At 41.6% G+C, this 55807-nt stretch overlaps 2 protein-coding genes across 2 annotated transcripts; one reads left to right on the top strand and one right to left on the bottom strand.

The window, feature by feature from the left end:
- The first annotated feature begins 6023 nt into the window (after positions 1–6023).
- On the top strand, positions 6024–29226 carry SLC22A3 (solute carrier family 22 member 3). Its single transcript, XM_082215263.1, has 11 exons — positions 6024–6597; positions 13217–13320; positions 14473–14627; positions 18576–18744; positions 20224–20341; positions 23641–23738; positions 23843–24057; positions 25114–25222; positions 25999–26111; positions 27314–27434; positions 28901–29226. The coding sequence occupies exons 1-11, from the start codon at positions 6184–6186 to the stop codon at positions 28953–28955; spliced, it is 1671 nt and encodes a 556-aa protein (XP_082071389.1). The 5' UTR covers positions 6024–6183; the 3' UTR covers positions 28956–29226.
- A 594-nt stretch (positions 29227–29820) lies between these two features.
- PLG (plasminogen) lies at positions 29821–55379 on the bottom strand. Its single transcript, XM_082215223.1, has 19 exons — positions 55236–55379; positions 51790–51928; positions 51059–51165; positions 47529–47643; positions 45589–45728; positions 44937–45057; positions 43831–43949; positions 43404–43566; positions 43131–43258; positions 42192–42363; positions 40099–40259; positions 38434–38582; positions 37652–37745; positions 36561–36681; positions 35377–35454; positions 34621–34761; positions 33103–33209; positions 32037–32182; positions 29821–30417 (listed from the first exon to the last, which is right to left on the bottom strand). The coding sequence occupies exons 1-19, from the start codon at positions 55282–55284 to the stop codon at positions 30256–30258; spliced, it is 2412 nt and encodes an 803-aa protein (XP_082071349.1). The 5' UTR covers positions 55285–55379; the 3' UTR covers positions 29821–30255.
- Between the last annotated feature and the right edge of the window lie 428 nt (positions 55380–55807).

Here is a 55807-nt window from a genome sequence, read left to right as displayed (position 1 = left end):
TCCGTGTGTCCCTGTGAGATACAGGGTGGTGGCAGCGGAAAAAGCAATCGCAGAGGCGGCACAGGGTCAATAGACCGTCAAACGTCCGGGGGCCCTGTGTGTGATCGCCACAGTAACCATTAAAGTTTACAGTCTGATATCAGTAATCTCTGCCCTGGACTCCTTTGGGAAGAAGGCCCCTGGGGTTCCTGGAAGATTGTGGCCCTTTCACTTTAAAAAAGTTTCCCCATTCCTTTTATAAACCATGGAAGCTTACATTGTAATGTATTTAACATCTTTAAGTTGCAATAAGGCTTTTATTTGTCACAGCTTCTTTCTGGTATTCTGCTGAACTTGATGGCTCAGGGAAGAATCAACGTCTTCTCTCTGTAAAAGCAGCTAGGAAATCAAGAATGAAATTAAGTAGAACAGATGTGAATTACTCAACTTTGTCAGGAACAGAAGTGTGCAGCTGTCTTCCAACAAGATTTAGCTTCCATATTTTTGAACTAACCACAACCTGGCTCAGAACTATATATTGGATGCCAGGGAAATCTTAATTTATAGGGGGCAGAGGTACCAAAAACTTTGTAGAATCCCCATAGTAACGGCAGCAGACTGGACACAACTCTGACTCTGCTGCTCTTCGAACCATGGGAGGTTTCAACTTGGGAAAAGTGGAGAAAAACTACACTCTACCGAGGGTGTTTATCAAAATGTTTTGTACTCATTTTTGCAAACAACTTCCAAAAAATTAATGCATTCCATTTACTATATCTGACAGCATGGTTGAAGACATACTTTAAAGCCCTATTCATGCATTATATGGAATGCATCAGCGCTTAAAGTGACACAGGGCAAGAAAGCATCAACCCCAACACCCCCTCGTATGTTGGCTCCACTTCAGACCTTTGTGTGCTGAACATGAAGGTCTGAAACAGACTTCTAAGTCCATTCAGCCCCAGTGTCCCCACACATGTCAGCTTTAGACCTTGGAGTGTTTAGTGTGAAGGTCTGAGGGAGGATTCTACTAAATGTGTTCAGCTGAGCATGCTTAGAATCTCCCCTGTGATTGGCAAGGTCTGTTATGATGTGAAAACCCCCTAAGCATGCTCAGCTGAGCACAGTTAAGAATCTCCCTCCAGATCTTTGCACTCAACACATGAAGGTTTGAAGCAGAGTTAGCTAAGGCAGTGTTCCCCAACCTTGGGTCTCCAGCTGTCTTTGGACTACAACTCCCATCATCCCTCACTACCAAGACCAGAGGTCAGGGATGATGGGAATTGTAGTCCGAAAACAGCTGGAGACCCAAGGTTGGGGAACACTGAGCTAAGGTATTGTTCTCCTGATATTTTGGAGCTTAAGCTCCCATTGTCACTGACCATTGACTAGGTTGGCTGGTGCTGATAAGAGCTGGAATCCAAGAACATCTGGAGGGTGTCGGGTTGGTTACTCTTGAGCTAAAGTTCCCTCCCCTGAGTTGTGTATGTTGGGGATTGGTACACAGCCCTGCTCCTTTACATCAGGTATGCAAAATCTTTGGCCTTCAGATGGTGTAGAACTGCAACTCTAATCATCCCTGTCCATTGACTATGCTTTCTGGAGCTGATGGGATTTGTAATTCATTAACATCTGGAGATAGTATTCTTTTTAAAACATGCGAACTGATGTTAAAATGTAGATCCAGTCATCATCACACACCTTACATAGCCTTTATCTCGCCTGATCATTTTTTCTGAAGTGATAATTGAGTGAATGGAGTGATGTGATCTGATTGTTGAATGAGTAGGAGACTATGATGACTTGTCAGGAAATCTTGATTGCTTTTGCTCAGTCATGAACTTCTTGCCCACCTTGGAATGTTGACTTCTGGACCTCCTGCTTGCTGTCATATTTTGGAGTGGTAGTTTGCTAATAAATACGCTATATTTTGTTATGTGCATTTTGTTTTTTTATTTTACATTGTGTACAGGTCTATTGCTTATATTTCTTAATGTGATGAATTGTATTAGTAGTAGTATTTGGATTTTTATAATTAAAAGCATGTGTTTTTATATATGGAAATTGCTTTGCGATTTCTTGAAAGTAATGCAAGTTCAATAAATCAACAAATATAATGCAGGAAAGGCACCAAGAGGAGAGCCTCAAATTAAGATCTCGATGGCCAGGTGAACTAGTTCAGGAGAAAATACAAAAATGTGCAAGTGTATAGCTACATGGCATTTTAGCATTTATCCTTATTCTATTCACACACACACACACACACACACACACACACACACACACCTTCTCAGAGTCTGTATTATTTGACGTGACCTGCTACCCCACAATGTAGCCTTATCTAACCAGTTTTAGCTCCCCAACACAGTCTGCTTGACAAACTAAATGCAGCTTTGTGTAGATCAAATGCCAGTCCTTAGTACACTTTAAAATGATCCACTTGCATGCTTGTGCAGGATCTGAAACATCGTTAATGAGTGCCAAATGCCCATCGGGAGCAGCCAGCAGGAAGAGGAAGTATCACACACCTGGTTTCCTGGTTCTGGCATCGCTGTGCCTTACAATGAACTCAATTCCAGGTTCCTTGATAGAGAAGACAGTCGAGCTACAACTGTATATCCACTTACTTAGGATTAACCCTCCTGAACTCAGTGGTTCTTATTTCTGAGTAGACATGTGTAGGATTGTGCTGCCAATGTCAGTTTCCCAGGCATAAGGTCAATTCTCTCTCATATTTAATATAATATCGGGTAAATTTGCAGCAGCATACTTCTTTTCATTTTGCTTCTTTTCATTTTGCATTTTATTCGATCTCATTTTCCAAAGGGGATAAGGAGGGGTGGCTTGGGGTATTCTGTGGCCTTTATTTTTAAAATTACTTATTTGGAAATATGGGGACAAAAAGGGTGTTTGGTTTAAGTTTCCCTACTATTACTTCATTGTATTTCAAACAATATTTCAATTTTGTACCTGCTGATTTTCTTCTTTCTGAAATATTTTAAGGTTGTTTCAGGCAGAGAATTTGAAGTAGTAGTGAAACAGTGGTTTAATTCCATGCTTGTTCTTTTCTCTGGAATTGCCATCATTTGCTTGTTTTCAAAAGAAGATCTAGACAACGTGATTGCCAAACCATGACATTCCAGTATTTTCTATGTTTTTCTCCTGTGGTCCCCACCACCAAGGTCTCATTTGTAGCTTTTTTTAAAAAATAGCATAACATAATTGTGGTGCCAGTGTGGGCTGTCATTGCAATGGTGTTTGGTTGTTTTCAAAACACACACATTATTTTTGTAGAAAAGCAAAGGAAGATTAGATGGGAAACATTGGAATGTAATGACTTGACAACAATATTATCAGACAAAACATTCTTGGGATCTTTTATTGTGTGTTTAATTGAAGTTTTCTTTTCCCTAACATCAGTTTAACACTGAATCCCTGACTCTCTTTTATCTGTCTTTCCCATTTTAGCCTTCTGCCTACAGATGTGCCCAGGGATTCCTGTCCTTTTACAGAGCAAGTTTGTTATTACTACTATTCTGTAATGGCTGGTATTTACATCAGCTAATGGAATGGTTAAAAATAGCTTTAAATCCATGGAAATAACAACATTATGTTTTCAAAAGGTGGGAACCCTGTGGATACAGCTGATGGAAAAATGACATTTCCCATGTCTTAGGGTTAATCTACAAGTTGTTATGCTGACCCCGAGGCGTGGGATATATCTAAGTCTATCCAGTGTTGCCACCTTTTGGAAAAGAAATGAAAAGACAGAAGAAGAAAGAAGAAAATTGAAGTGATGACGTAAAAGAAGCAAAAGAAACCTTTTCAACTTTTTTCAGTCCATGGCTCCCTTGACCAACTACATTCTTTCTGCAGCACCTCTGTGGGGCTCAGGAGCCCAGTTATGTCACGCCTTGCCTGCAGAGCTGGCAGCCCCTCACCCCTTTTCAAACACCCTCTCTTGTTGAGTGTTCCCTTGGCCTTCTCTCTTCTTCCCTCTCCTTGGGAGTCCTCTGGGCAACCGCCCCTGGTCTCTGAGCTGCCTGCCCCAAAGAAAGGTGCCTCCTCCCACTGCTCCACAGGGGCCTGGGAAGTCCTAGAGGCACTATTCACCTGGGGCCGGAGTAGACAACCTAAGGCCCAGGGGTTGGGTGCAGCCCATTCGCCTTCTCACTCCGGTCCACAGACGGTCCGGGAATCAGCATGTTTTTACAACAGTAGACTGTGTCCTTTTATTTAAAATGCATCTCTGGGTTACTTGTGGGGCATAGGAATTTGTTAATTATTTTCCCCCCAAAATATAGTCCGGCCCACCACATGGTCTGAGGGACAGTGGACCGGCCCACTGCTGAAAAAGGTTGCTGATCCCTGGGAAGCTTGTAGCCAGAGCTGCTGCAACAAACAGCTGTGGAAGACTTTGGGAGGCAGAGATGTGAGAGGGCATCAGAGGAAGGAGGGAAGGAAAGAGGGACAGAGGCCAGTGTTGCCCACGGCACCCTTGACCTTCATTCCAGGCAGCCCAGGGTTCCATGGCACACTTGTTGAAAACCACTGGTCTATCTACATTGCCTGTGCATAGTGACTTTGCTATAGTTTGTTATATATTTTATAAGACAAGTAGAGCCCTGTCTCCTTCTCAAAAGAAGGCAGTATTGCAGAACTTTGCCTAAATATTCTCCACCATTTTTTGTGGTGTCTCTCCGCTCCCACCCCCTTTAATGTCCTGGAACCGTGCTAAATTTGGGGCATTGTGGAGGGTGCAAAATGACTGCCAGGCCTCCAACCACAGTTGTGGCCACTGCCACAAGCAAAAATCGAAACCTTTTAGAGGAACCAAGCAAGTAGCTCTACTACTCCCACTGGTGAGCCTCACCCCCCAGAAATCGTTGGGACTTTTCTCCTCCCCTTCTCTTGGATAAATTTACTAAAATATTCCTGGCCCACCACAGTTTTCCTGCCCGTAGAAAGGGTTGGGTAATTTTGAGTGGTGAATTTGTGCACTGCTCTAGTTAAACAGGAACAACTTTTAATTAAGAAGCATAAACATGAGAAAACAAAAACATGATAGAGCACACACACCCCAAACCATTTTTTATTATTGTGGCAACACTGCCAATTATCTATCATAAATAGAGGACAGTCAGTCAGCCTGACTTGACTGTTCCCTTAAAGTTTCTGTTGTTCCATGCTTGGTTCTATGGGTGCCCAGTGGGGAGGGGAACAGTGTCCTGTGCCACCAAATGAACCACAATTCCCATAATTCCAGCATTCATTTTTGAGCGATGTGGCAAATAGTGCAGGCACCATTCTCCTCATTTTTTAAAGTGAAAAATGTGCCTGCTCTCACTTTTCAACTACGCATGTTTATTTATTCATTTGGAGTATTTACTTTGCCCCTTCAGTAAAATGTCTTGTGGATGCCCATGATTGCTCTTCATCTTCTTAGTGGTGACTCTTCTAGCTACCTTTTCGCTTCACCTCTTTTCTCTTTCATTTTTCTTCATTTCCACTGTTTCTAACTGCCAGCAGCTGATATTCTCTGTGTCTGGTTCCCCCTCACACCACCGGACCCACATTATCACCTCTTGGCAGTAACCTATGTGGTTATCTATTCCAATTACCAGCTGAAATAAGTTATTTAACCACTACAGTAGCAAGAACTCAAGTGTTTGGGGGAGGGAGAAGTTTAATGGATTTTAACAAAGTGGATCCTTTCCCATAATTTCTGTTCAATGTGTCAAATCTGGATTAATTTTTATGGGAAACGACCACAGTTCTGCTTTATATTCTTCGGTTTGCATGTCCCTAAAGAGTTAACCATTTTGATTACATAATCTCTCCTTTGGGTAGACAGAAAAAATATATACGCCCCCTTCTTTGGGGCAGCATGCGTGCCAAGTGTATAGTGAAATCCTACAGTTCTGTGCGTAAGCATTGTGCCAAACTGACAGTACAACTCGTGTGTGTGTGTGTGTGTGTGTGTGTGTGTGTGTGTAACTTTGCTCTGCCCCGGCATTGCTTTTGCTACTTGATTGCATGTGTGTGTAGCTGAGGGAGACAGAGAGGAAGACAGAGAAAGAAGAGAGAGATTGCGCATACATGATTTATAGGAAGCACCGGCAACAGCCACAAAGTTTGAGAGCTGTTGACGCTGTGTCACCTCTTGGATTCATCTGACTTGGGGGAGGGGAGGAACTGTCTACAATGCCGTCTTTTGAAGAGTTTCTAAAAGAGGCTGGGGAATTTGGAAGGTTTCAAAAGCGGGTCTTCCTCCTTCTTTGCCAGACTGGTATAACCTTTTCCTTCTTATTTGTTGGTGTTGTGTTCCTTGGCCGCGACCCAGAGCAATATTGGTGCAGGGTTCCTTATGCATCTAAATTAAGGAAGCAATGTGGATGGACATTTGAAGAGGAGTACAACGTTACCATTCGAGCTTCAAGTCTGGTGAATGATTCTTCCCAGTGCAAGAAGTATGACCTGGAGTGGTATAACACCTCTTCTAGCTGCACCAACCCACTGTCTCATCTTACCAGCAACAGCTTGAGCAATGTGTCACTTACAACATGCCGCCCGGATGGCTGGCTCTACAAAGAACCTCATTCAACTATTGCCAGCGAGGTAAGAGAATTCAAAATACATCCTCCAGCCATATTTTCATTAGCAATACAGGACTATAAAATACATAAAAGAAGAAGGCTGGAGTGCAAACTATGGTGGGTTGACACAGATAATTAATCTTCTCCCCAACAGCAATTGGAAAGTTTCATAGGTAACCTTAAACAGCAGCGCCAGTCTTTAATGTGCTTAATATGTGAGCAAATTCCAAAACTGAGCCATTTTTACTGATTCTTCGAAACAGAAGAGTATAACGAGAGCTATGGCATTTCAGATAATGGATGGGCTAATAGAATATATGTAAATAATTCCTCTTGGAAACTGAGGCAATACAGTTGTATAGAAGGGCAGCACCAATTCAGATAGACAGTGTATATCTCTCTGGATGAATTTCTTGTCATTTATCATTCAACAATACATTAGGAAGGGAGTGTGGCTCACTGGTAGTGCACATCCTTTGCGTGCAGAAGGTCTTAGATTTAATCCCTGGCATTGCAAAAAAGGATCAACTAGTCAGTGATGGGAACTAATTCTACCCACTGCTGCCTGTTCAGATCAATTTTATTATTTTCAGCCATAAAAAAGAGAGGGGGGAAGTAACACTATGCCAGCACGGACATTTATAAAATGAGAATAACTGGGCAAACGTCATAAAACACCAACAATCAAGTATGAAAAATGCAGCTTCCTGTGTGGGTCCATTAAGAAAAAATCCAATGCACAACAACCACTTAATATTTTAGGATGGGCTGAAAGTCATAAACAGTGCAGTAGCTTTTAAGTTTCACAAAACTTTTTTTAGACAGGTTGTAGAACAACAAAAAAGAGGGTGGGGGAAGTGAGCAAGAAGGTGCTGCTGATACAGGTTACGGTGGAGATCCATGTGTGATATGTTAATTTCAGATGATGAAGGCTCTTTGCAAACTAAGGAAGAGAACCTAAACCAACTTGCCCATTTAGGATTGTAACCTAAGTGAGTTTGCACCAAGAGATCTTAAATTGCACCAAAGCATAGTGCAATAAAGAAGCAATGCCTGTTGAAAATACAAGATACAGTGGTACCTCGGGTTAAGTATTTAATTCATTCCAGAGGTCCGTTCTTAACCTGAAACTGTTCTTAACCTGAAGCATCACTTTAGGTAATGGGGCCTCATGCTGCCACCGCGCCACCAGAACATGATTTCTGTTCTCATCCTGAAGCAAAGTTCTTAACCCGAGGTACTATTTCTGGGTTAGCGGAGTCTGTAACCTGAAGCGTATGTAACCTGAAGCATATGTAACCCGAGGTACCACTGTATTATTAAAAGGTGCTCAAATATTCCTCAGCACCGACTGGAACACATGCAAGTCCTGAAACAAAGAAAAGTATTGCATTATTTATCTTTCGTATTCCTAACTCATCTCTTGCCTCAGGTAGTGATCTCATTGCAGATTGCAAACTACCTAAAACACAGTAAATCAAATAGAACAATAAAAGCAACTGATTAAATAATTAAACAAACAGTACCAGCGTCAGAACAGCATTTATTTAGGGATTAGTCTGTAGAAAGCACAGTTACAGGAGGGGCAGATCAGGTATGCAAGTTATGTCACTAACTTTCGTGATATTAGTTTGCACCAAAATAGTAAAAGGGAACCCACGTTTAATAGTATCTTATTCACACTTGTGGACTATAACTTTCCAGAACTAGTTTTGTTCTGTTTGAATTAGATCTGGTATACATTTTAAGATAGAAATAGAAATACATTACAGTATTTTAGATATTGTTCATTTTCTTTCCTGGAGCTCATATCATTACATTCTTTAGATAAATACAGTAGAAATTGTTTTGCTGAAATGTTGCTGGTGGAGGCAGGAGGGTGATTAGAGAATGAGAAAAAGGACAGTGATCTTTTTTATTTAATCCTGCTTTGGTTGTCTGTGGTAACATTTTGTTAATCATTAACACTGAAATATGACAGATTTAAGGACAGGCGGATATGGTAGCATTAGTAGCTGCTTTCAGACACTGTAATGAACACAGGAAGCTGTGTTATACTGAGCAGGGCCATCAGCCTATCAAGCTACTGTTTGCCTGAAGTCTTCACACTTTCCCAATCTTGGGTCCACCTTTAGTCCCAACATGCATTTAGGGACCCATGTCTTCCTTTTGTTATTTGCATGGTGGTAATGTTGCTGTTGTGACATACCTTATGTCAGTCTGCGGACTGATGTTTGTTCAGATTTCAGCAGTAAACAGTGGGTTTTCCCAGGGAAAGTCGCAGGACAAAAAAAAACCCTCTTGGACTCTTGACTTGAAATCATGGAACAAATGAAAGTATGGATGGGCCCATAGTTTCTCATTTTTCCAGTCTTCAGTTTTCAAAATTTTTGTGAATTTTTAAAAATCCTCGTGAAAATTCTTCAGCATTTTAGTGCAAATTTATCCTAATCAACACAGCATTGGAAACAGTTTTGACAAATGTGCACATTTTTGCAAACAATTTCTCCTAATGTTATGCATTTTGCATGCTATTTCCACCAATATATTTATTTTTATGCACAATTTCCACTAACATATGCATTGTATTAAGCTTCGATTGGAGAACAGCATTGCAAAATTTGGATAGTTGTGCATTTTGAAGGATGGTGCATTCCAGTTCTTATGGTATTTTGGAAAGGGCAAATTGGATATATTCAGCTTTCAACGAATTGTAGTTCTCTTTCATCCCTAGTCCCAACCCACCAGTTGAAGACAAATGCTCCATGCTGACTGGAAACAGCTCTCCAGACAAGGACCTTTCCCTGTTCTAAGTGGATATTTGTTTATTATACTATAACTAAGAGATACCTGAGACTGAGGCCCCACCTGCACTATACATTTAAAGCAGTATCACACCACTTTAAACAGTCATGGCTTCCCCCAGAGAATCCTGGGAACTGTAATTTGTTAAGGGCACAGAGAGTTGTTAGGAGACCCCCTTTCCCCTCACAGAGCTACAATTCCCAGAATGCTTTAACAATCAATCCCTCTTCTCAGGGAACTGTTGCTCTATAGGGGCAACAGGGGTCTTCTAAGTACTCTCAGCAATTTTATCAGACTTCAGTTCCCTGGATTCTTTGGGGAAGCCATGACTGTAGTAGCATGTTCAAATACATAGTGCAGATGGAGCAAGAATCAGGGACTTTTTGTTTGCAAAGCATGAGAGGGCTGGGAATGCGACAACAGTTGTTCCTGTGGCCAGTGGCCCTCCTACCTTTTGCCAAACCAGAGGCAAATGATGCATGTGGAGGAAACATTTACTGTTGCAGCAAGTATTTCTTACTGCTTACTTTTGGGGGTGGAAAATCCTGCTCCACTACTCTGCACCTCTTCCTTCAAGCAGTGTTCCTATGAATGTAGATGGTGACTATTGGGATGCAATCACATCGACTTTTTTAGAGAAATGAAAGCTCTGTGGCTGTCTGGATATAACTACCAATCCAGACTGTTAATGTTCTTATAACTCTTCAGTCTCTGCATGTGTTTTTCCCTATTGCAATACGTAGCACAATCCCATGCATGTTTACTCAGATAAGTCTTGCTGTGTCTGATGGGGCTTAGCCCTCAGTAAGCAAGCACAGCCTTAATGACTAGCTTGGGAGTAGGCTTGCCCCAATCTCCCAGCACAAGGAAACAGTTCTCCTACATTTGTAGGTGAGGAATCTCATGCCTGAAGCCTAGCCTTGTCCAAAGCCCTAGGCATGAAGTTTTGCCTCCTCCACCCTTGACTAAAAAAAAAATGCATTCAAGAAAATTATAGTGTTGTGACAGCAAATGATTTCCTGTGTGCATTCTGAGGTGGTACTGTTGGGTTAATGGCTAGCTATCTAGTTATATAAGCCAGCTATCCCACTAGACAGCTGGCTGGCTGGTCAGTAGATGACAGTTCTCCGAGAGCAGTAGCAGGCCTCCAGGAGAGAGGGCACAGAGAGCTTCTAGAGCGGTGATGGGAACCTGTGGCTCTGCAGATGTTAGACTACCATTTCTACCATCCCTGACCATTGGCCATTCTGGCTAGTGGCTGAAGTCCAACAAAGTATGAAGGGTTCTTCATCCAGGTCCCAGGGTGTTTCTCCCCTAAAGCCAGAGTCAAATTTCTGGAAGTACTTGCCAAGCTCTGAGGTCAAATTACGCCTGGAGCTGCTTTGTTTTTGCTGTAATCTTGACACTTGGTCCTCCATGGAGGATACATTCTGGTCTGCTGCCTGCATACACTTTCGCTCTGCCAAGTTAACATTTGCCAGATTAACATGCCCTTTGTGGGAAGATAATTGGTTTCCTAGAAGAAGAAATGCAGTTGTTTAGAACATACTGATGTCAGCAACGTAATAAAGTCCTATATGAAACATTACTGTTGCTGTTGAAGCTACTTTAAGGGCCAAGTACTACATTCCCCATTGATACACAGACCTTACTTAGCTCTAAGGACAGCAGGATTTATTTATCCATTCATGTATATACCGCTTTTCATCCCAGAGGTCCTCAAACCTTTTTATTAATACAATAAAATGACAGGAAAATGCAATAAATCAATTGTCAATCAAATACAAGAAAGCAACACCCCCTCTCAAAATATTGATTGCGTCAGTGTTTTCTTATAAACAATTGGCAAGGAATCTTGGTACCCCATTTAGATATTTTTATGGTTTCTCACTGAACTAGATAATATTTATTTTGTACATGTTTAGGCTATAAGCATTTAACTTCAGAAATTAAATTAACCCATCATAAACAATCCTAGTTTCATGCTAACTGAAACCATTTCTACCCATTCTAATGAACATACTGTGAATTAGATTCTCTTCCTGGTGCATATATAGGCCCATGTGTGATAAAAGTCTGTTGATTGTAACATCACCTACAATTAACCTTCCTTCATACATGCTATATAACCTATATACCAAAAATTAATGCAAAAAATGTACAATGACAAAGTTAATGTGCAGATCTACCTCATGTATGGATCTTATCATGCTAAAATGTAGCATTCAAATATAGTTAATTAAAAGCATTGGTTTCAATGGGTCTATGTATCAGATACCACCCTTAAGGGGAAAAAACACCCTAACATACCAAATAAAAAACTGAGTAATCCAGCATGGGAACTGGTCCTACTAAAAAGATGGGACTGTTTAAATGTGAGACTAAAAATAAATAAATAAAATGCTATGGAGTGCTAAAAGGGAGTTAGTTCTTGCTGGAATTGCTCAGATAATCAGTGTTGGAATTAATTACATTCATCATTTTATTATTTTAATTAGTGATCTCAGTCAAGGATATAACAGTGCGTTGAAGAGTTTAAGCTCTTCTCATGTTGACGAAGCAAAAATCATGCTCCTAAATAATTATGCATTCTCCAAAATCTTTCTATTGCTAATGCTAGTTTTATTGTATTCATGCAAGTTTTCAGAGACTGAGGTCTCTAGTTCTTTACGATAACTGGTATTAATCAGACTATCCCACTGGAATCTTGGAAGTAGATTTGGGTTAAATCCTTCCAAAAAGTTACTTCATGAAATCTTCCCGATTACAAATCAGAGCACTGAGATAGAGATTTGCTTAGCTCTTTTAAACTTTTCTTTTTCTTGGATGTGCTCAAAAAGGCGGAACCATTTCACTCACAGCACTAAGTCAGGAGATAGCTGTTGAACACTTGAAGAACAAACAGTGTTTATCTGTGATGTCTTAGAAGTACAACAGAGTTTAAGACATGTTTATCATGTAGATGATACGGTATCAAACAAAGTTAGCTGAAGGACTGACAAAGCCAGATGGTTTCTATTCAAAGTGGCATCCCCCCCCCCCCGGTATCTTGTTCCTGGCAATAATGTCACAGCAGGCAAGACTTGGGTGCTAACAATTTGTTTCTTTAGTTACATTTCATCACCTTCTGTCTTCACTTTACCTATCACTCCCTCCATTTTGCTCCCATTTCTTATATTTTCATTGAGGCCTTCCAGGGATGATCTTCTGAAAAACAGTGGCCAACTCTACCATTAGACAGGAAGATGGCAACCTCAGGCAGCAGGTGCTTGAGGTGGGGAGCAGCAGCAAGCTGTTGAAGGGCAGAGCTCTTTGTGCTACTAGGCATGCCGTTCACCTTCTAAGCTAGCCTGCTGACCTCAAATATGGTGGAAGACGCTGCCCCATTACCAGTATTGGCTTGTGTACACGGAATGGCGGGTGGGGGCACCATCTTGTCTTTTGCCTCAGGCAGCAAAGATGTTTTGGACCCAACTTCATATGAGATTCTTTTATGACATCTGTAGAGGGTAGGACTTCACAGGCCCAGCCACCATCAAAATATGATCCTAAATAGTTTTATAAGTTTCTTAAATTGAGCATTAGTTCTATATAAACCAGGCATAGTTTATATAGAGACTGTCAATTCTAATGTTTCAGTTCCCTTTTAAAAAAGACTAGGTGTATCTCTAGTCACAGAAGGCCTTTTGCTCCAGTGAAGGTTTATGTGAAGGGAAAAAGGATGGAGGCAATTTTTACAGTGATTCCCTTTCTCCTGCAGCCTCCCTGGAATCTTTTGTCAAATAAAAACTTTATCTTCTACGGAAACTTATTGTCTCTTTTTCTTCTTCCCACAGTACAACCTTGTTTGTGAGGACAGATGGCTAATAGATATGACACAGTCTCTTCTCAATCTCGGTTTTTTGGTAGGAGGATTTTACCTAGGCTACGCTTCAGACAGGTAAAATTTTCTTTTTTAACCAAACTATGAACCATGTCATTCTTCAACTGCAGATAGAGCTGCTTCACACGTTACTTTACTTATGTGAGTGAGTGTTTACATTGCATTAGTACTGTACTCAAAACGTCTTCCATGTTTTTTATCCATTCTCCATCAACTCATGTGGGGAGAAAGCATTTGAAAATTGTCAAAGCTGAAAGAAAATTTCAGTGAAATTTTCATGCATGAAATGTGGAGAGGTTGTTGCAATTTTGATGTGGCCAAGAGGTTTTGTGAGTGTCTCTTCTTTCCTTCTACATTCTGCAGCCTTCCCAGGTGCTCACATTTCCTGAAAAACCTTTGATGTCTTCAGTTGGCCTTTCCTGTTAGCAAGGGAAGCTGGAGAGAGGTTGTCTACTATGCCCCTGACAACTGTTCGTTTTATTAGATTGCATATTTATTTTTAAAAACATAATTGCAGAGAGCTACTGGTGTTTTTTAAGCAAAAGGGAAGAAGCACACCAGCGTTAGGCACTTGGAAGCAAGTTACCCCAGCCTCCCAAGCTTCAGTTAAAGGCAGAAAGAGACATCATGAGCAGCTTCTTCCCATGGTGATTTTTCAGATCAGGAAATATGGGAGAATGTTTAATGGAAAGGAAAAAACACTCACTGACACAATAAGGTAAACTCAACTCCACACCCAGTGCTATTTTTCCAGAAATAGAGGTGCCAAAACTCTCCATGAACACCTTCCTTGTTCTCTTAGAATGGCAATGGCGTCCACCTGAGAGGTGTTGGAACCGAGTTCCGGCTGGAAAAAAAGTCCTGTCCACACCCACCAAAATTATAAAGTGTTCCTTGAATGAGGCAGAACAGCAGAAGTCTCTTTTGTAGAGGAAGGAAACTTTAGAGAAATTGGAGGAGAGTTTTCGGTACAGCACTTTTGTATGCCATTACGTGTGAAGATTAGGAAGTTTAGGAATATGTTCAGTCTGTCTTCAGTGAGGTGACTAGTGAGGGGTAGGGGTGGGAGAGAGAGCATCCCTACCATTCCCAGAGCTGGTTTGCCAACCAGGCATTGCCCAGGAAGAAAGGCCGAGACCTTAAAAGCTCTTTTTGCACCAGGTAACCCCATTCTCTCTGTTTTGCTCTCACACTCTCTGTTCTTGACAGATACGGCAGAATCAACATTTACCTCATTTCCTCCTTTGGGGCAGGACTATGTGGCCTCATAGTGGCTTTTGCACCAAATATTGTAGTATTTTCAATATTTCGCTTTCTACAAGGTGTATTTGGAAAGGGAACCTGGATGACAAGCTTTGTCATTGGTAAGACTTGGCGTGTTTTCCATTCTTCCTCTTCATATATGCATGTAATATGTGGGATACTAGATGAAAAAAGGGGATTTCTTGAATGGGATTATTATACTGTAGGCACATATGGTGCTGGAGGAGACTCTTGAGAGTCCCATGGACTGCAAGAAGATCAAACCTCTCCATTCTTAAGCTAATCAGCCCTGAGTGCTCACTGGAAGGACAGATCCTGAAGCTCAGGCTCCAATACTTTGGCCACCTCATGAGAAGAGAAGACTCCCTGGAAAAGACCCTGATGTTGGGAAAGATGGAGGGCACAAGGAGAAGGGGACGACAGAGGACGAGATAGTTGGACAGTGTTCTCGAAGCTCCTAACATGAGTCTGACCAAACTGCGGGAGGCAGTGGAAGACAGGAGTGCTTGGCATGCTCTGGTCCATGGGGTCACGAAGAGTCATACACGACTAAACAACTAAACAACAACAAGGCACAATGCACATAAAATCAATAGATTGCATTGTGAATATTGCTAAATTACTGCATGAAAGGGAGGGTGGATTATGCAGGGATTGGTTCATTTGAAGACATTTTATTCTGATAGTGCTGGTGGTGGAGATTTCCTCCTGATGTTAATAAAAGTTCCAAAGGAACCATTTCTGTCAATATCACAGCAAGAGGAGAAAGGATTTAACTTTCCCTCTCTGCCATGCTGCAGTCCTAATAATTATCAATCCCATCCCCAGCAGCTGCTACTTGAATGTTAACAAACATGCATTTGAAATGCAGCAACACATTTAACACCAGGTCACATCTCATTTGACCCCAGTTCATAACCCACCAGGCAAAATTACACACAAGATCCATGTACAGCAGCTGACCAGAGGCTCAATACCTCTCCTGTTTTTGTTATCTGCCTCAGGGACTGCAAAAACAATAAGTTTATTGAAGACAATAATGGCTTCTGAATTGTGTATAGTTTGGTCACAAGTCGATCTAATATGACCCAGATTTTAAATAAGTCCAAGGTTTATAAATTTAAGAATGCACAGAGATGTACCTAATTTGAGTGGTGAGCTGACTTTAAAAAATGCAGTCACCATGGTAGGATTCGGTTTTTTAGACATACATTGTTGAGCACAAAGGAAAGTAATTCATCACTAATTTACCACCACATTCTATGAACCGTTTCTGGTTTTCAAGGTGGGGAGGTGACACATAATTATACATTTAATTGGGAGAAGTGTGCATGTGGTATTTTAAAAGTTAAATCCCAAAACTAAAGGGGTGGAGAATATGGAATCATCACTCAGACTGTTGGTATGTACATCTGTCTGTTTTACAGTGAAGGTAAGCAGAAGCCAGGGACGCGGGTGGCGCTGTGGGTTAAAGCCTCAGCGCCTAATAGGCCGAATTGCGGTGATTAAAATGAATGTATTGCCTAGAATGCTATTTTTGTTTCAGACCTTGCAGATTCTTGACAAGATGGAATGTTTCAAGAGGTGGCAGAAAGATATTTCGAAATTTGTCTGGCAGGGCAAAAAGCCCAGAATTAAATTCAAAATATTGACAGATGCAAAAGAAAGAGGGGGTTTTGCCCTGCCGGACTTAAAATTGTACTATGAGGCAGCAGCTTTTTGCTGGCTGAAAGAATGGATGCTCCTCGAGAATACGGACATTTTGGATCTGGAGGGTTTTAACAATGCTTTTGGTTGGCATGCATATCTATGGTATGACAAAGTTAATAGTACCTTTAAAAATCATATTGTTAGAAAAGCACTATATAATGTTTGGATAAGATATAAAGATCTGTTGGAAAACAAAACCCCTAGATGGGTGTCACCAGTGGAGGCTAAAGCAGTGAAGAAACTCAATATGGAGGTCGGATGGCCGAAGTATTGGGAAATTTTGGAACAGGATGGAGATAAGCTTAAACTACAAAGCCAGGAGAAATTGAAACATAAAGTACAAAATTGGTTTCAATATCGCCAAATAATGGAGTTTTTTAAACAGGATAGGAAAATTGGCTTCCAGGTGGAAAAATCAAAACTAGAAACTGAGTTATTAGAACCCAATACTAAGAATTTATCTAGAATGTATAACTTGTTGCTGAAATGGAGTACACAGGACGAAACAGTCAAATTGGCTATGATTAAGTGGGCACAGGATGTTGGGCACAATATCATGTCAGCTGACTGGGAATGGTTATGGAACACTGGTATTAAATTCACGGCATGTAATGCCTTAAAGGAAAATATTATGAAAATGGTTTACAGGCGGTACATGACTCCAGTCAAGCTGGCAAAAATTTATCATTTGCCCGATAATAAATGTTGGAAATGTAGAGAGACTGAAGGCACCTTCTACCACCTCTGGTGGACGTGCCCGAAGATTAAGGCTTTCTGGGAAATGATCTATAATGAAATGAAAAAGGTACTTAAATGTACTTTTCCTAAAAAGCCAGAGGCCTTTCTCTTGGGCATTGTCGGCCAATTGGTGTTAAAAAGGGATAGAACTTTTTTTATGTATGCTACAACAGCAGCAAGAATACTCATCGCGAAGTATTGGAAGACACAAGATCTACCCACTCTGGAAGAATGGCAGATGAAAGTGATGGACTATATGACATTGGCTGAGATGACAGGCAGAATCCGTGACCAACGAAAGGAGACGGTGGAAGAAGATTGGAGAAAATTTAAAAGCTATCTTAAGGACTATTATAAACTTAATGAATGTTAAAGTGTTGTGGTTTTTAGAAACAAAGGGATACAGTGATATAAGGTCAGAATATAGAGAGGACTAAGATGATAGAGGTTGGAAGTAACAATTGGGAGTTGCTAAAAATTATGGACATCGGGATGCAGAAAGGGGGGGTAAGGGGAAGTCCAAGAAAAGAGGTTTATGAAAATATGTTATGAAACTATACGTGTATGTTTGTCTCTTTAAGTGTTTGTTTGTTATTTAAAAATTTTGTAAAACCAATAAAAATTTTATAAAAAAAATAATAATAAAGCCTCAGCGCCTAGGGCTTGCCGATCGAAAGGTCGGCGGTTCGAATCCCCGCGGCGGGGTGCGCTCCTGCTGCTCGGTCCCAGCGCCTGCCAACCTAGCAGTTCGAAAGCACCCCCGGGTGCAAGTAGATAAATAGGTACCGCTTACCAGCGGGAAGGTAAACGGCGTTCCGTGTGCTGCGCTGGCTCGCCAGATGCAGCTTTGTCACGCTGGCCACGTGACCCGGAAGTGTCTCCGGACAGCGCTGGCCCCCGGCCTCTAGATGTGAGATGGGCGCACAAACCCCAGAGTCTGTCAAGACTGGCCCGTTCGGGCAGGGGTACCTTTACCTTTAAGCAGAAGCCAGCATCACTCAGGAGAAGAAAAATGTGTTCTTTATATGACATTTTTATACATATGAAGCTACATAGATGCTCATTCAATAGTAATAAGACCAAAGAATACCAACATACACTATCTCACCAATGAATGAGTTATGGGCTCAATTCAGATACAATTATTTTGGTTTCATAAACAATGGCAGGATTTCTGTCAATTGTTGAACCATCTGGTTTGATGCCCTACTTTTGTAGCCAAAGATTAAACCAGTTTCCAAGTTTGTATGTAATGGGAAAGTGTGATTTAAGGCAATACATTGTGCAAAAGAAGGGGGAATGAAAGGGAACGAGGGAGGGATGAATGTATGTCCAGGCTAACCACTTGTTCTTAGCCAAATAAACAATGGTTTTTAACTGAGATAGTTATGTCTGAACCAGGCCATAGATTCATAACATCAGACATCTGTGACATTAATTTCCTTCTGCCAACTAATGTAAAGAAGTTAGCAATACCAAAGCAAAATGTCTCCACGTGTACCACAGAACAGTGACTTGCTATCATCACCCTATTAATGGTTTTAATAATGTGCAGGCTGTTTCCTTTCAATGTCTTTTATTTTGTCCATTTCTGTATTCAGTGACAGAGATAGTTGGTTCAGATCAGCGAAGGATTGTTGGAATTGTAATTCAGATCTTTTTCACCCTTGGAGTTGTGATTCTTCCTGGAATTGCTTATCTCATTCCCACATGGCGAGAGATTCAGCTAGCTACGACACTCCCCAACTTCCTCTTCCTGTTGTATTACTGGTAATTTCATGTTATTTTCTTTCTCGTATCTTTAGAATAATTATATATTACACAGTATGAGGTCCTGTAGTATAAACTGGGAGCTTTAGTAATTATGAGAAGTCCTCTGTCTGTCTCACAGCTCATTAAATTGCCCACATCTACTGTATGGGAGCCATAATACTGACCTTCATTCAGAATTATAAGGATTGCTGTGATATGCCTTTGAAGAGCTTTGAATACTCTAAAGCACAATGTAAACAAAATACTTTGTTTAAGAACACAGAAAGTTATCATCAGTAACCTCCTCCCCAAATTGTGCCTTTTTAAATATAAGCCCACATCTATAAACAGTATACCTATTTGCAGGTTTTGGTGTCTTCGGGTGTCTTCCCGTGTAAGAGTCGGGGTGTCTGTGCGACGTTTCGACGAGGTCTCACTCGTCATCTTCAGGCTGGTGCTTTCGGCTTCTTGTTACTGGAACAGAGCAGAATCTGGTGTTTGAGTTCCTATAAATACTGTTGAGGGGTGTGGTGTATAGCCTCCAACGTTCTGGGCAGAGAGGAAGTTCCTAGATTAGTGTGCCTTTTCTTCTTTTGTTCCTTAATTACTTGAGGGATATCCCTCAAGTAATTAAGGAACAAAAGAAGAAAAGGCACACTAATCTAGGAACTTCCTCTCTGCCCAGAACGTTGGAGGCTATACACCACACCCCTCAACAGTATTTATAGGAACTCAAACACCAGATTCTGCTCTGTTCCAGTAACAAGAAGCCGAAAGCACCAGCCTGAAGATGACGAGTGAGACCTCGTCGAAACGTCGCACAGACACCCCGACTCTTACACGGGAAGACACCCGAAGACACCAAAACCTGCATTCCTGTACCCGTGAAAATCTACGAAAGCAAGTATACCTATTTGACCATACTTGAAAAGAGTTATGGCTGAATATAGAACCACAAGCCACAGATATAGTTTGTGTAAAATATGGACAAATAGGAGTGCTATTTAAAAAGAGTTGATCTGTCTCTTCAAGGTAAACTCAAAGTTTTTTCAGTTCAGTTCAGAATTTACAATCGATTCTGAAAGTTTCTGAAATTGACTATGCAACATTCCCTTTAGAAATCTAGTTTGCATTTCACTAGTTTCCAGGGATCATATTACAAGTCATCCACATAATTTATGTGCTTCTTTGTCCAACTATGTATAAAGAATGGACAGAATCATCAACATTATGTGGGTCACTTATACCGGGCTTCTACTGTGTGCAGTGTCAAATTGCTTGCTGACTCCATGGGATGCTTGTTTCAGCCTTCACACAAACACACACACATTCACACAGGAGGATTAAAGAGCTTCCAGCTTGCCAGGGAAAAAATGGAAGGCAGGAGAACCGCACAGGGATGTTGATTAGCTTCGTGCCTTCTTACAAGCAATAAATCTATTTGGTTTCTGAACACAGCTTGCAGATACATCCTTACCAGTGTCTCTACTTTTGCAGGGCAGTACCTGAATCTCCACGGTGGCTACTGACACGTAAAAAAGGAGAAAAAGCCCTAAAGATCATTCAGTCCATCGCCAAAGACAATGGGAAATGTCTTCCATCACATTATACTGAGGTACTCACCATATATGTGCTAAGCATCAAATGCACCACTTTTAGCATCATCATGGTGTTAGCAAGGCATGTTCAGTTTGTACTGTTGGGTTTTCTGTTTCTCGCCCTGTGGCCATCTAACTGTTAGCTGGAGGGTGGAGGAGATGATTTTCCCCATTTTGTACCTGTTTTTTTGTATTAAGGGCTTGCTCTGGGGTGTGTTTCACTCCTGCTCACTTTTCAGATGTTGTGCTGAACATGTGTACATTGGCAAATTGGGCCCTCAGGATATGTCATATTGGAGGCAGGTCAGGTGTCAGATGTCTCGAACACACAAACGAATGTTCACACACCATTTGTACAGTGAATACGCAAAGAAGAAAGTCTGCACAGACTCATTCTGTTGCGTGCATATAAGATACTGGCCTCTTGGGAGTGGAAACCTGATGGCAGGGCTTGCATGTTATCTTTCTTTCATTTGTCTTATGTACTGCACTTAGTTGCTGTAGGTGCTTTGAAAACATTGGTGTTGCTCAATTAGTTACTGAGAGAAATACTAACTATGCAAACAGGACAGTAGGCCACCACCACATCCAAACTCCTGTTGGTCAGGATGGTTTTACTACACCAGCTGGTACAACAGAGATGTTGGAATCAGGCCCCTCATGGGCAAAAGAAGGAGGAGGAGGAGGAGGAGGAGGAGGAGGAGGAGGAGGAGGAGGAGAAGGATTCAGGGGATCTGTAACTGGCCCAAACCTACACATATCCCAAAACACCCCTTTTGGGAACTCTACGCTGGCTACCACCAGCGGGAGGCCTATCAATAATTGCAGGCCCCTGCCTGCTCAGGCAGACGTCAGGTTTCTTCCAGAGCAGCAGTATTCTTCTCCAGGAGGATAGTTGGAAATCTAGCATTTCCCTCAAAACCTAGCATTTCCCTCAAAATATTTAGTAATGTTAAAAGTAGCAGATGCAGAATTCAGTACTTTCCTTCCCAAAAATCAGAGGATCCTATACTACACCAATGTAAATCAACACAAAGAGGTACTGCAGTTTTTCGTAATTTTTTTTTTTAAACAGCCATACATGAAAGAGTTGCTTTTGCCACACATCTTCCGAATGCGTTGTCTGTCAACCATATTGTGAAGATCATATTTTCATGCGATCAGATTACGAGCAAGAGAATGTGCGGACTGCATGATGTCCATCTGTTCAGATTCTTCAGTTTGTTCAACATCTCAGTATTTTTAGAATGGTGACCTTGGTGTCCAGGCTAGTATTACTCTCTCCTCTTCGTTCCCAAACATCGTAGCCTATATTTTTAAGTAGTATCCACAGCTGGGTGACCCTAATTTAGTCACAGCTGAAATTGCTTAGCCCTCGGTAATAGTCTAAGGCTTCTAAGCTGTACTTTGGAACTGTTCCAGATCCTTTTGGATACACAAGTTCAGTCATTCTTGATTCTACGCCCAGAAGGAGAGCACGATGCTCCCGGAAGTGTGATAATGGGAGGGTCAAGTGCATTTCACAGGGTGTACTCTCAGTGGAGTTCCTAGTTCCAAGATTACATAGCTCTGCTTTTCAAAGCGAAGCTCTGAGTTTGAGAAAATTTGCTGTATTGTATCTTTTGTAGGCATGCTAATGCCCTGGTGGTGATAAACCTGCTGTTATGATGACGAGCTGTGTGGCATGGAACTGTGTGGTGTTGTAGAGTTGTTTTCATTATAATTTCTTTACATTGTACAACAGAGCATGCTTCTTTCCCAACAACAACAAAGGTGGGGGGAGAGGTGAGAACTGGTTGAAGCCTTGGAGCTATACTTAGAGGGGGAGAGAAAAACTTGGCCTTTTATAGTCCAAAGATGCACCACTCTGCTTAAAGGAATCAAAGTTTGAGGTTTATGACAGAAGCACTCTTTTTTTTGGTCATTTTATTTAATCTTATATCTTCACAACTGCCATGTGAGGCAGGTTAGGCTGAGAGTTGGTGAGGGGCCCAAGGCTAGAAGTGAGCAAAATCAGTGCTGATTTGAGTTTCAAAAGTGAAAATGCACAAGTATTTTCTTTTCGTTTATCAAGGTTGACAAAATATTTTTGTTTGTGCTTTTCTGAGAGTTGCTGCCTATTCGGAGGGGAAGAGGGAAGTGGCAGGGAGGTCAGAATGGTGCCTGTGCATTAGGGAGCCAATCTGGTACTCTTACCACTGTATTCGAAGCCTTCTGATCTCCCTTCCACCTCCATTCCACTGTCTCTCTTCCCAAAAAACAGCAGCAGCTCAGTTGACAGGAGGTAGATTGAGTGCCATGGCTTCACCTGCTGTGTGTGCATATATGCTGCTGTGCATATTAAGACAGTACCGGACAGTTTGGACAACCGAGTCCTCTAACACAGTCTAAGGCAGCATCACACATAACTAAATACTGTCTATACTTCTTCCTGTTTATTCTGTTTCTGTTCCACCTTTAAATGACAAAGATTACTAGGCTATTTTACAATAAAAACATGAAATAAATACAATAAAAACATGAAAGTACAATTAAACACATACACATGCATATGCACACGCACACACACACACACACACACACACACACACACACATCATAAAGTAACAAAATAAAAACAGAAATAAACTCAAATAGAAGAACTTCCCAAATAGTAAAAGAACTCCCCAAATAGTAAAAGCCTAGCAAAATCAAACATTTACAATATTTGCTATCACGTGAACTAGAAAAACCAGAATGGCAACCTTTAAAAATAAATCATTTTTAAAATTTGTGCTAGATTGATTTTGTGCTTTTGCAGTATTATGCAAAAAGTTTCCTATTTTCTGTAAAAATATGACAGACAAAAATAACACTTAATGTTTAATATTAATGCTTTGATGAAAACTCATTTGCTTGTGCATTGGATTTTGATCTGAATGCCTAACACCCTTATATTGTGTGTGTGTTTTGGGGGGGTTGCATATTGATGAGCTGTAGCCCCAAGTTACTCAAGCCCAAGGCTCCTTGTCTTATTTGACAGCAGTATTTAAATAGGGTAAGAAATATTGCTCCCTAAAAGTAAGCGAAATATTTGGTAGATATAGTCCAAGTATCTCCCCTCCTCCCCAAAGTTTTATAGGATATTATTTGTTTAAATTATTTTATGAATTGTTCAGAGCTTGCAGAACATCAGGCAGCAAACCTTGGCTTGCTCCACTTGCCATCAACCCGTACTTTTCATATTTTTATGTGGATGTTTCATTTCTATACCACTTCTACATGTACAAACTCCCCTGAAGTTATTTGGGTTTTGGTCTCTGTTTCTTTTACTTAGATCAGTCTCTCCGACAAGGAGGTTAGCAACCCGTCTCTCCTTGAACTGGTTAGAACTCCGCAGATGAGAAAGTTCACTCTAATCCTGATGTATGCCTGGTGAGTCCCGGCTGTGTTGCCTCTGTGGCTTTCCCCTGTGGCCTTTGCCATGCAAGCCGGCCTGCTTTGAACCTTTTGCAGCTGTTTTTTTCTTCCTTTTTAAGGTTCACAAGTGCAGTGGTTTATCAAGGGCTTGTCTTGCGCCTGGGAATCATAGAAGGAAATCTGTATTTGGAGTTCTTTGTCTCAGCACTGATGGAATTGCCTTCAGCTTTTCTAATCTTATTGACAATTGACCGCATTGGCAGGCGCCCTCTCTTTGCAACAAGTGCCTTCGTGGCAGGTGCTGCGTGCTTAATGACTGCATTCTTGCCCAAAGGTAATCTTTTCGTTTTTATTTGCTTGTTTTACTTGCTAACTCACCCTTGTCTTTCAAGGCAGACCACATGTGTGCGTGCGCATACACACATTTAAAAATATGTGAAACACACACCCCCAACCATATCTTGGAACGGAAGCTTGCTGAAATATCATCTTGCATTTCTTCTTGGAAATAATAGCATACTCCAGAAAAGCTTGCACACACTGCTCTGTGACCTTATATTGAGTCTTAATGAAAGGTATTGCTTAATGCTTAATGCTGTTGCTTTTCATTTTGTTTCCTAATGAGCAAAACTAGGGTTGCCATATGCCCAGGATTTCCTGGACATGCACGGAATACAGCAGTTGACAGCAGTGCCCAGACGAAAATTGGATTAAATGTCTGGAAAAATCCAGACATGTGTCAGCCATCTCAACAGTGCCATTTTTGCCGTTTTTAAAAAATAAAAAATAGCTCAAAAAGAGCATTTTTTGCCATTTTGCCAACAATTTTGCCCCACCCCCAAAGAAAAGTTCAACAACTTTTCTATCAAGATTTTCACTTTTTGAAATATGGCAACCCTAGAAAACTAATGGGGAGTCTCTGGCACTGCTCTGCTTCAAAGCTAAGCTGGCAGCTGCATAATGAAAAGTAGTATTTTAGTGCCACCTGCCGGTAAATGTGAAATGTGTGTGAGTAACACTGCTAATTATTTTCAAATCTGGAGGTTGCATTTCTAGCTCATTTATTGTTATTGATTAAAATTAAATACCTTCCCTTAATATTGGGGCAGGTACCAATGGTGAATAAATAATATCTCTTTTAAACTTCCATTTTGTCCATTCATAGTCAAATGATTCTCCACTTCTGACCTCATTTGAGTAGAATATCATCACTTCTTTTGCTCATTTATCCGTGAAGAAGCTTTGCTGAAGCAACAGGGGTTAGATGAGAAGGGGTTAGATGAGAAGGGCACAAATTCATTGTGAAATGGATCAGGAATAGGATCTTGATTTTTGGTTTCCATGGTTAAATAAATCCTTTTCGTGTTTCATCTGCATGAATACTCCACAGATATACCATGGCTAAGTACATCATGCGCCATCTTGGCAAGACTGGGGATCACCATAACTTTTGAGCTTGTCTATCTTGTGAATTCTGAATTGTACCCTACAATATTCAGGTAAATGGAATAAGCACTTTTTTTGGGGGGGATCCACATAGTTGTGGGCTTGGGTTGGGGGAGGAAGTAGCAGTGGAGCAGAAATTGTGGTTAACCTGACAGATTACATCAAGCAGTGAAGTGGCTCGTACATGTGCATTGCTAACCTATGCATGCCTACTCAGAAGTAAGCCCCACTGAGTTCATTGGGACTTAGAGTTGTCCATCAAATAAAAGTGGGAGTTCTATTAAAAAAAAAGCACTGGCGAAATGATAGAGAAAACCATTTACAAGACAGTCACATGCCACAGTGTGCTCAGAGTCTAAAATTTAAAAATCTTCAGTTCACAGCCCTGCACTCCAATGGTTTGAATGAGGTCTCCTTAGCATTCCCATATAAAAAGAGCCAAAGGAACCCCGATATTGTCTAGGTCTAGGACACTCCTAAAGAAACATTTCCAAAAGCAGTATAAGAATGTGGTTTAACCACAACTCTCATCAGCCTTGGCTGTTGGCCATGCTGGCTGGGGGTGAAGGAAGTTGGGATCCAAAATATCTGGGGTGAAGCAGGTTGGGGAAGTGTGGTCTAGAACAAAGTGCATTCTTGCTATCATCACCTTTGCAAGTTCCTGTTGATAGGCTCTTATACCCTGACTTAAAGGCCAAATCTGGAGTTCAGTTAAAGAAAGCAAACCAGAGTGGAATGAAGGTATCATGGGGAAAGTAGGTATAGTATAGCATCTTGGAAGCTAGTGCATAAATCCTGAGTAATATATTCTCTTTTCTTTCCCCTATAGGAACTTTGGTGTTTCATTGTGCTCAGGACTGTGTGACATAGGGGGAATTTTAGCCCCATTTCTTCTCTACCGTCTAGCAGCCTACTGGTCAGAGCTGCCTCTGATTGTTTATTGTAAGATATTGTTTTAAAAGTGACCTCTTTTCAAAGATGGTTCTTCTTCTTTTTCTGATTCTTTCAGGAAGTAATATTGGGATTGGGATTCCACACTCACTACTGTTTTGTAGCTCCATTTTGCCATACAATTATCCCCCCCCCACCCCAAAGCAAAGTGTGATGCTGAGAGCCACTTCCCACAACCACTTTCTCCCAGTGAATTTTCAGATCACCCTTCTGATACCATCCACACTGACTCTACACTTCTGAAAGCATCTAACAGTCCTGCCCTTTGGAGAGTTGTCAGGGGGACAAGTACAGCGGTGCCCAGTTCCTTATGTGTAATTGTGCTGGATAGGTACCAACACTGTATTGTAGGGAATAGAAATCCTTAACAATATCATCATTAAGTTTGTTTACATACTACTTTTATTTATTTAGAGAACTTGTGCTCTGCTCTTTAGCCAAAAAGTCTCCCACACAATCAATTAAAACCGCTTACATAACAATAAAAACAAGATAGTCCCTGCTTGCAGGCTTTCAGTCTAAAAGACATGGCACAAAAGTGAAAGGGGAAAGGTAGAGAAGAGGGAAAAGGCAAACTCAGGCACCAGTTATTAAAGTTAAATAGTAGCTCTTATAATAACCAGCCTGAGGGATGTGTTCCTCATGACACACATCCATTCAGAGGTGCTAACTTGTGAGGGAGATTGGGGGAAGGGGGAAAGTTATGTGTGTGATGTCCCAACATCAAGTCAGGATGTTGGAGGAGCCAAGGGGCAGAGCTGAATTTGGTGGCAGCACAGCTTCAGTGGCTCCTCCTCCTCCTCCTGCCATTGCTGCCATTGGCTGGGGGCTGTTTCCTCCTCCTCCCCCTCCATGGCAGGAGCAGGAGGAGAAGGAGCCAGCCACTGAAACTGCACCACACTTGGCTCTGCAATGGCCCTGATTTTTTTGAACATGGGGAGCACCCCTAAGAAGTATTGGGGGCCCCAAAAGGGTTGGGCCCCCAAGAGCTGGTGCCCCTGCATCCATTCATAAACATCCACCCATAAACATGCATATATACACATAAACCACTCACTCCCCCCTGCCCAGCAGTTAGGGCTTCCCCCACATTTTCTTGTTCCCTGCCTCTGAACTATCTAAAACTGTAGAATTAAATATTATTTCTCACTCCATGTGACATACTGTATGTTTCCTGCTTCACATTTTGACAGGTATACTTTCCATTCTATGTGGGCTTCTGGTCACATTTTTACCGGAGACAAAGGGCCTTCCCTTACCGGAGACAGTCGAGGATGTGGAACAACTGCCCAATGCCTGCACTGCTATCTACCCGTAAATAATCTCATACACTTTCTTGGGATTTCAGATGGTTCCTTCTCCAGACCTTTCATTAGCCTCAAGCACCAAACTGTTCGTTAAATGTGCCCTTGAACTTGCATACGTGTGCTTTTAAAAATATATATATATAGCATTGAGGGGAGCTAGTCAGATTGAGATGGGTGGGTGGGTGGAAGCAGTTGACCTCACCCCTGCACCTCACGATGCAGTCCTAATGAAAATCCCTATTCTAAGCTGCTGTTTCACGCCAGCAGGGAAGCTGCTATTGGTGCTAATTTATTTGTTGTGTTTATACCCAACCTTCCCACCAGGCATAGTGGTGTGAGTTTGAGGATTCCATTGTTAAAAAAGACAGGTAGGTTTCTTGGCGAGTTACCTGGTCCTAAGCAGTGCTTTTTTTCTGGGGGGACGCATACCCCTAAACATTTTGTGAATCTAAGTTCGGCCTCATTGAGGGGCAGTATTTCAATATAAGTAGGGAAATGAGAGTACAGTGGTACCTTGGGTTACAGATGCTTCTGGTTACAGACGCTTCAGGTTACAGACTCCACTAACCCAGAAATAGTACCTCGGGTTAAGAACTTTGCTTCAGGATGAGAACAGAAATTGTGCTCCGGCGGCATGGTGGCAGCGGGAGGCCCCATTAGCTAAAGTGGTGCTTCAGGTTAAGAACAGTTTCAGGTTAAGAACGGACCTCCGGAACGAATTAAGTTCTTAACCCAAGGGACCACTGTATCCCTAAACGGGTTTTTAAGAAAAAAGCACTGGTCCTAAGTATGAGTTGTTAGTATAAGAAAGGAAGTTGCTTTGTGCTGGAGGGCATAGGGGTAGGCCCCCTCCCTCACCTGGCACAATAGCCAGAGTGATGTGAGAGAGGGAGGGAAGCTAGAAGCAGGCAGAAACAGAGAGTGAGAGCCATGCTGTATTTTTACTGGAATCCAAGGCTGTAACAATGGGGAAAGCGAGACCTTCTGGGGTGTTGATGCCATGAGCCCCTACATTGTGGGCTCAGGTTGTATATATGTGTAAATAAACCACAGTCTCCACTGTCCCTCATTCCAAGGAAACCAAATTCTGGAACCCCCTGGAATATTGCACCACTCAAAGATTGGCGTGCCATATGCAATGATCTGTTATTCTGTCCCCATCCTCCCCACCGCATTTTATCCTTACGAGAACGCTGACAGAGAAGTGATGCTTAGAAACAGTCACTGCCCCAGTAAGCCTCAAGTATGAGTATGGATTTGAATATGGGTCTTCCTAGTCTGATACTATAACCTCTATAGTAGACCACTCAGCTCCCATAGTCACTTCCCTTGTAGTGCTATCTTCAGCGACAGCGGTTTTCATCAAAGATTAGCGTGATTTTTAAAAGCATACATGTCTGCTTAAATAAAAACTTTGTCCCACCATTAAAGCATGGCTTTTCTTCTTTTTTCTCTTTCCTTTTATCACCACAGTTTCAGCAGAAAGTGTGGGAAACAGAAACATCAGATTTCCAGCACATATGTTTGATCATTTGCCAAATGTTCTGAGGGCACCGCCAATCACCTGGCTTTCAGTCTGATGTCCAGTGGATGCCATTATCATGCCAGATGGAGAAAATGGATCCTGTTTTTCCATAATAAAAATCCCTAAAAGACACTTAAAGTAAATATAATATTTTTCTATGACTTTGGGAGTATGGATGTGTTTTCTGAGCCTATTGTTTCCAGGTGGGGAACTGTTATATGTGGATTTTGTAGAAGAGAAATAATTTCCATTAAATAAGTTGTTCTATTTGAAACTTGACTCTTTGCTTATGTCTGGGCCATCTGGCCATCCTTTATCTTCCCTAACTCGTAAGAGTAATTGTTTCACACTTCTGTTGGAGAAACAGGAAATACACTGAAGGAATCCACAACATTGTGATAAATAACAAGAAAAACATAGCCATTCAAATACTCCAGTGGAACTGAATGAGAACAGGGGAAACAAATTCTTATTTCAAAGATACAATAAAAAGTATGTATATTTGTTGAGATGCCTTAAGCCTGTTATGTTAATAACTTACCCTTTGCATCTATTTGGTTTGATTTAGTTTATTTTCAAAAAAGTTTAATAAAGGTTTTTAAAAGGGTAAAAAGTGGAATAAAAATGGAACAATAAAAACAAATGAAATATACTAAAATCACTTGTTTTGCACTGCGAAGGATGCAATATGTATAGTATGGATTGGGCCCTCCCATTACCTCAATTATGAGAGGAAACTACACATTATAAAGAGTTTCTAATCCTCACTATGTAGTCATGTGAAATAATCTATTGATAATTAATCTAATAACTGAAGGTAAAGAACCGTTAGATTTGTTTCCAGTTCAGAAAACATGAGCAAAACAAATTTAAGAACAATTCATTTCATTTTTATTTGTCATAGCTTTCAGTCAAATGGTAGCAAATGGGGCTGTAGTTATGGTGACATGGGAGAACCTGCATTTTTAAAGCCCTCAAAACTATTTGCCCCACAAATGAATCAATGCAGGCACCTTGTATGATACTAGAATGTTTTCCCCTATGGATGACGTTAGCCCTTTAAAAATGTTGGCAATTCTATTCATGGATCACTCAAATCACATCCAGTTAGGCTTATTGTTCAAGCTTAAGCACATTGCAAATGAATTTTTGCAGCATATAAACTGTGTTGTAATGAAAGTCAGCCAGCCAATCGGTCATTTTTACAGTCATGTAATTTATTTTACAACATTGCACCCTGAATCCTGTGTGTGTGTGATACATCTGTATATGTATGTACTTCTTTCAACAAGAGTGAAATAATTCAGTTTTCACGCATTGTTTTTTCAATCCATGAAATAAACTGGGAAACTCGAACATAAACACCAGGCTTCATGGGCTGCGCACAGCCAAGACCCCAGGAGGTGACTCCATGAAGGATATATCTTCCTTGTTCTGCACAGACCAGAGGCCCTCCACTATCACCCTACAAATGAAAAAGGGAAATGAACAAACAGAGCAGAAATAAACATAAACATGTAATGAACAGATCTCACTAGATATGTTTTGCCTCAGACTGTGCCCACACAAGGTCATTTATATATGCAGACCCACCCTCAGCAACCCCTCCTCAGGGAGCAAGGCCTAACCTAAGAAAGGTGAACAAACTGGACAAGGCAACGTTCTGGGATTTTAAAATTGGCCATAACTTTATTGATTCCAGATGGAGGTAGGATTTGGCTTAGGAATTGGGTTGAATATCCCTCTCAGCCTCCTGGTGGGGGGCTGAGGCATGACAGAGTTGCTCATGGGATTAATGGGTCCATTGCAAGATGCGCCCCCCCCAAGCCACATGGATGCACCCCACCCCAAGCCACTGAAGGAAGCTCTGTGGCCCATCAGCCTTGGCTTTGGGACAGAGACTTCCAACCAGACCCCTCTCACGAGATACCCTGTGAACACACCTTTTCTGAGGTGGGGGGGTGAACCACCATTTCACCTCCTGCCAGATGTTAGACTAAAGGATTCCACCCCAATGCCTTATCCACCAAAGTTGTGACTATTGCTATGGGGAAGACAAAACCTGCAAACGGTGCTAATCTCCAAATATGACAACCATTACAGACCCACAGCATAGCCAGTGAATGTAGTGCCCTAGGAAGGAAGGTTAGCATACAAAACTACAATATCACTAGGTCACTAGGTCAATTCTTCATTGCAGTTCAAAGACCTAACAGCACAGTATCACTAAATAAGGGGGGAGAGGCAGGGTTGTTCCCCATAACAGCTAATGTCAGGAGAGCCCTAGAACTACAATTCCAAGAGTGTAACCATCAATCCTCTCTTCCCAGGGATCACTGGGAATTGCAGATCTGTAAGGGGAACCAGGGTCTCCTAGCAACTCTTGGCACCATTATTATTATTATTATTATTAGTAGTAGTAGTAGTAGTAGTAGTATACCAACCTTTGTTTGTAGATTTCAGGGCAGTACACAACATAAACAAGATAAAACAAGAACAAAAAAACCCTAAAACCAATAACCTCCGACTCCTTCCCACAAAGACATAAACTACAGTTCCCAGGATTCATTGGGGGAACCCATGACTATTTAAAGTGGCATAATACAACTTTAAATGCAGTATGTGGATGGGACCATAATGAGGGTTTGGAATGTTGAGCAGCCAAGGCTTACACAAAGCAATACCCGAATGTCCATTGTTTCTGGTGTATTGTATACCTGAAGGAGCATCTCCACCCCCATCATTCAGCCCGGACACTGAGATCCAGCTCCAAGGGCCTTCTAGCGGTTCCCTCACTGCGAGAAGAGAAGTTACAGGGAACCAGGCAGGGGGCCTTCTCGGTGTTGGCACCCACCCATCAGATGTCAAGGAAATAAACAACTATCTGACTTTTAGAAGACATCTGAAGGTAGCCCTGTTTAGGGAAGTTTTTAATGTTCGATGTTTTATCGCATTTTTAATATTCTTTTGGGAGCCACCCAGAGTGGCTGGGGAAACCCAGCCAGATGGGTGGGAAATAAATAAAAAATTGTTATTATTATATTATTATTATTGCCAAGTATTCCCATCACTAGACTCTCTTACCTGGCAACTGTCGGTGCCACCATCAATATTCCCAGCACAGAGTTCAGTGGTTCTGACCCTGTTGTTCAAAAATTCAGGCCGATTGCACACTTTATTTTCAATTACAGGGAAGCCAGTTTCTTTAAGAATGCTTTCTCCACCAGTTCCTTTGCGAGTAAGGGAGAAAGAAAGAAAATAAACAGACATTAAATTGTGATATAAACACTGACAGGGTTGGTGACAGGCTGTAATGATGGGTGGCAGCCTTTAATTTTCTCTTTTTATGTCCCAGTAGAGCTAGGAGAATTGCCAAGCTGGCAGGCTTTCAACACTGGACATAGCCAGTGTTTGGCCCGTGTAAAAAGTGCCTGGGCAGAAATCACTGAAATGTCCAGGAAAATCTGGACAAATGGTGAATTTCATAAAAAGTAGCTCAAAAAATGTTGTTTTTATTTTGCAAAAAAGCTCAACAACTTTTCACTTTTCGAAATATGGCAACCCTATCCATGTGTAAGAAAGTCAAAAATCAAAAGGATGGAGATTAGAATAATATAATGGAATACGTGTCAGGAAAAAGCAGCAATGCGAGAGCGAGCTGCAGCTGACTGGAATGCTAAACAGGATGTAACTGTTGGGGACTGTACCAGGGAAACAAAGGGGCAGTCTTTTCACTGTACTGAGCACCGGATGTTAGCTCAGAGTGTCATTTGACCTGTACTGGAAGTACAGGGGTGGAGTTTGTCTCTCTACTGTTGGAGTCTGGAGAGTGCAGACGTGTTTCTCTGTACTGCTGCAATGACAGAAATAAAGACATGTAAATAGATTTCTGTCTCTCTCTTTCCCCTCCCTGGGGAAGCAGGGAGGAGGGAGGAGTGGTGTGTCCCTCTCACGCTGAGTGGGATCGCCGATCGTGACCTTGCCTGTATCCTGCCGGGAGACGCAGACGGGGAGGTCAACAAGGATCTCAAGCCGAGTGCCGGAAAAGTGGCCAGTTACCTCTGATAAAGGCTAGAGAATCCAACAATACGGAGGGAAGACAACACAACCTTAGCTACTTTGGATACTTAGCTGCTCAAAATTTACTCACCTTTTGTATCACCCCATCCAGTAACATAACATTCTGCTCCACCTGCTACCATTGAATTGGCTGGAGGCAAACATGCCGGAATGACCTTATCGTTGATCACGGCAGGGCTGAAACAAACATTTCCAAGAGGTTTGACATTGTTCTTTTTCATCATTCCACTTACCCTGATTGCTACCAGCTGGGTTGTGAACCTTCAGGCAACTTCTTTTTTTTAAAGGAATGCATTTCTAGAAGTCTAATGTTCCCAAATGTGTCTGTCCTTATCAATGCTCGACTTTTCCCAGTCTCAGGCAAGCAAAAGTGATGGAAGTTGGAACTAACAAAGAAATATTCAATTCAAATGCTTTCCCTGTAAGCCTTACTTGTCTCCTGGTCCTACACATGTTTACTTGGAAGGAAGTACTGCTCCCGAGCAAAAAGGGTTAAGCTCTGATGGTGAAGACAGATGCGATGTTTTTAGAACAACGACCTTGTTTGGAACCTCTCTTTCAATTTTGGAAAGGCACATCTATTGCTTTTTATGCAGTCTATCCACCTAAAGCATAGGAACGTGGCATGAGTCCAGCATTTAACTTGAAGGCATTTATTTGAATAGGGCAAGTTGCAAAGCAAACATCACACTGTGATAGCTGTTGTTTAAATATCAAGACTGATTTTACCCTTGTTATATTAGAACACTTTGAACACACATTATTTCTTCATGCAGCTGAAGCCCCAGATATGCTAGAACAGGTGTCAATTCACATTCATTGCAGCATGTCACTGCTAAAAGAAAATCTGCAATTAGGGCCATTAGTCCTAAATGTGTACATAACACAAGGATATACTGCAGACAGATCATTATTGCTTCAACAGGTGGTTGCTTAAAACACAGAACTAGGTGGATATCATTCCATGTGCAAAGCAGTTTGATTAAAACAAGCATTCACTGCTGTTAGTGATTTCAATCAAGTTAACATAATACTTTTTTTAAAAAAAAAGCGAGAGGCATGGTCTGGTGATCTAGGGATGGGCAAATCTGTAAACTTGGTTTGTCTCAGTTTCTCATTTTTCCACTCTTAAGTTCACATTTTTGCATCAGTTTGTGATTTTAAAAAATAAGAAGTGCTCATGAAAATGTGCACAATTTTTTTAGTGTATATTTCTAAAAAACCAAAATCTTTTCATAAGCCCAATGCCTATGCCAAACCTCTTACATCTGTGGTCAATCACCCAATTAAGCTGTGTTGTGTCAGTTCCTCCTATCCAGTTGAGAAGCAGTGAGGGTGTGAAGCCTGAACATGCAAGTGCAAATTCTATAGGAGAGCTGTGCTTTGGTTCATATATTTGTTTTGGGGAGTATGCATTGAAAAGGTTTGCATGAAAGTGTGAACTAAATTTCTCCCTGCTCCGTACTGTGATTTGACCCTCCCCAACCACTGTGGGAGGCACTTCACACAACCATTTCAATAGCTATCACATCACAACATAAGAACTGGTCAATACAATGACTATTAAAATTATAACACAAAGGGATACCTGCTTAGTTTCAGCAAGGCAATGTCTGCCCTATTTGGTCCTTTGAATATTTTTTCAACATCTCGCTCTTGTACAGATGGCTCAGTAGCCCTCTCCGTGTGCGCCCCAAGTGTCACTTTGTAATATGAAGGTCTTGACGACCTGCAAGAGGCAGATTCATTGTGTAAGGGCATCTCCAGATAACCAAGGCGCAGGTCTGCTCACTATGGCTGAAGAGGGCAGAATTCTTTGGAAGTTAGAGACTGGGCGGCTGAAGCACATACTATGCCTCCAGCGTCAATCCAACCCACCATACAGCTATGCATTTGTCACCATCTCACAGCACAGGGAGTGAAATTACAGCCAAGATAGCAGGTACAGTTTGGGAGCTTATGGGCAGGTGCAAAAGTAGTAAGTTGATCCTGCCCAGCTACAGGTAGATTAAGATGCTAGAAGCAAAACTTCTCGCTAGTGAGAAACGGGGAACAGCAGGATATAACAATCCTAGCAACTAGGAACCAGTGATTGATTCTCTTCTTCTACAACACAATTGGCCACCAGGTAATGATTACTAACCATTTATAAAAGGGGAATGTAAGAAGCTGCCTTGTACTGAGTCAATATTATCCGCATGCTTTGGGGGTGCATAAATGCCTCTAACAAAAAATAAACATGGAACAGTAAATGTGTCCAAAGAGAGTCCATTGCAACATGGCAGACCCATTGTGCTGCTTGTCTGCTCGGAGAAAGTAGCACCAACACTTTGAAATGGCTTACTTCTCTAAGCAGTGGGTGGCTGTCAGAACCCACTGCGGAGCTATCAATGTGCCTCCACAGAAATGCAAATCAAAGGACCTGAAAAGAAAGTAAAGGCAGATTAGTTGCATTCCTGCTGCTCCCAGGCATTTTAACTATGAGTTTCCCCCCTGATGATTTGTTTTTATCTGTTCTACCACTTGCTGTTTCAGATCCTATTACTGTCATTATTTTTCTGCATACATTGTGTTATTTTTGTTTGATTACTTCTATTTTATTAGAAAGTCTTCAGACGGGGGGGGGGCTTTAAAGGGAGCAATATAAATAACAGGGGTGGATGGGTGTATCCCAATTTCCCCCAAAGGCTGGCAAACAATACTGCCTTTAACAGTACCACTGTACTGTCAGATAAGCATGTTGGTTATATGAGGTTGGTTAAGTCTAATTAATGCATGAAGGGGTTAATACCATAGAGTAAGCTGTGCTGCCCACTTCCTCTCACCTTGGGAAGAACCAGATAATCAAGCTTTTGTTCTCAGTCCACCTAAGAAGCTTAATGTGTGAAGAGGTTCTGAGCTGGTTGCTCCAGTTCAAACTGCATGGCTCTCTTCAGCCATTCCTGAGTTCCAATACTAATAATTTAGGGACTTTCACCACTTCGGAACCAAACTAAGTTTAAATGTCTGTGCAACCTTTTATGAATGCTGTATGGAAAAGCACATGAACCAGACCTTTAAAGAGTTTGTAAGTAAACCAATTTTTAACTTACCAAATGTGTGGTCTTTTCCTATGTTGGGGGAAGAGGGAAGTTTTGGAACTTACAAGGGGATATTTTAAAGGTCCAACAGCTTATAGTTCCTATTTTACAATGCTGCATATTTTGTAGTTTTAAATCTCCTCTGGGGTTCTCTGACCAAAGAGTACTTGCTCCGAGCTTTGATCTTGGCATCCAGGAATTATCCTATTTATACCATTTTTTTCCTTGCACCAATGCATGCATCTTTCCCACTTCCTCACTAACACAAACACTTGAGGGACATTATGTAGCCCAGGGGTGGGGAACATTTGTTTCCGGATCCCAGCTCCCATCATGCAAGCCAGCATGGCCAATTGTCATGAATTATGGGAGTTGTAGTTCAGCAACATCTGGAGGGCCAAATGTTTCCCACCATTGGTGTAGTAGAACGGATTGTGGGTTTTAATACCTTACTCGAAGACTAATCTGCCAGGGCCAAGAATGGGGATTTGAAACACATCCACCAACAATCCGTCCAAAGCAAAGGATTGGTTTATATTTGGCTTTTCCACATTCATATTCCTCAGCAGCTGGAGAATAAATGAAAGAGACACAGAGGAAATGTGAAATATAGTAGAATGTTAGGATTATAAACACCTCAACAGGTCTTCATAATTTGGGAAACCGAGTGGTCAGATGCAAAAGTGGACAGTTGCACAGAAGAGGAAATTTCACCAGGTGTAGTTTTCATGAGAAATCCTTCCATTACACAGCCATGAAAGGTTCACACGCCCTGTCTCACACCTGGGCACCATAATGAGACACGTTTATATGCAACTCTGAAAACCATTAATCTCCCACAAATTCCCTGTTGAACACAATCCTGTTCTAGTTCCTACACCAACCCTAAACCTTCAGCTCATTGCTAGGGTTAAGGAAAATCCAATGATGCCTAAATTGCCTAGTGACTAGCTGTGGAACAGCTTGAACAGACTGAAGGTAATTCATTTCAACAACAGTAAGGACTGCTATCTTATGCAGATATCCAGTCTTCTCTTTTTCAGTGCACCTGACCTTGCTTAGAGAAATTGGTTTTTTAGCAGATGAAAAACTGTTGACTAAGAAGAGATGGTCAACAGCAATAGGTGTACAGTGAAAGCCTATGTGTGTCCACCAAGCCCCACTGAATTCGATGGGACTTACTCCCAGCAAAATGTATTTAGGATTGCAATAAAAAACAACAACCCCATGTCAGATTCCTCGTTCTTTTCCACTAATGTCTAGTGATAGACATGTAGGGCATGAAATTATCATATCAGATGTTCCCCAACCGTGGCAGCTGTCAATAACAGAGTCAGAATAAATGGCACCATGCCAAGATGAGATCATGTTATGTGCTACCAGAGCTACACATTATGGGGAGAGGTGAGCAAAATCAAAACGAGCCTGCCATTTCCTGCAGCAGGCCCAGTTCCAGCCTAAAACAACATTGAAATAGAAACGTTTAAACACTTAAAATGAAATATCACAAAGCTGACAAGTCATTACAAGCATACTTACGGCACTGGGGGACATCACAGTAGTCCCATGTTTTGCTTGGGTCTGTGGTATAGCACCAAGGGCCATTAATATCACCATCCGGATTTCTGCAATACTATTGGGGGGGGCCAACAAAAACAGAACTACTCAATCTGCAATCTTTGTATGGTCATGGGTGTGACAACCTCATTCAGCCAGCGGCTAGGGCTTATGTCCTTTACTATTTTCAAAATGCAACCAAAATGAAAAATTCAGTTCCATAGAAGCTGTAAGAACGTAACTATGTTTACAGTACAGAAGCTACTAGGATTTGGTGCAGACATAAAACTGGCTCTCTAGGAACCAATTTCAGTATCTTGTTTCAAACTTAGTTTATGCGATAAAATAACATTATTTATTTGGTACATTTGTATCCCACCTTTCCTCCAAGTAGCTCAAAGTGCTGTGCATAATTCTCTCCCACCCCATTTATCTTCACATCAACTTTGAGAGGCTGAGAGACAATAACTGACCCAGTGAGTTGCATGGCTGTGCTGGGATTTGAACCCTGGTTTCCCAGGTCCCAGCCCAACACTCAAACCACTACAACATTTTTAAAATGTAGCTAAACATGATAGACATTTAGCAAAAGAATGAGATAATAAAGGCGGAATAATTAGTGGGGAAATGAAAAAGGAGCATATGAAAGGGAAGAAAAAAATCAGGACATTTTTCATAAGGTCAATCTTGCTTAAGCCATGTCTGGTATTTTCTGTTTCTTTACATTTCACAACACACCCTACCTGCTACATAATGCCACTTACATTTTTTTCCAGACCTGAACGGGGGTGAGTCTGTGGTGTGAAAAAATCGTGCTTATGAGGTGTCTGCAAACGCCACTCTTGGCAAGTCTTGCCAGTTGTTGTCACTGCAATCTTTCCACGATAATCTTTACCATAACTGGTCCTGCAGTCTTTAAGAGAGATAAAAATGGGTGGTTGGGGGCTTTTCTTACACAGGTCATATTTCCACTACAGGTTTAAATTGCTTTAGCAGTCATTCCCCCTTTGCCCAGGAAACCTGGGAATTGTAGCTCTTTCTGTGTTGTGGGGACTTTGTTTCTGTCCTGTGTTTAGACTTTGATTCCAGATAAAGTGCAAAACTTTGGTTTGGCAAGAAAGCCTTCTCAGTTAGATCTGGGATCGTGAGAAAGCAGTTTTCTCTCTCTCAGTTAATTGCTAGCAGACCCAAGATTTACTGCACCTGCGTTATCCCATGCCAGTGTCTCAAGGACTTACATGGCCAGTTTGCTAATTGGAATAACATTTTTCAGCAATGCTGTCATTGGGAGCATCACCAGACATAGGGTTTTGGATAATTATAGCTATGAAGCCTTTTGACTGACTGAGGAGAGAGGCACTTGTTACTAGACAAGAATATATGAATCATCTACCTCACAGTTACATTTGCTTCCCCTCAGGCCCTTTTTGTCTATCCTTTAAGTTTGTACTCTCCCGACTGACACCTTCAGCAACCTTGGGAGACCAAGAGTGTTGGTAAAGTATTCTAGTCTTGGCTAAGTTAGTTTTTGTTATTTTGTGGGTATCTGTATTTTCTATATCTTTGGTATCAAGGTTCATGCTATGCTGCTATTTCAATTTATCAATCAAATATATATCCTTCAATTTCTGTGACTATTTGGGTCAAACCTTGGTTTGAAACCAGTACCTCAGACCTCTCTGATCACATGTGACTACCATATATTTGGTTTATTTTGCTTAAGGCCTAAGGAAACAGAGATTAGTAATTTATAACTACTGATCACTACAATTTCCTTAAAGACCTGGAGATCATCTGTGTAGATAATGAAAGCCTTTATGATGGTCTTCTGATAACATGTACCCAAATGCTTCAATGCCAATTTGCTTGTAATATTGAACTAATTTTTTAGAATGAAGTCCAAAACAGCATAGGGAAATATAATCTATCCTATATTCTGCCCCCCGCCCCCCAGACCTATAGAATTTAATGGGCAACAAATGTGGTCTAAAATGTAGCAGAGAGAATGTTAACCTAGTAAACTGGAAAAAAGATCAACCCTAGAGGCACCTTTCTCTACAGTGGTACCTCGGTTGTCAAACATAATCCGTTCTGGAAGACTGTTCGACTTCCAAAACTTTTGACAACTGAGGCGCAAAGGGTGGACTGCAAAGTCAATGGAGAAAAAATTTAAAATGCAGTGGAAGCCGTTCGACTTCCAAGGTGCGTTTGAAAACGGAAGCGATTACTTCTGGGGTTTTGGCATTCAAAAACCAAAACGTTCGGCTTCTGAGATGCTCAAAAACCAAGGTACCAGTGTATTGCAATCCTATAGTAACTTAAAGTAGCCACAAAATAAATTATTTAATCTTTACTGCACTGAATTCCATATCACTTCTATATAAAGGTGACTCTGGGCTGGTTGTCTGCACTGGGGGAAGCAGTCATACCAAGGTTTGGTGACAATGTGGGCTGTGGCTGTTGTTGTTGTTGTGCAGGATCAGGACACTTCTGTAGATTACAGAACTCCCATCTTGTACTGGGATCAGTAGTATAACACCAGGGAGCCTTATCGTTGTCTGGGTTTCTGCAGTAGTTTTTCCTCAGGTCCCTATAAATGTAGATACAAAACTCTATATAATATCCAGGATGAGAATAACATTTAAAACAGTTTGAATATAATAGGTTAGGAAGCTTAGGATTCTATCATTTAATTCATTGATGCCTTGCTCCCAGGGTAATGTGCCTGGTTGCTCATTATAATGGTGCATTTCTGAGCTATACCAACCAATACAGTAGTTTTGGAGGAAGCTGTGACCCTCCAAATACTATTGGACTAGCATGGTCAATGATCAGGGATGATATTATTATTATTATTATTATTATTATTATTATTATTATTATTTATTAATTTATACCCCAAACATCTGACTGGGTCTCCCCAGCCACTCTGGGTGGCTTCCAACCAAATATCAAAAACAATACAGCACCAGACATTAAAAGCTTCCTTAAACAGGGAAGTCTTTTAAAAGTAAAATAGTTGTTTATTGCCTTGACATCTGCGTTCCACAGGGCGGGTGCCACTACTGAGAAGGCCCTCTGCCTGGTTCCCTGTTACTTCACTTCTCGCAGCGAGGGAACCGCCAGAAGGCCCTCGGTGCTGGATCTCAGTGGATCCATGATCTCAGTGGCTGGATGATGGAGGTGAAGACGCTCCTTCGGGTATACAGGACCAAGGCCGTTTCGGGCTTTAAAGGCCAGCACCAACACTTTGAACTGTGCTCGGAAACGTACTGGGAGCCAATGAAGATCTTTCAGGACTGGTGTAATATGGTCTTAGCGGCCACTCCCAGTCACCAGTCTAGCTGCCGAATTCTGGATTAATTTCCAGGTCACCTTCAACGGTAGCCCCACATAGAGCGCATCGCAGTAGTCCAAGCGGGAGATAACTAGAGCATGCACAATTCTGGCAAGACAGCCTGCGGGCAGGTGGAGCTGGTAAACAGCTGCCCTGGACACAGAATTAACCTGCGCCTCCATGGACAGCTGTGAGTTGGGAGTTGTAGGCCATCAGCAATTGAAGGGGCACAGACTTCCCACCCCTGGCTTATAGTAAATACCTTTAACCTGTTTTTAAAAGGCTTCTATAACTGCTTAAACCTGTTTGGGGGGGGTCTGAATTGTTGCTGCATTGCAACGTTTCTGGGTTTCTTCTATATGTGTTAAGCTGGTTTTGTAATTGATTATTTGATTGATTTCTTTTAATTTGTTGCAAGATGCCTTAGGCAGGATGTGGTTTTTAAACAAATAAAATAATTATACAACCGAGGTGACTGATGCTTTATACTCTTCTTATAAACTTCCAGAAGCCATCTAGTTGGCCATTTCTAGGAACAGAATAATGCACAAGATGGGCCTTTGGTCTGATCCAAAGGTCGTTCTTTTCCTAAACTAATGACATCACTTGTAACCATAGACCTTGCCCCAACAGAGAAATTCACCATGTGTGAATTTTTCAAAAAAATATTTGAATAAGGATATCAACTATATAACAGCCTATGATCTTTAGCAGATTAGGACAGTTGATATCCTTATTCAAAAAGCTTTCTTATATCATGACAGACCATTAGTCTATCTAGCTGAGCATTGCCTACACTGGCTGTTTTTGCATGGTACAGTAAACCATGTTTAAAGGTTAAAGGTTCCCATTTCTCTCATCCCCTAAAACAAGCAGGAACAGCAAACTACAATTCCCAGCCTAGCATAATATCCAAACCAGGGATTGCAGTTTGTTTCATTCCAAACAAACCACATTGTCAATGCAAGGTTTGTTCTTGATTTCACATGACTGGCAAGGAGTGGAACAAATCCAGAACCCTGATTTGTATGTAATGCCAAGAGGAGTTCGAAGAGTTCAAATCAAAAGGTGGGACACTCACCCAAAGACTCTTGTTTAACATTACCTATATGTAGGGCCATTTTACATGATTTGCTAGACACACAAAAATGTCACAATGTCTGAGGAAAGTTGAGGCAAACATACGCATTTGGAAGGGCTTCTGGGGTTTTAGTGTGAACATGAGGAGTCATAGCGTTCCATGCTTGACATTTCTTTCCAGAGATGGTCAAGGCCATTGTACCCCGGTAACTTGTGCCAGTGCCTTGATAGCAGTCATCAACAAGTTCGGTTTGCCCAGCAACAGAAGGAGCTGCAGCTAAATTAAAACAAAATTGCCACAGAAATAAGCATATATTTGCACACACCCCAAGTGCTTTTCCTGGGGCGAGACCTCAGGAGAGCACACAAGATTGTGGTAGACAAATTGCCCACCAAGATCTCGTGGGAAAACACAGGGTGCCCCATTTTTTCCAGGACACCTGGAAGGTGTGCTAGAGGGCCTTTGGTTCTGCATCCCGATGATAGAATGATGTAGGCTCTCTGAAGCTACAAGAAAGGCTACAAGAAAGCAAGGCAAAGTGAAAAGAAATGGTGACTTAAGAGCATCTGGACCTTTTGTCAATGATCAATAGCCTTCTTGTTGCAGATTGCAGATTAATATTGCAATATATCGTTCAGATTGACAGCCCAATCCTAATTTATTTCTTGTGGATTTGATTTGCATCCTGCTTTACAGTATAGATCAAAGCAAATATCCTAAACGCATGTGTTCGGAAAAAAATGTTCATACGAATTCAATAGGAATTTTGCCTGGGAAGCAAGCCAATCCCAAGAACAGAAGGAATTTATTCAGTTAATATACAGTTCTGACTCAGCCCATTCCTCATGCAGATAGGAACAACAGATGCAACAGATAAAAATCAACATAATGAACTACCCAAAGGGTTGAACTTACTCTGCATCTGCCTGTCGCCTCTTCTTAAATGAAACCCAGATATCATAGTCAGATTTGTCACATGAGCTCTTTGTTTTTTTTTAATATCCAAATATCTACTGCAAATGCACAAATGCAGCGTCTCTTACCAGTAACTTCCGGTGCACCATCACAGCTAGCAATATCGCAGTATTCCCATCGTTTTTGTGGATCAGAGGTGTAGCACCAAGGCATGTTCTCTCCATCCGGGTTTCTACAATAGTTCTTTTCTAAATGCCTAAAACAGAAAATGCATGAAGGCAACTGATGTTGGAACAACTTTGCACTTATTTTTAGGAAACCAGAGAGATGAAAAGCCTACTGCAATGCATTTCTAGTCCCAAAGACTGAGATAACAATATTGGATCTATAGTTTAACATACTTGCAAGGGTAGTTCTCTGGCGTTCTGGCATGCTTGTGAGGCTCTTGGACTGCCCAGGCCTGGCATGGTATCCCTGATACTGTGACGGCTACGTTACCCTGATAGTCTTCTCCTCTTCCCGCAAGGCACTGGCGCCCTGGGCCAGAGGTTGGTGGGGGTGTCGCTATATCAGAAAAGAGAAAGCAAATGAAGCCAGCATCTTCAGAACACCTAAGAGGCAGCAATCCAATTTACTACTTCCTTAAGTGGAATATTCGTTCCATTCTGTGGAATGTTTGGTGTTGCCAAAAAGCTACCATACGCTTTGTGAGATCAAAGGACTGAGGTTTCTTCTACTTGAGTGTTGGATTCCCATCGCTGCCGAAGGAAAACGAACATATTGCTATATCATCACATCAAACCTGGAACTGATCATCCAAATACTTACTGCACCGAGGAATGTTACAAAATTCCCAGCGTTTAGTCGGGCTGGTGGTGAAACACCAAGGGCGAGGCTCACCATCAGGATTACGGCAGAAGTTTGACTTCAGATTCTTTTCTGGAAAACTGAACATTACATGGGAAAGTTGAGGCTTCTGCCTATTGACCACTGCATTGGTTATTATGTTTCCTTGGGGTGGGTGGGTGCAGGAAACTGCCCTCTGCCAGGACAGACTATCTGTCCCTCTGTCTCAGCATTGCCTTCTCTTAACCCCAACAGCTCAGCTGGTTAGAGCGTGGTGCTAATCATGCCAAGGTTGCAGTTTCAATCCCTGTATGGAACAGCTGCATATTCCTGCATTGCAGGGGGTTGGACTAGATGATCCTCAGGGTCCCTCTTCCAACTCTATGATTCTATGAATTGCAATGGTTCATCAGGGTGTCAGGCAGGGATCCTTCCCATCCCCCGCTTCCTTGAACCCATGGCTTTGTACATGCAGTTCATGTGCTCTGCCACTGAGCTGCAAAGCAATGTGCCAAAGACTTCGGAATCAAGCACATATTTTACACGTTGAGCTCTGTAGTTTCCACACATGAAGTTCCTATATCCTAGATACACCCAGAGACATCTCACACAGATTCCATTCATTTCAATGGGCAGAAGAACGGAAACTATAGTACAGTCTTGGTTATTGCATTGCACCCTATGTGGGGTTAATCCAGAAGCTCCAGTTGGAGCAAAATGCTGCACTAAGACTGTGGGTGGGGGCAGGTTAGCAGCAGCACATAACTCTTAAAGGCCAAGTTCAAGGCTTGTGTATTAATTTACAAAGCCTTTATCAACCTGAGTCTAGGATACCTTTAGGATTGCCTGATGCCTTCTGCCCCCAAGTTTTTTTAATGTTATCGGTGATGGACTCCATCCTGTATCCCTACTGTACACTGTTTAGAAACTGCGGTATTGAGCAATACATTAATCATTAAAATAAATGGTTTCTGCCTGAAGCCTTCATATAACTCAACATGTTATCCTTTTCTCCCCCATTCTGTTCCACACACCATTGGTAATTGCCATTAGTTGAATTGGTGAGGTTTTTTTGACTTGTGACTTACTTTGAAGGAATATATCCATGAGCATGAGGTTCCTGAGAAGCCCAGTCCTGGCATTCAAGCCCAGATTCAGTTTGGGAGACCCTGCCTTGGTAGTTTTCCCCGCTGCAGTACATGCATTGCTCTGTAAGGATAAATGTTTCTCTTTGAGTCATGCAGCTTTGTCTTCTTGTCTTACAGGCGGTAGGAATGGGGGAATATTAGGTCTTCTGCTCCCCACTTACTGTGCACAATAATAGGACATAGTGATCAAGTTCTGGTTTTATATTATAAGGCTGGTAAAGCTGCTAGGAAGTTTAGAGCTCAGGTTATATCAGGACTGGTTCCTTGAAGGTGTCAGAGCTAAGCTACTCTGCCCTTCAAAATCTAAGGTAGTAAGTAATTTGTTCATATTGCCTTTCTGAAGTTTTTAATTACACTGTCTTATGTACTATTACAAAAATGTTTTTAAGAGCGCGTGTACAATATTTGTTGGGGTAATGGAATTGCTGGTGTGTGGGTGTAGGTGTGCGATATTGTCTTTTAGTTGACCCTTCTTTGCCAAATGAACCCAGAGTGGGTATTATAGAATAAAAACATAATGATGCTTCATCAAAATCGGCAATGCATTTAACATTGCCTTGTAAAATTAAAATTCTGGTGCGCTCAACCCCACCTTCACATTCTTGGATGTTGCAATAATCAAATCTTGTAGTAGGATCCGTTGTGTAGCACCAGGGACCTTTCTCATCATTATCCGGATTTCTACAGTAATTTTTTTCTAATCCACTATCAGGGTTAGTGGTAGGCGAGTACCTAGAAAAAAAGAAGAAAACAGAGATCAAGAATACAGTCATACCTTGGAAGTCGAACGGAATCAGTTCCGGAAGTCCGTTTGACTTCCAAAACATTCAGAAACCAAAGCGTGGCTTCTAATTGGCTGCAGGAATTTCCTGCACCCAATTGGAAGCAGCAGAAGCTGTGCCAGACGTTCAGCTTCTAACACTGTTTGAAAATAGGAAAACTCAATTCAGAGTTTGAATCGTTTGGGAGCCAATTTCTTTGGGAGCCATAGCGTTTGAGAAAAAGCTCAACAACCTTGGGTCTTCCTCTCTAAAAAATGGGATAACTGCTTTTTTTTTTTAGTGGGAGTAGATCCCCACTAAACATCCCTGTTATAGGCTATCTCCCCATTCAACACCATTGCCTGCTACATGCAGAGGCAGGGATGTGACAATGATATGACAATGCCATACGTCTTATAGCAGCAGCTATTACTGGAGGAAAGAGCAGAATGGAGACATGGTGTTGCAGCTCCTTTCAGCAACAGCTACCCATCCTCTGTAACAACTAGCTCTGGTCTGAATCAACTGCATTTGCATCCATGAGTTTATACAAAACTGTTGCTCTTTCGGTGTCCTGCACAACTAAAGTATCTTTATTCATATGGCAAATATTTTCACAAGGGATGCAAAGCAAACAGTAATGAAGCACTGAGAAATGAATAGCTACTTGCCTATCCTATCTAAACGTCAGGTTAGTAATTCAGCATGGATTGCTTCCCCGTAAGAGCTATAACTTATTGTCACCGCCACCTATTACTGCCATGGCAGTCAGGAAGTACATAAATTCTATCTTCTTGGCCAATCATCTGGCTCATGGCTTGAATTGGAGCGGGTTAAAAGTCACAAATCCTTAAAAGGCATGTTTGTTACACGAGAGAGAGAGAGAGAAGCAGCAAAAGAAATGTCTTTAAAGACTATGTGTAATTACTGAGGGTTGTGTTCTACGTTAGTCATACTCAGAGACCATTGTTTCATTTTGAATGGACCCATTATGCTAGCAGAAACCAGCGTAAAGATTCCTACTAATGCAACGGAACACTCCCTCCACCCCCAAATCTGTTCTGGAAGTTCAAGAGATCCCCCCCCCCCCAGAACAGCATGTGCATGAAGAGAAGAGAGACAAACAGAGATGCTTACGCTGAAATGATCTCCTTAGAACTACAACACCCTCCCATCAGACGTCAAGGAGATAAAGAACTGCACAACTTTTAGAAGACATCTGAAGGCAGCCCTGTATGTATGAATGGACATTACTAACTTAAGTCTATTACTTTCCATGGATCTACTCAGAGAAGTACTTAGTTGGACAACCTTGAATATTTTGTTTTGTTAATGTTCAAAGTGCAATTCTTTTATACTGCTTTGTATGAATAGCTTTAAAAAGAATATTATTAGCATAAGAGTCACTTTGTGCAGCACTGCAGGTTTCTATGAGAAGGTGGTCCACCTTAAGCTTCTGTCCTGTGCACATTTTCTTAGGAATAAGTGCTACTTAACTCAGTGGGACTTAATCCTAAAAGATCACACGAAAGATTGGGCTTTAATCAAGGGGACTCACAACCCAATGTTGTGCATCTTTACACAGAAGTTGGTCGTGCAGACGTCAGTGGAGCCTACTCACAAGTAATTAAGCAGATAATTGGAGTTTGTTAGGCACAACTAACTTTTACCGAATTGTGCCCTACATATTTCAGAGAGCAAGATCTAGTTGAAGGTCTATACATTGCACAAAGTGGAAAGCCGCTCATTCTCAGATGGGAACAGATCATACCTGGGTACATGAGGAGTGGTGGCTGCCCATCTCTGGCATGCAACTCCACTCTGAGTTTTAGATTCAGTTCCTCTGTAGTCTTGTCCAGTTCCTCTTTTGCATTCAAGTAGATACACTGAAAGACAATGTTTGCTATTATTATTTATCATTATTGTTGCTACGGCTACTACACAGCACCACCACTCAGAATTATTGAACACACACACACACAATTTATTTATGCACCCCAATCTAACGTTCTGACTTTCCATTTACTGAAATAAACAATACTGTACAAAATGCAGTGCAATCCAGGTGGTGCTGCACAGACCTTCCTTCTAAGTGCACGCTTAAGCCACTATCCAGGAAAGGCTGGTTCACACAAAACATTCCTTTCTGCACACAAATCAGTGCTGCTGATGCAAAGAATGGAAATGTGGGCCGAGCTAGAAGCAATCCTACGATTGTGGCAGCTGAAATAAGTTACAGACAATGGTGGCATCCTGGTTCGCACTTCAAGTTCCCTATGTAATTGCAGGTGGATGGGCTAGACAGATCAAGCAAGAAAGACAACATTTCGTGTGTGAACCAGAAGAAGCATGAGTGCACTGTGCAGAGTTTCTTTCTCCCGCAGTAAGTAGCAATGCTTACCCCAAGTCATGGCATTGTGCCTCCTCCCACCCCCCACTCTTCATCATTGGATACTGCTTGCTGGATGGGGAAATGTAGAATATCATGATGCCATTATAGCAGCTCTATGTTTAATGCCTCTACCCAAAAAGTTTCTACCCAAAAAGTTTCCAGACTGCAACATTCATCCTGATAGGATTGTGTGGAGCTTATATGATACTGGGCCCCTTCAGGGTGGTGTTTTTCTTGCAGGTATATTCCGCAACATGTCATTAACACAATAATAGTGTGTCAGTGGTGGATTAATGCTGGACCATCCACACATCATTTGGCTTTCTTCGTTGTTCTGTGGTGCTTCTTCAGTGTTACCACAGTATCACCATCTGCAGGGGCATTCTTGTGCTGTAACAAAAGCAGGGCAACTTCTCCTTCCCCCAGAACATTTGTGGTATTTTTTAAAAAGTACAGGATTTCAGCAAGAAGAATTGAGGCATGTGCCAACTGGAAATACAGCAGTATGCCTGCCCTGAAACATTTGCAGGTGCAAAAAGTACTGGAATCTATCTCATGAATAACAGCCCCAATGCCATCATGAGCACAAATAATCCTGAATGCACACACACACACACACACACACACACACACACAATTTTGGAGGGGTCCATTGTCAGCTAGTGGTTGCCATTCCCCACTTTCTGTTGCAAAGTTTCATCTGTTTTCTTACTTGACTGCTTGTGGCTAGAAAATGACAGGATGATTCCATGAGAAAAGTGTGGGATAAGAACTAAATATTTTGCAAATGAACGGTTGGTCTGGAAGTGCCCCCAAAGTGTGGAAACATCAAAAGAAACTAGCAAGCCACTGTTGGGGGCTGTGTAGCATTGGGATATATGGGTGTGTCCAGGTGGGGAGAGCTCTGTTCATAGGGAAATAAATTAATGGCTAAGAGTCCCTTTTGGAAGTCATTGCATGACCTGGGAAAAGCCCATTCACACAGGGATGTGAGAGAGCTTTCCTGCAGTCACTGCAGCAAGACTCTGCAGCATGTTAATAGGGTAGGATGGAATTGCCAAACAACTATAATTTATTCAGTGCTGCCAACAGTCTGCCAGATGCTAATTAGTGCAGCAGACAGGAACACTTTTCCGAAATGGATTCAACTGAAGTTAGTCTCATATTAAAAGGTGCAAGTGAAGAGTTTCTCAATTTGCTTCAACAGAAGTTAATCCTGCATTTAAAAAGTGCATGTGAAACAATCTGTTGATTGTGCTAACTATAGCTAATTAAATGCTAACCATACTGGGAAAGGGAGTAAATAAAATACCCAGTTTATAAGAAACACACCACTCTAAAAAGTTGTTTTTGTTGTTTTCAATTAAGTACATCAATGAAGTCACATCATTGCGACAGCTGGCACAAACCTCTGTGCATGGGAAGCAATTATAGCAAACTCTGTCTACTTTTAGTATTTGTGGAGGAGGGTCAGAAAAAGGAATTGTGTTTCATGTGAGAGAAATGCAACACAGACAGTGGCAATGTCTTTGCATCACAGATTTGGAAAAACCAAAGAGACAAATGAAGATCTTTAAAGACCTTCACAATCTATAATCTAGCATGTACACATAAAGATAGGCAAACAATTGCATACTGCAATGGGGATTTCATTTTCTTGGGGTATCTATTGCCAACACCACATCAAAGGCTGTGTCTGAAGATCTCCTGTGTATTAGCCCAGCACTACTGCAGAGAAAGAAATGAGGAAGTCATTGCCAAATATCCTCCTACGGAGACATCTGTTCCCTCGCTGGCTGTTTCCTCTCCACCCTTGAAGAAAACCCAGCACAGCCTTTGGGAGCAGTCTTGAAGTGTCCGTGAAATGTCAAGATCTTGGCTGACATGACCTATTTCTCAACTGCTGATGGGAACATGAGCATACTTGTTTAGCGAATTTTGGACTAAGAACGTAAGAGCAACCTTCCTGGAGGGGAGTGATCTAGTTTTCCCAATTAACTCCCACCACTAAGCTGCATGGCATATAAACGGATTTCTCCAACCTGCTGCAGTCCAGATGTTGTCGGAGTGTAACTCCTATCTGCCCCAGTCAGTGAGCAGTGATGATGGGAGTTATAGTCCAAAACATCTAGAAGGCACCAGGATGGGGAAGGCTACAAGGAAGGCATCCTATAAGAGCATTAATGTTTTGTGATTTTAAGCTAGGAAAATGATGGTGAGGAAATCCAGTTCAGAGATCTGAAGTGTCATGTATACTTTGGTCCTGAGAGCATTTTTAAAAGCAAACATCACACCTTGAGTATGAAGCCATTGGATACCAGACTAAGAACGTAAGAGCAGCCTTCCTGGAGGGGAGTGATCTAGTTGAAGATGCTCCAGGGCTGCCTTATTTTCTGGAGTTTCCAGCAGTCCCTCTCTGGCTTAACTCAAGCCATTTTCAATTATTTTAGGCCACTCAGTTCTTCAGGAAATTATCCCAAGTAATAAGGAATAGCCTGTAAACCAGGCACACAAAACCACTGGCCCTCCACATGTTGCTGAGCCACAACTCCCAACAACCCTACCAAGGATGGGCAATGGCCAGAATAATGGGAGTTATAATTTGGCAATATCTGAAGGGTCAAAGATTACCCACACCTTAAACAATATTAGCAGCTATATTTTCATTTCCTCAAATAACCAGTTTCCCCCTCCTTAAACTGAGGCTAAGGTCGTGTGTGACAAAAGATGGCAGTAGCCCATGAATGACCTTGGAATTCTTTTCTCTTCAGGGCACTGTTTCTTTGACAAAACATCCATCAAATAGATTTCAAATGGCCTCGGCTGTCAATCGTGTAAGATATTGTGAACACATGACATTGCATAAGGTGCTAGAGAAGACATGATAGCCAAAAGCTGTATACACTTACTTCTTTTTTCAAAGAGAATTGCATCTGCCCTTCTAAACACAACTGTTGTTTTGGTGTTGTCGCCCAGTGTAATGCATTGCTGATCTTTGACGGCAAATATAAAAGACCTGTTGAAATGGCAAGATGTGAATGGGGTGCGAATGCAATCCGAGTATAATTTTATCCATCTTCGATTGCATTGAATTCACTCACTGAAAGTCATTCGTACAAAATTACATCAAGGCAGAAGTTACATCAAGGCTGTTATTATGAAATGTGTTCAACCTGATTCATGTGTCCCATTAAACTGTAGTTAAAATAAAATATGGCTTCATATGAACAGGCACTTCACTCCTCCACCGCTGTGCTTCTAGGAAACAAACCACGTTGTGTCATCTGAACCTGGACCCAAAAAACAATGTGTGGAAACCAAGGTGGAACAATTCCCATCATCCCTGGACATTTGCCCCCCTGGCTGGGGCTGATGGGAGTGATAGTCCAACAACATCAGGAGGACACCACATTGGTTACCCTTGTGCTGACCATTGAGAGCCAACTTCAAGACCCCTGCTCTCTCTTCTGATGGCTCTTCACATTTAAGCCAGATTTGGGCACCCTTCAAAGAGATGAACGTCCTCTTTAGGTAGAACACATGGCTACCCTAGTCTTAATGGATACAAAACATTTGAGGTCATAACTGATCATTAGGACGTTTGGGAATCCTTAACAGGATGTAACAGTGTCAGGGTTACCTGCAAGTAAATGTTGTTTCAGCTTCACATTTCTGTGCACATCCTTCTATATTGAGGGTCCTATAGACCTGGCTTTGTTGACCAAGTATCCATGCACCATCTGTTCTTACATAGTCTTCATCAAGCTGATCTCCTCGAACTAAAAGAAAATGAGCAAAGAGGCAAGATTAAAAGGTGAAAATGCAGCAGCTAATAAAAACAGTAACAAAATTATTGGGAAAAGGTGAATTATCTGGGCAATTTTGATGTGTTGAGGCACAGGTTGGGGTTGTCATGTGCCATCACAACATAGGTGACCACTCAGTCCACTGTCCAGTTGCTTTAAACCAGACTAGGACTGGGCAGCCATTCAAATAGAGGACTCCTTTGAACAAAGGGCTATCCTCTGACAATTATTTAAATAAAGCACTGTCTTCTGTAAAGTAGGACACATGGTCACCCTCTCTGAGATGTTATTCAAGATGCTTCTTCTTTGGATTTTGCCATTATGAAAATTGCCTCTTTATCGTGTGAGCTTCTCATGATGTCATGTCAGTGTCTCATGATGTCATATCATAGCACTGTGAGTGCCCTCGTTCCCACTCCAGTTCATTGGCTGACATTTTGGGTGGAGAAACTTGCTGCATAATGACTTCAGGTCACCCATTTTGCCTTGCTAAAGGGATCTGCATTAGGATGAGGGAAAGGGAGGCAAGCTATCAGCCTCATGTAAAAGGCAGTAAAATCATCTATTGCTTTCTTTAGCTTACTTTGCCACTGTGAGTGTGTCATTTGATTTTTCTGCAGCAAAAACCAAAATGGGAGAGAATCAGAGGAGGGAATGCCTACACATTGACCATAATAACTATGTAATCTGGGCTTTAAATAGATGCTCCAAAATCCAGTGATGAGGGAAAATGACCAGGGGAAAAAAGAGTCCAATTTGTTCACTGCAAGTACTGAGTGCACACCCAACCCACCAGTAAAATCTTATCATATAGTCTAACACTTTATTAATCTTTGTAAAATTATTTATTTATTTTGGAGAAGTAATCTTCTAACATCCAGACAACTGCAGATTAAAAGCTAAATCTACTGAAAATGCTTTGTTGCCCTGTTCAGCTCAGCAGTGAGAAAGCTGTCAGTGAGTGGTGTTTGGCTACTGAATGCAGAAACAGTATCCTCTGTATAATGGTATACTTTGTGTTTTTGAGCTTTGAAACAAAAGGAGGAACTGTCAGTAGCTGAGGGGCACACTTGCTTGTGAGAGATTATAGATTTCCAATAAAAGGGTAAGAAGGGTTGCTCTGAATCATACTGGCAACCCTAATCCTATTCACCCGGGAGTAAGCCTTATTGAATTCAATGGTGCTTACTTCTGAGTAGAAGCAACCAGAAACTAGGGAGACAGTGGGGAGAAAGCAAAAGAGAATGAATGAAATTTGTCTATTGGCTGAGATGGCCTTTGCATCAAGGCCACTGTGACCAAATCTTAAAGAGTGCTGTGTGGTTGCAGCTCTTTGGCTGAATCTACACTGACCTTTTAAATGTTATTAGAACAATATTAGAAATAATTAGAATAATTAAATAATTAGAAATATTTTTCTAAAACATCACATAGGTAAAGGTAAAGGGACCCCTGACCATTAGGTCCAGTCGTGACCGACTCTGGGGTTGTGGTATTCATCTCACTTTGCTGGCTGAGGGAGCAGGCGTACAGCTTCCGGGTCATGTGGCCAGCATGACTAAGCCACTTTTGGCGAACCAGAGCAGCGCACGGAAACACCGGTTACCTTCCCGCCGGAGCGGTACCTATTTATCTACTTGCACTTTGACGTGCTTTTGAACTGCTATGTGGGCAGGAGCAAAGGACCGAACAACGGGAGCTCACCCCGTCGCGGGGATTCGAACCGCCGACCTTCTGATCAGCAAGTCCTAGGCTCTGTGGTTTAACCCAAAGCATTTCTTACAACCATCAAAACAGGAAGCATTCTCTTTTGCTTTCTCCCCACTGTCTCCCTAGTTTCTGGTTGCTCTACAGAGCCCTCCTTCCTACCTTTCACCAAGCCAAGGGAAGAGATGCATGTGAAGAAAACAGTGACCACTGCACAGGTGTTGCAAGACAAATGCACACAGCAGGCATGTCCCTTATCTATGCATTGACTTGCAGCAAAATACATATGAACATACCATGCATTGTGAATGAGATGACCTCCAATTACAAACTAGTGGACCAAACTAAAGTGCCACACCTGGAAAGGTATTATTTTATGATTAATATTTATATCCTTTCTTCCATGAATAGAGCTCAGGGGATATACAAATGATGAGCAAACCCAGATCTTCTGAAGTTGTTGCATCATGTGCCTTGGGACCATGATCTCGGATCCCCTTCTCAGTTTTTAATGAACCACGGACTTCATGGTTATGATTGTACTCTACTTATATAGTCCAGAAAGTTAGTTTTGCACATTCTGCCTCCATGTGGATTGTGGGAAGAAGAAACACCTTGTAGTTAAGATGGCTGCTGAGTTACTTCAGTTAGAGCTGGGATAGCCAGAAGATGTTGGACTCCAGTTCCCATTAGCCCCAGCTAGCAAATCCAAAGGTCAAGGATGACAGGAACTGTAGTCCAACAGCATTTTTAGAGCGCACCAAATTGACTACTCTTGAGGCTTCAGGTCTCATACCCAAAAGAAATAGTTCAGGTTTCCTTCCCGTGAAGCTGCTGACTGCCCTTTGAGGGACAGTCGAAAGCATCCTTGAAACAACACGAAATGTGTGCAGCTTATCATCATGTGTAGTTTTTGCCTATTACACTAACATTACACAAGCAAGAGAATGGTCTGATGAGATATGAAACAGTTCCGTGGCTGAACCTAAGCATATCTTGCCTGGGTGCGACAGTCTGGAGAAGCATAACTAATCTTCCCTGAGCTAAAGGCAGAATGGAGGATATTCATATAAAGAAGAGAATATATTTATAAGAGGGGAATGGAGGATATTCATACAATAAAAGGACCGAGTCAAAATACAGCATGGCACAATATATGTTTCATAGAACAGACTAATCTGTATCTTTGTACCTACATAATTAAGCAGTCCTATATGGGTCATAGTTTCCAAATCCAAACACCTGGTGTTTGGAAAATTTCAGCATAAAAGCATCCTAGTTTACATTAAATATGCCCACAGAATCCCTGAGCCAATCCTTTTAGTACCATAGTTCTTGAGATTGCAAAGCATTTAGAAAAGCCATTGTCTTTATAGAATATATTTGAAAAATTATTTAGGTATCAGCATTAAACATATCAGGACACTACATTTCAAACACTTACGTGGGCTCAGTGCATTTCAAGTCTAGAGGATAAATCCAGTTTAAGATGGTTTGAAGATTACAAACTATTTCTGAAAACCTTGTCCACATTCTCTGCATCATTAAAAAAGCAATATAAAAGCAACCTTACCTGAGAAGAGAAATAAAAGCAACACAAAAATATGTTTGCAAGACTTCATTTTGGGACAGGCAGGTTGTGTGCTGAAAGGTCTGCCTCTCAATGGACAAAGTTTTATTGACTCAGCTCAGATTTAGACAAGCATTAAGCAAACCAGATAGCCAAAGCAAGTTAAACATTCTCTTGGTGCCATAGGCCTCTCTTTCTACTCAAAACGTTCAAACATAACCTTGAATTCAAGATCTTACAAAATAACACAGATATGTTTGGTTAGATGTTGAGAAAGGGTAGAAGACCTTTCCCAGTATATGTAAATGAATTTTTGCTCTGAATTTTTTTGTCTTTTTTTCTGTTAAGTAGCGGATGGAAGCACATCACAGAATGTCTCTAGATTACAACCCCCTCCCCCAAACAACCAACATCAACAGCTCAAAGCTTCTCCACGAATTCAACCCCAATGACTAAATGCACAGTTCAAGTAGGGTCCATTCTGGCAATGATTTCAACATGTGGCAGGCAGGGAGAAAGCCTAGCCCAGGCTGAATTTATTTTTATTTATTTACACACTGCTGTATCATAAATAA

Source organism: Podarcis vaucheri, assembly GCF_965113315.1.
Source record: "Podarcis vaucheri genome assembly, chromosome: 3".
Classification (NCBI taxonomy): domain Eukaryota; kingdom Metazoa; phylum Chordata; class Lepidosauria; order Squamata; family Lacertidae; genus Podarcis; species Podarcis vaucheri.
The sequence above is the reverse complement of the archived record's forward strand: the minus strand, read 5'-3'. Positions and strand labels throughout refer to the sequence as shown.

What these genes read in the sequence shown, in the direction of transcription:
- SLC22A3 (XM_082215263.1), top strand. Translation starts at nt 6,184, where the DNA reads ATGCCGTCTTTTGAAGAGTTTCTAAAAGAGGCTGGGGAATTTGGAAGG. An exon ending in ATTCAACTATTGCCAGCGAG is followed by an intron (nt 6,598 to 13,216) that starts GTAAGAGAATTC and finishes TTCTTCCCACAG; the next exon opens with TACAACCTTGTTTGTGAGGA. An exon ending in GCCTGCACTGCTATCTACCC is followed by an intron (nt 27,435 to 28,900) that starts GTAAATAATCTC and finishes TTATCACCACAG; the next exon opens with TTTCAGCAGAAAGTGTGGGA.
- PLG (XM_082215223.1), bottom strand. Translation starts at nt 55,284, where the DNA reads ATGAAGTCTTGCAAACATATTTTTGTGTTGCTTTTATTTCTCTTCTCA. An exon ending in CCAGAGAACTACCCTTGCAA is followed by an intron (nt 43,259 to 43,403) that starts GTATGTTAAACT and finishes TTTCTGTTTTAG; the next exon opens with GCATTTAGAAAAGAACTATT. An exon ending in GTGGCACCGACAGTTGCCAG is followed by an intron (nt 30,418 to 32,036) that starts GTAAGAGAGTCT and finishes TTTCATTTGTAG; the next exon opens with GGTGATAGTGGAGGGCCTCT.